Source organism: Hydra vulgaris, chromosome 10 (genome assembly GCF_038396675.1).
Source record: "Hydra vulgaris chromosome 10, alternate assembly HydraT2T_AEP".
Classification (NCBI taxonomy): Eukaryota; Metazoa; Cnidaria; class Hydrozoa; order Anthoathecata; family Hydridae; genus Hydra; species Hydra vulgaris.
In genome coordinates this window covers 29,623,321-29,695,409 of record NC_088929.1, presented here as the reverse complement: position 1 = coordinate 29,695,409, position 72,089 = coordinate 29,623,321, and the positions used below count along the sequence as shown (strand labels likewise).

General features: G+C 28.7%; 4 protein-coding genes across 4 annotated transcripts in view; 3 read left to right on the top strand and 1 right to left on the bottom strand.

Annotated features, from left to right (window-relative positions):
- LOC136085897 (uncharacterized) overlaps positions 1-14,536 on the top strand; it is a 24,254-nt gene extending 9,718 nt beyond the window's left edge. The window contains exons 3-5 of the mRNA XM_065807740.1: positions 10,063-10,310; positions 11,354-14,185; positions 14,442-14,536. Coding sequence (XP_065663812.1) covers positions 10,063-10,310; positions 11,354-14,181 — 3,076 coding nt within the window. The 3' untranslated portion in view covers positions 14,182-14,185; positions 14,442-14,536. The remainder of the gene's footprint in view (positions 1-10,062; positions 10,311-11,353; positions 14,186-14,441) is intronic.
- Positions 14,537-32,679: 18,143 nt separating this feature from the next.
- Positions 32,680-50,800, top strand: LOC136085899 (uncharacterized). Its single transcript, XM_065807742.1, has 2 exons — positions 32,680-32,825; positions 47,623-50,800. The coding sequence occupies exon 2, from the start codon at positions 48,408-48,410 to the stop codon at positions 49,122-49,124; it is 717 nt and encodes a 238-aa protein (XP_065663814.1). The 5' UTR covers positions 32,680-32,825; positions 47,623-48,407; the 3' UTR covers positions 49,125-50,800.
- A 10,321-nt stretch (positions 50,801-61,121) lies between these two features.
- Positions 61,122-62,150, bottom strand: LOC136086263 (histone-lysine N-methyltransferase SETMAR-like). Its single transcript, XM_065808550.1, has one exon. The coding sequence runs from the start codon at positions 62,148-62,150 to the stop codon at positions 61,122-61,124; it is 1,029 nt and encodes a 342-aa protein (XP_065664622.1).
- Positions 62,151-68,943: 6,793 nt separating this feature from the next.
- Positions 68,944-72,089, top strand: part of LOC105846303 (uncharacterized) — a 12,138-nt gene continuing 8,992 nt past the window's right edge. The window contains exons 1-3 of the mRNA XM_065808549.1: positions 68,944-68,975; positions 69,360-69,363; positions 69,671-69,861. Coding sequence (XP_065664621.1) covers positions 68,944-68,975; positions 69,360-69,363; positions 69,671-69,861 — 227 coding nt within the window. The remainder of the gene's footprint in view (positions 68,976-69,359; positions 69,364-69,670; positions 69,862-72,089) is intronic.

The following is a 72,089-nucleotide window of genomic DNA, read 5'->3' as shown; positions in this document are numbered from 1 at the left end:
AGCACGCTAATCTATATTACTATTTAAAATAAAATATTGTTTTAAAAAACATAAACAATCAATTGATTTGTCACTTAATCGTGAACGAATTTTTGCCATAAATAGACCCGCGGCAGAAAAAGCTCTTTCTGATTCAATTGATGTCGGCTTGATGGTCATCAATGTGGAGTATATTCTTTCTAAACTTTCGCTACACTTTTCAGTTGCCTTAAAAAGTTTGATTTCTTTTGTGAGGTTTTTTAAGTTGCTTATGTCTTCTAGAGCTGCTTTTTCTACTTGTTTGACATTAGTGATCGACCGAAACCGAAATTTTAGCCGAAACTGAAAGTACCGAAATTTCGGTTCAGTTAAGCCGTAGCCGAAACCGAAACCGAAATTTCGGCCGAAACCGAAGCCGAAATTTCGGCCGAAATTTAACAATGAATGTTTAAAATCCCTGAACCTTTTATGATCACCAAATTAAAGCAAAAAAAAACTATTTTACATATATCTAAGCAATCACCATGTAACATAGTTTGATAAAAACTATAATATGTCAAGACATTTCAATAATTAAAGGTAATAATTGAATTATTTTCTCGACGAAATACAGAAATATAGAAGACCTATAGGTCTTATAACAGAGCACCGCGGAAGTGCATTTAACCAGGAAGTTTACGCCTCCTTCATTACCGTGACGCAAAAATGTATCCTAAGCTCGTTTTGAGCCTGGATCTCCTGCTTCCAAGTCAAGCGCTCTAACCACTGCGCCACGGTCGCACAAGAAACTTCAGACCTTCTTTAAAGTGTGAATCAATTTTTGAGATTTATAGGACTGCCGGTAGTTGTATTGCTTTTTCAGTTAAGAGATTTTTTAGAGTAAACCACTTCTTAAATGTGATGAAAGTCCGCTAAGTGATTGAAGTTTTGGACTGTACGATCCATGAGATATTTTCAAATTGCAAGTTCCGTATTTGAAATCACTTACTGTCACGGTAAAATGATTCCATAAACCAGTTTTTTATCGATTATTTTCCGTTGTAAAATTTAGCACTGAGAAACTTTTGATGAAACTATTGCTTTGGGTTGCTTTACTTAAATGTTAATTCATTTTAAGAATGATTTGAGAATAGTAACTTAAAACTATTATGTAACGTGATTTCAATTAAAATTTTTACAATTGTTATAATTAAAAATTGATTTACTAACAAACGATTACAATTAGGAAACCGTCATGACCCCACTTATATTAAAACTTAAAAAAAATCTTATAAAAGTTTCGGTTCATTTCGGTTGGAGTTTGAACCGAAATTTCGGCCGAAACAGGAAAAGTAAAAAAATTGTTGAAGCAGAAATTTCGGTTTCGGTTTCGGCCGAAACTTAAGCCGAAATTTCGGCCGAAGCCGAAAGTTTCCGTTCACTATTTGACATTACAAATAGTTGCATCCAATTTTTGTTCAAGTGTCAAAATACTTTTGCCTAAAAAATTTGGAGCAACAGGTTGAGGCATTGACAGGTCAGAAACCATGCTTTAATTATCATGACTCACTTCAACTATTTCATTATTTGTTGAACTAGTGCTAGCATTCTCTATGTACACCAGGTATAAATTTTTTTTGCTGTTGCTTTTAATACACGTTTGGACGGTAAGAGTAGTTTGGAGTTGATATTTGATTCCTAATTATAACTAATTGGGTTGTTTAAAAATTTTAGTAGTCCAATTAAATTGGCATTTCTGCGTTCTTCAATTCTCTCCTGCACAGATTGAAGCAGTTTATTAGCTATCAAATTTTTTTTCTCCGCTAAATTGTCTAAGATGAATATCATTACATCTTCTGCGTCAAGTAGAGTAGCATTACTTCTACCAAGTCTTTCTATTCCAACTTTTATCGGTTGCAGAGAAATTGGTGTGGCGTTCATAATGGCCTATTCATCTTCGGAGATATTAAGAACTTCTTTTAAATCGATCATTGCTTTAAGTATATATGTTTTTATTTGAAGGAATCTTTCTAGCATTTTAACAAGACTGTTCCACCTTGTTTTGACATCTAATATAAGCTTCAGTTCTTTATGAAACATAGATTTTACGTAGATTTGTAAAACGTTATTTTCAAATGAGATGATTTGTGGAACATTCAAACCACTTTTCGAACCTTCTGAATTTTTAAGGCTATATTTACGCTATTTTGTAAATCATCAATAAACGTAACGCCTGTTGAGCTGTATGACTCATCATTACAGTCAAATACATCATCAAACTCATCGTAATCACTCAAACTTTCATCGGAATCTTGCAACTGCGATTCAAATTAAATATATTTTTTTGGAGTCTGACTTTTTGTAAAGAACATCACATACTGCCAAATGAAGTCCGTGGGCATAACACAACTGATGTTCAATACCACTTAGCCGTCCAAATTTTTTCATTACGGATGCTCGACAGTAACACTAGCTATGATGTGCTTTTTTAAATCTAACAGTTTATTTTCAACCAGATCAACAAATTTTTCTGCAGGAAGTGATCCAGCTATCGGAGTCAATCTCAGGTTCCTAAACTTTGCTAATAAGTGTAAACTTACATTTAAATAACGTCGATTTTTTAAAGACGTATATTTGTCTAACGATAAAGGAAATCGCGACCCGCTAGATATTTCTTTTGTTATCTCTAAAACCACAGTTTGTTTAGCTAAATCATATTGTTTTTTTATCATACTTATAACATGGGTTGGATTTTTTGGTAACAACATGCCTTTTTCAGACAATGATTGCTAGCTTCGACACAATTTCCTCGATAGTCTGCTGTTTAACAAAAAAGGTGATTTTCTTTTGCACAATTTTAATTTCCAAACCAGTATCTTCATGTAGACGCTTCATATTTAAATCCAAATATTTATGTTTGTTTTTTTTTAATGACGAAGAAATTGTCGAAAATCCTTTGCACATTGTCTTTACATTGCACTTTTTGCAAATTGCAGATTCGTCAGATTTTTCTTTACAAAATACTGCCATGCTTTCGATCCATTTACAATTGACATGGTATAACTAAATTGAATCGCAAAACAACTAAAAGTAAAGTTACAAATATTTCTTATATATGTATGTAATCTTACGTATGACTTTATATGTCTTTGTTTGCCGTTTTTTAAATACAAAAATTATTAAATATTTCAATAATTCAATACAGAAAAAGTTTTACTTTTCAATAATTTAAAAGTTTAAAAATCAAACTTACTGTTTTCGTTGGAAGAAATCTTTTTTATTTTTTACTCATATTTTATAATAACAAGAAGAAAGAATGCATTCCTTGAGTTAGATAGTTTAAGATAGTTTCAATAACATTTCTTGTTGTGATAGGTTTTAATATAAGATATGAACACATAAAACACAACTAAATGCAATAATATTTTTCTTATTTTTGGCTGAATTAGTTTAAACAGTTATCATATGTAAAATTAAAAAAAAATAATGTTCTGGGATATAAGAGTGATACCTCGGGAAATCCCGCTGCCATTTTTATTTCCGGGATCCCGGGGATAAAAATGGCAGCGGGATTAGACATATATAGTCATAAGAACTTTATAAAACGGAATATAAATGCTTTATAAAAATTCATTTAAATCTAAATTAAGAAAATATTGCCGCAATGAAATTATCAAGTTAAAGATAAAAGATCTTTTAATATTATTAAAGATATTTATTTATATATGATTAAATATATTTTAGTAACACATTTATTACCAAATTAACAAAACCTAACAATTTTTAATTGTTTTTAATTGTTTGTCAATATTGAATAACACGTCATCAGATTAATCTTAAAAAAGTAATTGAATTAAAAAAAAGGAAAAAATACACCACATGTATTAACTGGAAATCAATTTATTTATACATAATAACAAAACAAAATATATAAAGAAAAGTAAATATTTACAAAAAAAATTTAACTAAAATTACATTATCAATTACCAATTATTAGATAACCAACTACAAAAATAATAATTATAGATGCAGCGTATTTTTTTCCCGTCACTCTCTCTCCTCTTACTTTACTTTCTACAGGATCAACACTGTATAATAATAAAATAAAAAAAATGGGGGGGGGGCGGCGGAGCTTTTGCCCTTAATTTAAAGCCCACACCTTATGTGCCTTTTGAGATGCGGGCCCTCTATTTGATCTGAAATAAGCTGAAAAAGCATTGTAAGCCATGTCTAAAATGAATAAAAACTACAAACCAATTAACCTGTTCCTGATGCTTTTTCTAGAGCATTGTTGAAAATAGTCAAAATCTGTAAGAAATATATTGCAAAGACAATTAGTTATTACACAAAATAACAAAAACACAACAGCTATCGGTGCAAACAAATTTTGCGATTTGATCAGAAAAAAAATTATTCTTACCTTTATTGTGACAACTAATTTCTTTTTAAACTATTAGCTAATGATCAACCTAGCAAATTTTAAATAATTAAGGTTTACTAAGTTAAAACCATATTTTAACAGTAGACAAAGAAAACATGATAGTTGGTGGAGCACCAAAGTTGAACTAAAAAAGTAAAATAACAACTAAACTTGCTACGTGACGCATATTATAACTGTTGAGTTCTCGCCTAACCGGATTTCTTTCATTTTAATTAAAATTCATCTCAGCTCGCCTAGGCTTATCTCTTACATTTTTGACAACAATTTATCTCACCTCGCCTAAACGGATTTCTTTCATTTTAAGGAAGTCCATTAATTTCTCTTCTTAAATTATCAGACATGATTAAGCAACAAAGGAGTTAAAATGATGCCTAAAATAATAAAATAAAAAAAGTTGAACTTTTATTTTTAGATTGAACTTTGAGTTTTCTTTCTTAAACTTATCTAAAATACAGTGTAAGCAAATAAAACAGAGTATAATATAATAATCTAACTGTATTCTGCTCTACTATTAGTCATATTTAAATTAGATGTTTCAAAATAATTGAGCAATGTGTAAAGATAACATATTTCTATCAAGAACTTAAACTAAAGTTACAAATAAATTGATATAATCTTTTATAACTGAGTAATGTTATACATTTAAGATAATTTTATTAATTATTGACAAAGTATTATAAGTATTTAATAAAAAAAAAAAAACAATAAAAAATAATTAAGAAAAGTTTTTACAGATAAAAACTCAAATAAAGCAAATTGATAAAATTATAAGGTCTGTCTGCTCAGTAAGTACTGCTACCATTGAACAATGAAATGTAATCCTCCATCATAAAATCCCTTTCATTACTTTGAAATGTACCTAATGCAAGATTTGCAATAAATAAGTAAATACAAAACTAATAATAGAAAACCTCTATAAACAATCATTTGCTTCAAGTGAAGAAACTTGGGAACATTGACTTCTATGTATGTATGTATGTATGTATGTATGTATGTATGTATGTATGTATGTATGTATGTATGTATGTATGTATGTATGTATGTATGTATGTATGTATGTATGTATGTATGTATGTATGTATGTATGTATGTATGTATGTATGTATGTATGTATGTATGTATGTATGTATGTATGTATGTATGTATGTATGTTTGTATGTATGTATGTATGTAGGTATGTATGTATGTATGTATGTATGTTTGTTTTTATGTATGTATGTATGTATGTATGTATGTATGTATGTTTGTGTATTTATTTATGTATATATATATATATATATATATATATATATATATATATATATATATATATATATATATAACGTTAAAATATTATTTTGGAGAAAACATTCTTTATACAAAAAATCCTAAAAATGAAATGATAGTTACCAAAACTTGTGTTATAACACTTTGTATACTCACCTATATAAAAAAAACCCATAGATTTCAATTAAACATATTTAATGAAGGAAATAGAATCTTAATAGAAGCTATTAATAAATAGGAAGTCCATTTTTTGACAAAATTTATTTATCAAGAACAGAGTATATATATATATATATATATATATATATATATATATATATATATATATATATATATATATATATATATCTTTTAAACAAATTTTTAATATTAACAAAATGCAAATTGTTAACAAAAAAGGATCAGAGTATATATCCTTTCAATAAAATTTACTTAAAATTATAAATATTTAAAAAACTATTGATATTGAAAAGCTATATATCTTTCTAACATTTTTTATTAACACATTCATTCAACAATATTTTTTCAACACATTTTATGATTAGACTAACTACAAATAGATTTTATTTATGTGTTTTATCATGACAGTACACCACTTTACTGGCACGGAAAACATTCTTGCTCTCAACAAAGCCAAGTCACATTATAGTAAAGACAACCACTTGGCTAGCGAGGTCAACAATCATGCTGTAAACTAAGCCAAGTCATAACAATTTGAAACCATGCAAAAATAACCACTTACAAACTATAAACACTGAGCATTATAAACATCACAAACATAGAAACACTTTATTTATAAAAGATATTTACACACTTACAAAATATACACCCATATAAACTTAACGCATATAAACACATAATAAATAACACATACATATAACTAAATACATAAATTAAGAAAAATATATAAATTAGAAGTATTTACAAAATAATACCTTATTTGTTTAATGACTTACCTCGTGGTAAATGTTTAACAACTTTAAAAAACTAACGATCAAACAACCTGGTTTTTTATATTATAAAACCAAACAGATTTTCTTTAATTTCTTTAAAATACGGTATTAAACGATCTTGTTCTTTAACATACAACATAGAGTTTACCGTGTGAGATATAAGGGTTTTAGAGATATACACTAAATTTATCAAGAGTTTGACCTTTTAAAAAGAGCATCGTTTTATAGAGTCATCATCGTCTTCTAATTTAAAAAAAAATAAAATAAAAGATTAATATACTTTAAATACAATTGACAAAGGACTTGAATTGTGTTAGTATTATAATGCATGAATTAAATAAATTACTTTAAAAGTTACTATACTTATTTAAAAATAACATAAAGTCCTTTACTACAGAATTCATCAAAAGAAGTTATCCTTTACTACAGAATTCATCAAGAGAAGTTATCCTTTACTACAGAATTCATCAAGAGAAGTTATCCTTTACTAAAGAAGTCATCAAATTAAAAAGTTTTCGATTTATTACTAATTAAGCAATCATGAAGCAAAGTTTTTGATCTTATTACTGATTCAGCAGATATTAACAGATTTTAACAGATATTAACAGATTTAAGAATACCTAGTCGCGTGGTCAAAAGTATAAAGAGAGATGTTAAAAGGCCAAGTTTGGTAAAAACTCCCTGTCAAAGGAATGGGTAACAGCGACAGCAGCAGCAAATTAAGTATTAATTATAAGCGATAATGCATATGAAACCTTACCATACATAAAGAAGTTTGTTTTCAATAACTTCCTAATACAGTGTCTTTTCCAAAAAACATGTTTAAAATGCTGAGTAGGACAGAATATTTTGCTTATTTTTTAACAATTTAAAAAAAAAAATCTACTCTCACCTATCTAATTGTAGGATTGGGTTGAATAGCTAGGAGGAGTAGATTCAATGATAAAATTACATTAATTGGGTTGTTGTAGTTATAAAAATAGGTGAAGATACGTTTGAGCTAGCGCAGATCGGGGGGAATGGTAATTAGATTGAGGGTGGGATGGAGGCGGTAATTTTCTTTTTATACTTTTTAAGATTTAATTCTTACGTAACCATTATTTTTAAAATTTTTAAAAAGTAAAGGTAAAACACAAAGTTTTTTGGTTTTGTTTATAATGTAACTAAAAACTTATTGTTCCAATTTTGTAATTTTAGTATTTGTTTTAAAAATCAACTCGTTTTACATTCTAATACTTTTATATAACGCTTTTTTTAATGAATTCGCCTCCCGAGAACACTTCAGCCAATGAGATTACTTTTTTTTTAAAATTGTGATTATAACTCTCTTTCAATTCTATAACTTCAAAACACGAACCTTGACTAACAAGATCGCTTCGAACCTTGACTAACAAAATCGCTTTCTGGTGAAGCAAGATGAGAATGGTAAAACCAGGGATATCATGGATTGGCACTCTGAACTTCTCGCTTACAAGGCGAGCCCTCTATTACTATATACTACCGCACTGGTAGTGGTTTACATTAGTCATATACATTTTAAATATAAATTCAAACTATAAAAATGGCTTCTCTTATGAAACAGTGAAAGTATGAATAAAACAATTTATAAAAAGAAATTTACGTGTTCAAAAAATTGATGAATCATACTTTTCATATTCATTTTCTAAATAAGAAATATTATGTTAAAACCAGACTAATTAAGAATAAGACATAGTCTAGTTTACAGTTCTCAAAACTAGTTGAATAGGCTGAATAGATAGTTTGTAAAAATTTATTTTCACTTTAGATTCTGAGATTCAAAATCTATGAACGTTTGCAATGCAAGTTTATAAAAACTGCTCTCTGCCTATCAAGTCGCCATCATATTTTTAAATTATTTTTTTGATCATTTTTGAAAACTTTATTTTAAAAACAGACAACAGCTGATGTTAATATATACTTTACAATTATTAAAATCAAATTTTTCACTAGGTAAACTTTCCTCATGCCATTTGCATTATGTCCCTTGACATCGAAAAGTCTTTCTTAAAAAAATGCAGATGAAAATTGCATTTACTTTAAAGAAGAACAATTTAAAGAAGCTCGCATAGGAGATTTATAAGATGCTGCATAATTATCAATTTTCCTACTGACTGTGTAGTATTTTTATAATATAGAAGACGATGGAAAATATTTTAAAATTCATTCGTGAAAATGGGATGAAAATGTAATTTATTTAAAATGAAGCTTTTTTCAAACCTTTAAGGTAAATATCAATACAAAAAAAAAATAGTAAAGAATAGTCAAAACATAAACATAAAAATAAACATATAGAGTAAATTCAAATAAATTATTTTATCGTCAGGGCAAAGCAACGCAAAACAAAGTTTTGAAAGTGGTCGAAAATCCCAATAAATTGCAATTATTTGCTGATTTAGCACCATCCAAATAATTAATAATACTCTTTTATGAGTAACAAGATATTTAAGTATAAAAAAATATTGTTCGTAATAAATATTTTCTATTGATATAAAAACCTATTCATTTTTGACTTTCCTACAAAATATCTAGTCTGGAAGATAAATATTTAGTTGTTTAAAAGGAAATCACTAGTTGTTTATGGAATCCTAACTTAAGCTATATTTTCCAGACCTGTGAAATCTCAAGTTCTTGAATGCTATCTTTAAGTAAGGATTTGGCTCGGTGTTTAATCTATTTTAACCATTGCAAAGATATTTAAACTATTAATATTTCGAAAGGAAACAGAAGAAAGAGAGCTACAACAACCCACGGAAATTTATGAGTTTGAATACTTTAAACAAGATCGATCCCTTTTCATCTATTAGCAAGTCCAAATTAGGGACGTTATTTCAATTTCATTAAAAACAGTTTAAAGCAAACTGAGCTAAGTCCTAAAAAAAGTTTAAAAAGAGACTTTATAAAAGTCTTTAATATTGTATAAACAAATTTTTTTTTAAACACAAGCAAAAACACTAAACAAAAGTAAATTTTCATCTATTTTATTTAAAAGCTAAGTTATAGATTTTCAAAGATAACATTGTTATGAAAAATTTCGATTTAAGTTGCAGTTGATTCGCAGTGGATCTATATAAGCATTTTGAGCGGTTTATGGGATTTTTGCTCATCGGATAATTAGTTGACCATTATTGATATTCTCCATAAGTGGCTAGCCGTCATCGGCTAGCCACTTTTCGCGGCTGCCCCAAGTGGTCCACTAAGCAAACGATAATCAAAATTGGCTATACAGGCCCACTGAAATTACGCAATAGAATTTTTGCTGTGGTGGATATCAGTATTTCTATAATTTAACAAATGTTAAACATTGTGTATGTATGTCTGTTGCTTATATAGTTTATTAAAAAACAGATAATAAAAGCATATGAAAACTATTATTTGAGAGCGACTTTTATTTTGCATTTTGTTTTAAATTTTTTTTCTCCGTAGGGAGAATCAACAATGTACATGCAAACCTAGAAGTGGAAGTTATACTTATGAATGTGGTAATGATTTAAGTAATTGCCCTAACCCATGTAAAGAATTTCATTGCAAGAACGGAAGAACATGTGCATATCATTCTCAAACATGTGACTCAGATAATAATTGCGGAAATTGGCAAGATGAAATTGGTTGTATTACAAAATACTCAGAGGATCAAATCAAAAGCAGAACAAGGCTTAAATATGCTAACCAATGTAAGTTAATTTTTCTAAATAGCACACACTTCCATATAAGATAATTTGAATGTAATGAGAGTAACGTAAGATTAATTTAATTTTAATTTTATGATAATACTTGAAAGTAATTAGAGTAACTCATTACTTTCAAGTTATAACTCTTTAGATAATTTGAAAATAGTGAGAGTAACATATTTTAAAGCCAAAAATCAGTGAGCACGAAACGGTTGTGTTTTCTGGGATGCATTGGCACTTTGAAAATGTACCTTTTTTATAAAAATTTATAAGAAAACAACTTAAAAGACTAGAAAGTTTAATTATTTCATTTTTATAATTTAACTTTTTTTATATTCTTAACTTGTTATTTTATTTTTACAACTCTTTATTTTTACTTCCTTAACTTCTTTTTTTTTTTAAATGCGCACAAGCATTTAATTTACAGTTGGTATAATGATGGGCGACTCTGATTTTAGTTTTACAAAACTCAGGTGGAGAGCAAAAAATAAATATAAAATATAAAAATAAAGTATCCCTTTGTTTTATAGATGCTTTGGTATTCAGGTATTTATGTTTATACATCAATGTAAACGTATTATTTAAGCAGTTTAACTAATAATTTCAAAAAGGTATTGCTGATTCAATATAACACTATTCATGATTTTAAAAATAGAATGGTTTTTAATAACTCTAAGATTCCATCTAATATGGTCATTGATACATTAATTAAGTTAAATGAAAGAGGCAAGATGGTTTTTAGTTAACAAAAAGTTAATAGAGTTAAATCCCATCTCATTTCATTTAACTTCAAGCCCTTTACATGTGTGTGCATGTTTGTGGGGGCTTGTTGTTAAAAAAAAGAGTTACTTACATAAAATTATTTTAATTTACATAATATTAGAATTTTTTCATTTAAATTGTGTTAAAATATTATTAGAATTATATAATCTAATAAACTATTTATTATTATTGTTATTTTATTTAATATATCTTTACGCATTTATCTTATTATCTCAAAATTTAGTTTTAGATTTTATTGCGTTTAATTTTATTGTATTTTTTAGATACCAGTTATTACGGAACTGTGGAAATATTTGATCGGCCAATATGCGATGATAACTGGACAAACCAAAACGCACAAGTTGTCTGCAGAAGCTTGAACTTTCCTCCTGGTACACTTGCAATAGGATGGGGAAATGAACAAGTTTCAACAAACTTTTTTATGGATGACGTTAATTGTGGGGGTGGAGAGTCCAGTATTAGACAGTGCAAACATTTAACAAACAACAACTGTGGCCCAACTGAAGGGGCAGCCGTTATATGCTTGGAACCAAATTCGTTGAAATTAATACCATTTAATTCTGTAAATAGTAAAAATGAAGGTACTGTATTTTTTGGAGATACTCCAATATGCTCTGATGGATGGAATTTTAAGGCAGCTCAAGTAGTTTGTAACCACTTATATGGGGCAGAATTCAAAATTCCTGTTCCTGTTTACGGACACCAAATAAATGTTGGGCAAAAATCAGCACACCTTTTTTTGACATCAATTGAATGTAACGGACAAGAGAGTTTGTTGACAAACTGTCAGATAAAAGTTGCAAAATCATGTTCAACAAACGTTGCAAGTGTTCAGTGTGCTCGTTGTTCGCCGTTTAAATTAATGGATATCGTAAAAAAAATAAAAGTTGACGGCTCAGTTGTTGACGTTTACCAATCAGTGGAAGCTGCAATTAGTGAATTAACTGCAGAGTGCCGAAGTTGGAATTGCAGTATTCCAAACCCAGTTTATCCAGAGTTTTGTAAAGTTCGAGCATTTTTGAACGGTATTAAACATTTTACCAAACTGGGAATGCAAAACAATATTATTTTGTATAGTGATATTAACCACTTAGGGCTTCTTAATTATAACTTCCTCAAAGGAAACTTTGAAAAAATTAAAAATGAAATTGATTCTGTAAGTCAAACTATCACAACTGAACTAGGTGATTACTTCAGCAGGCTTGCTCAATTTGACGAGCAGACAGCAAAGTCAGATAAAGAAAACGCAATGAAAACTTGGTTTGAATTAAAATCTCGATGCGAAGATACGTCGTTAAAACTTTCAGACCAATTAAGTTCCATAATAAAATTTGCATTAGGTGTTACAGCAAGTGATATGATTTCTAAAACTGCAGTTCTTGTTCTACGTATTGTGGGAGCCCTTAATCCCATAAAATGGTTAACTGGAAGTGAGGCATCGGCAGTTGACATAAAAGAGGCTTTCAGTGAGGTGGCAAAACAAGCAGTGCTTATTAAACAAGTAGAATACCTTAAGTCAAACTTTATTCCAAAGTTAGAAAACCTTGTAAAACAAATCTCTATCAAAGTAAATAAAAATAAGGAGACATTTGAAACTATTCGACATTTTGTTGAAACAATTGAGAAAAATATAGATTTTACAAATGAGCAGCTCCATAAATTTAATGAAAACTCAGATAAATATTCACCAGCTATTACTCAAAGTGATATTAGTGAATTTGACGCTATTTTAAGTCAAATGATTGAGAAATTTTGTGAAGTGATTGAAAATCCTGATACTGAATCTGGAACAGTTGCAGCTGGTATTGCGGCAAATAAAGGATTATGTCCCAACGTTAAGGTCACTGCTCCAGTATTGATATCTTTGTATCAGGAAGTAGCAACTCAAGAAGAGACAATAATGGAGAGCTTTTCTAAATTTGTTAGAGCTACGATTGCTAAAGATGCAGCAAACAAGCTCTCAACTTCGATAAAAGGTTCGTCAAGTAATCAGCTCTATAAACTCCTTACCAAATATGAAGCTCTTCATCTTATTAGGTATCATAAAATTATAATTATCAAAAACGCATGTAATTACTTGACATACATGAATCATGGGATCGAAAAGCCAGTGTGCACTGATTTACTTGAAAATCCGAGTGGTGATCCAGGAATTTTGATCAATACTGTTCCTACTGCTATGTGTCAATGTCGGAACTGCTTTACCAAAAGCGGCGATTTTTTGATCCCAGCAACTATGACTGGTGAAAATAATACTATTGATCTTTCAACTTTATACGATGCAGATGCTGAGTTTACAAAAGGGTATGCATATTTAAATATCCCAAATAAAGATTGGCTAGTGGAAAACAAATGGATTTCTGAACACGAGCAAGGTCCATTCTTTTTAAAGAAACTAAATATACATCTTCCTCCAGCTCTAAATTTTTCTCACGAAGTTAATATAAAACTAACTTTATTGGATAATCAGTTACAAGGAAAATCATACATGTTTGAAGGTGGCGTTATAGTAAGAAACCAGTACACAGAAAATCAGTCAAAATGTTCCCAAAACAATCCATACACAGTTGAATCTTGTAATAAAAGAGCAGGGACTTTTTGTTTAGATGTAGATGGTTTAATAAACGGCGAATTACTTCCTCGTTTAGATGGTTCAAAATGGCGCGTAGAACTTCGCTCAAATCAAATTTTACCTAAAATATATTCTGAAACTAAATTGTTTCTTCGAGCATCAGCAGAGTTTTGCTTTCAAACCAAATTGCAGAGCAAACCAAAGTATAGTCTTAGCAAAAGTGTTGACCAATCAAACGTTGAGGAGTGTTGCAGTGATAATGGAATGTTTGTAGATCAAATACTACTAAAAAAGTCTCCGCTTTTAAGTCCTTGCCAAGCTTGTCCTCAAGGATCTTCACCACGGCTTAGTGGTTATTTTTGTGAAAAATGTCCAGCTGGATATGAACCTAATAATTCGGATAAATTTGGTTGTACTCCATGTCCAAAGAACAAATTTAAACCTCTTGCTGGTCAAGACGCTTGTGATAGTTGTTTAGATGGCAAAACATCATCAGAGGGTGCACTGTACTGCCATTAAAAAAGTAGTTATTTTTCTTGATTATTTTATCAAGTTGTGATTATTTCATATTTAAATTTCTTATTATTTTTAATTACTTCTCTACTTTATTAGAAAATCTTTTTTATTGTTTTCCTTCTCTACGGTTCACATTAGACATAATCTTTTGCTGGCGCCTTGCCAATTGATTGATGTTTTCTTTTTAAGGTTTAATAATTTTTTTAAAATTATTTAAAATTACGTTTTTTGTTTTAAATTTCATATGTATGTTTCTTTTTTAGAGTTACACGGAGAAGTCTAAAATGATGATGTTTTTATAATTAAAAGCTTGTACATGTTTGTATAATTGTTTTAGAAAAAATTATTACCAATTAAATTTTATGGATTTTTATTGTTAATAATAACGAACGTTAAGCAATAAAGAATATCAGGATATGTATTTATAGTTAAAATATTTTTAGGTTTGAAAAAATAAATTTAGAAATTTTAACTGAAAACTTTAATTTTAAATAGCAATTTTGTCTTTCTAACTGATTCATCATGATCTCAGACTAACGATTTTTTTACATGAAGCTGCAACTTTGCTACCATGTTTATTGCAACTTTTAATGCGTTGATTAGCTTTTTTCGGTTAATTTTCACAACATATTCTGTGGAAAAAGAGTTCATTTCATCATTATAACCTCAATCAATATACTTTCTTACTAAATTTCTTAAAGCAACTTCACAACAAAATCGTAAATCCATTGTCCAGGATTTACGAAAAGTATTTCTCAAAACAAAAAATATATTTCTTGCTTTAAGAAATAAATTGCTGGAAAAGAAATTTGTTACTTGAAACAAAAAATATACTTCTCGCGATATTAAAACCAAATTATACTTTTTCACTCAAAGTGATTTCTCATCCAATTCATTTTTTATAATTATTTTTCTAGCTTTATTTTTTTCTACTAAAATACATAAAATATACATCTAAATTTTAAATATATTTGAAATACTCCAAATGTAGCACCTAAAACTACAAAATTATATATCACCAAACACAACAAAGTTATGCTAATATAGAATTAATAACCATTTAAAATAAAAATAGATGCAAAGTTTTAAATTAGTCTTCAACTTTAATTTTTGACTAGAGTTATCCTATTATACTTTCCTAGTAAGTCTGTGAAAAAAAACCCTTAGGTATCTTTGCCTTCAACTTAAACCCTCTATGTAAATTTATTGAATCTCTAGGAAACAGCGAGTACCAATAACAGTGATACTAAAAATTTACATAAAGAATTAAACTTGATCGATCAGCTGAAGATCACAAGGCATTGGCATAATCTAACCAAATATACACTGAGTTGACAATGGCAAACTTAAAAACATTAAAAAAATTTCAGTATTACTCACAATGTAAAACGTTACCATAAAATTTAAGTTATTTTAATGAAATTTTACGTTATAGTAACGCAATCGAGTTTTTTTTATAATATCGTAACTCTAATGGTTATTGCACTTTCACGGTACCACCCTGAAGTTCCATGGAACGTATAGCACTATACAAAAATGGATCCATGGAACTTAAAGTGCACTTTACGAAAAATGTGCTTATTGTTGTTTGATTAAAATTAAACCTTTAATTTTTGATACATATTTTTTAGTATTTAATATGCATGTAAATCACATAATAATACAGCACTGCAACTAAATTTCAATGCTGTTACTTTAGTAATTTAATTTTTAATTCTCATACTAAATTTACATGTTTTGTGTTTTACACATATAATTTGTTATTGTTTTTAAAATTAAAAACACTTAATTTAAAATTAAAAAATTTAATTTCTTTTGGTATAAAAACAGATTATTTATTGCGACATAATTTGCCAGATTTTGTAATTTTTTCTCCGAAAAAAAAAATGTTCAAGATTTGTGGCATTGGAAAATATAATATAAAAGATAGTTTTGTTGCAATATACAAACTTGATATACTGCAACAAAACTTGATTTTCTTCCTCTTTTGATTCACGTAGTAGAGGTTGTCATGGTGCTGTAACCAGAAAAGAAACTGCATTGGTTATAAAATTTTTTTTTTCAGATTGGAACATTTATTTAAAACAGTGCAGTAATTCTTTAACAGATTCTAAGGAGATTGTTTTGAATTAACATCTTTAAACATTAAAGTGATTGACATTGATAGTACGAATGTGTTTAGTACAAAAAATAGTTTATTTGTTTATTCTGAAATCAATTATGGACAATTAACTCCACGTGAAATTTATTGCAAAATTTAAAAGAATTAAAGTGTCATGTATGTGATTTAAGAGTTAAATCATTATTTGCTAATGTTACTCATTATCGATGCCACTGTCATGATGCAAACATTTGTTTACCTTGTATCAGCAATTACAAAAAAAAAAATTTAAAAAATACTCTTTTTTCAAAAGACATGCAAGAACTGCTCATTATAAACAAACAGTTAGTACACTTGCTCTGTCAAAAGTTAAAGACAGTGATTTACAGTTTACATGTGCCATTACGTTATGGAAACAAATATGTAGGGGATTAATTCATTTTCACATATATCTAAAAATTCATTGTGACTCACATGATAAAATTGTGTATCCATTTATAATGTTTAATACAACTATTAATAATCGGGGTTCATTAGTATTCCACTGGACAAGAAAATTGGGATGCACGACACATAAAATCATTTTACTTAACATTCATTACAGATTTTTTAAAGAGTTAATGTTGACGACCATAAAACATTTTTATGGTCGTCAATGTGCATAAAATCGGCATTTTGTGACAAATTTAGCATGGTATAATACTTTTTTTGATATTCATGTAAATGTTTTTCGAATTTCATGTAAATCTTCACTTTTTGTGGTCCTGAAAGAACAAAAGAAAGACATGGTTGAAGCTTGCGTGAGCTAGCAAGCAGTGGTTTAAACAAGTTGCACAAAGACGCAAAGTAGCCATGCTGCACAAAACTTAGTGTTTTTGTGCTTGTTTCCGTAATTATTGGATCATATGTTTCAGTGCCAAGATATTGAAACAGATAAATAATAATAAAATAACTCTAATTTAAATCAAATTTTTTTAAATATTTTCAGTTTTGAAAATTTTTTGTTTAAATATATAACTATTAATTTCATTAAAATCTTTATTAACAGTTGTAATAACAAAAAAATTTTTAAAAAATCTGAAATTTCAGAATAAAAATTTTACATTTTAATTACAGATTGAAAAGACTGAAATTCTTTTTCCTTTAGACAGACAACTATTTATCCTGATACATTTGAGCTATGCTCATAAATAAAAATTAATCAAATTTTTAACAGAATAAACAGTGTCGTTTATTTGATTAAGTGATAGAATTTATTAAAGCCAGTATCATTAGAATCTTGCTTTATTAGAGCAATTTGTAAAGACTGTGAATCTAGTTATTGGAGTGGGTATTTTCATTTGGTTACATTACATAGCTTTTCTTGTAGATGGTCGTTGCAATAATAGAAAACATTACAAAATTTACCAAAGCATTTTCTTGTTTGTTTACTTGTTATTATGGGTTCAATTTTTCTAATCCTAATCAAGTATCAACAACCTTTTTTTTAGTGGTAATTTGGTCGTTTTTGGTAAAGTGGTAAAATTCGGTAAGCGGTAATTTGTTGAATTATTATCATTTTAATTATGCATTTTTCTTTTAAAAGTTTAGTTTTAAGTAGAGAATTAAAAACTCATATATTCTTACACGTATAATGTTAAATATTTTTTAAAGAGAAAATAATGTATACTTATAACAGATAATATAACACAAATATATAAACACAATATATATAGAATATAACTATATAAACATAATATAATTAAACTATATAAACATAATATAAACAGATAAACTATATAAACATATAAACTATATAAACATATAAACTATATAATATAAACATATATACTAAAAAACTAATATAAACATATAAACATATAAACATAATATAAACATAATATAAACATAATATAAACATAATATAAACATAATATAAACATAATATAAACATAATATAAACATAATATAAACATAATATAAACATAATATAAACATAATATAAACATAATATAAACATAATATAAACATAATATAAACATAATATAAACATAATATAAACATAATATAAACATAATATAAACATAATATAAACATAATATAAACATAATATAAACATAATATAAACATAATATAAACATAATATAAACATAATATAAACATAATATAAACATAATATAAACATAATATAAACATAATATAAACATAATATAAACATAATATAAACATAATATAAACATAATATAAACATAATATAAACATAATATAAACATAATATAAACATAATATAAACATAATATAAACATAATATAAACATAATATAAACATAATATAAACATAATATAAACATAATATAAACATAATATAAACATAATATAAACATAATATAAACATAATATAAACATAATATAAACATAATATAAACATAATATAAACATATAAACTATATAAACATAATATAAACAGAATATAAACACAAAAAATATTTACTTGAAATTAAAATCATTTTGGTTTCATAATTTTTATGTGTTTTTTTGAAATCAACCCTAAAAAGGAATCGAAATAACGATGTACAAAGAAAGCGATGACTTTTAATAAAAATGTTTTAAAAACAAAACAGAAATTTAGCTCGCCTAATTTAAAGTTCAATTTATTGATGTTTTGGTTAAATCTATTAAGCACAAAAATACTAACACAACCATACATTTTATAAATATAAGATAAAATAAGTCATTATTGTTTTGACCTTACTCGTTCAATACGATGGTAATATTGCAGCTTTTTATAACAATCTGCAATAAGCAGAAATTTTTTTTTCTAAAAATTTCCAGTGCGCCAACCAAAGGGTGTAGAAGGCCATGAAATTCATAGTATCCGTGTATTTTACGGTACAGAATACCGTGTATTTTACGGTGCAGAAAACGGAAAAGATTCACGTTAGAAAAGCGAGAATTCGAATACAAATTCGCAGTTTTTTGACGTTTCTATACAATGAAATCACTGTATAGTCCTGACATTTTGGGTCATGGTAGAATTTCACCGTAAAGTTTTACAGCGCAGATAAGTTCAGAAAAAGTCACATGCTCTATTGCTAAACATCAAAATTAAAGCATCTGCTTTAATTTTGCTTTGAATTCGTTAAGATTTTAATGTGTTTTAAGCTTACTGATTAATATTTTATTTTTTACCTTTGGCCTTCTAAAGGAAATTGAAAACTTAGTTGCCGCAAAAAACTTTTGGCTGAATATATTTGTATATCTGGTTAAACATCTATGATAATTTATTTGGAATAATGAGTTAAAAACTTTAAGTACATCTTTTCTTAAAATTAATTTTAAATATAAAAATTAGGAGATAATAAGTGTTTGGTTAATAGAAGTTGATTATGTTTGGTTTTTTAAATAATTTTTAGAAGTATGTAGAACGGCTTACATTAGATATTGCTTTAATAGAGTGTTGCTGGTTATTTAAAAATTTTCTGTTTTGATTCGTTCTACACCAAGCTATATTTGTATAATTCAGATATCAATGAACAAAAAAGAAATATAATGTTCTGAAAGACATTTGTTTTAATAAGTATTGGAAGTTTTAAACGGAAATTGATTGCGTTTATATAAGTTCTAATTCCAAAAAAAGTTAGTTTGCTTTAGTTAATTTAATTGATCATTAGTTTGCACTAAAGCACAATGTTATTTTAAGATCTGCATGTTAATTGAATTAAACAACATTTTCTTATCATGATTTATATTTTAAACAAGATAAATAGTATATATGATCAAGATCGAGATCGACCAGTAATTGGAAACGAGTGACCTCTCCACCTTTAAGGAATAATATTACACTCAGTGACGGATTCAGGGGGGTGGGATAGCGGTATGCATCCCCATCCCCAATCTAAAAGTCTTAAAATTATCTTAGAAATTGAGGATTTTTTTTTTTTTTAGGAGGCGAAAATATTGTACAAATACAAGAATATTTCAATATCTTCCAAAAATCCCAGGATCCGTCACTCTTGCGACTTGAAATTTATCAGGAAAGATTCCTTGTTCTATAGAAATATCAAAAGTATGTATTGACAGTGTTGTTAAGTAAGACACTGATTTAATTCCTACATCACTGCTAGCAACTTTAACTTCTAATCCGTTGTTTACTTTTTATAAAAACAGAGCTTTTGATAAATCTTTTGCAGTTATTTTGTTATTTTCCATAATGGTATATTATAAAAAAGTAATTATGAAACTCAGGTTTGCTGAGTTTAATTGTTGATGCATTTTGGTTTAAACATTATAAGAAAAAAGTTTATAAAAAATAAAAATAAAAATAAATAAAAGGGTATAATTTATAACCTTAACCGCTAAGGATTCACAATCTGTGCTTAACTTTAACTTTTTTTGCAAAAAATTAAATATAACTTTTTGTGCAAAAAAATAAAATATAACTTTTTTGTGCAAAAAAATAAAATATAACTTTTTTGTGCAAAAAAATAAAATATAACTTTTTTGTGCAAAAAAATAAAATATAACTTTTTGTGCACAAAAACCTATGACTCTGATTTTTCAGAGCCTCCGTTTTGATCATTAATCTTATAGTTACCAAGTTAAAAATTAGAATTATTTTTATTTTTGGTTTCTTTACTCATCATAAATAAAATTAGAATACAAATAAAAATAGAAAAAAACAAGTATGTGATTAAATAATAACACTGCGTGTTTGTATTTAGTTTTTTGTCCCCAACAATAAATTTGTCAAGATTAAGTATAGATTGCATATCGCTGATTTTGCGATCCTTTATGTCCTTGAGAAATTTCTTCTTTATTATCGAAATATCAAGTATTTATTCTTAAATAATATACACCCAGTTCCTCTTTGAGCTTTTTTGCATTTTTAAGTATATGAATATTAACTTTATAGCATAATAATTTTATCAAAACTACTGAATATTTTTTTTGAATTACCTTTTCCGGTTCGTTGAGGACGTTCTATAACTTTCCTTTCAAAAATCGATTATTTTTAAATATATTTACAACCTTTAGCTCTGGTTCTTTCCAACTTTCAGATTTCTTTATCTTCTGTGTTGCTTTTTTTTAACAGTTTATTTTTTTCTTTTACAGAAGTTACAAAACTAATTAGAACTTCGCACTGACTGCTTTAATTCTAATTGGTTTTTTAACTTCTGTGAATTTTTCTTAAACAAAATTGATACTACAGTTAGTTCACAGTGCGTCGATCACCTGTTAACTCGAACTATTGTTATCTCGAACTATTTAATTTAGTGCTTTGAAATCATTTAATTAATTACTATTAAAATTCTCCGGTTAAATCAAACCTCGGCGCAGTTATTTGTGTTTTAGCTTAAAAACAAAAGGTTCTAGATTCGATGCTAGCTCTGGCAAAAGAATTAAAATTTGTGAGGAAAAAAAGATGAATTATTAGGTAATTGCTTTTCCACGTTGATTTATGACAAGACCGTTAGGTCTACTTGGAGCACTACAATAATCATAATAAATAAAAAAGAACACTTATGCATTAAAAAAATAACTTAAGCAATCCTTTAACTTGGCTAGATAGTTCAGTTAGTTAGAGAGACAAACAAAATGTTTAGATTGGATGTAGTTATCATTTTTTAGTCCTATAGCTAAACCTCTAAATATTTTTAAAACTTTTTTCAACAACTTTAATAACACTAACACACAGTTAGTGTAATTAAAGAGAAATGAAAAATAACCAAGATGATTTGCAAAATACTGTGTAATCATGAATGATAACTAAATTGTCAGGCTAGTTAAGTGCTTCAGCACCTATGCAACAAGTTATTTTCTTTACAATACAGCCTGCTATATAACCAAGTATTGCTTGTTGGTATATTGATGTTGAAGACTGTTTGATAAATTTGCAGTAATATTTTTATTTTAATCTTTAAATTCTGCCTCTATTATTACACGATTAGCCTTATATTACATGATTAGTAGCTGAATTACTTTTATTACATGATTATTATTACACGATTAGCAGCTGAATTTTTTTCAAAAGTAATGCAATTCGCATGCTTTCAAATAATCAAAAAATCATCTAAAATGATTTTTTTAAAAGTTGACTTTAATTAAAAAAATTGGAAAAAAAACCATCACAAGTTGTGCTGTGAAAATCTATACCATATTGAATACACAAATTAACTAATTTAGTTTAAAGGCAAATTAAGTTTGTTGTTGAGATCTTTTCATGTAGAACATAACCAATAAGAAATTTCCAATGAACACGAAGTCCAATACGCAGAAATACAAGACCTTCAGTAGCTATGCTATTTGGATCGAAATTCGGATCAGTATATATATTGCTGTCATATTCTGAACGTCTATTATAGTTATTATTGTTACTTGTATTAAAAACAAGACCTGATTTTATACGCATAGAACAAAAGATCAATATCTTCTAGTCCCTTTTTTTTTAAGTAAGCATCTTTGAAAAACCCAAGTAAACAGTCAATAGATGATGACCAATTACCGTAAAATTAGGTGGTTTTGGCCAAATTTAAAATCTTCTTTTGTCCAAAATTTAATCATGAATGATTAACATGTTGATATAAATTGCATGATGTCGAAGGAATAAATAATTAAAATAAAATATAAAAAAATTATATTTTTGATCCTTTTTTTTAATTTTCAAGGGTGAGCCAAAGTCACCCCTATAGTGGTGGTGACTTTGGGCACCTAAAAGCAAATTATAATTATTGACTAGTCGTTTTATATTTTACATATTTACACGGATAAAGAGCGATATGTTTGTAAGGCCAAATTATATTAAATACAATAACTTAAAACTAACTTACAAATTTATTTAAGAAAACACAAAAAATCTATGCATTAATCATCAAACTATCAATGCTAGAGTTATTCAATAAATTGTCTGCAATTATTTGCTGTTCAAGAGTTGTTTTTTTTACAACAGTCATTTTTTTTCTTTGTCTTATATATATTTATAGCTGATTGCATATTAACTACATCTATTGATGATGTAATTAATATAAATCACTGACAAGAGAGCCTATTTATACAGTAACAACTTCATTTGTAAATGTTCGTTTAGGATGTCTTTGTAGCACCTGTTTTTGCTCAAGTGTGTATAATCCAGTTTTTCAAAAACCTTCCTTCATACTTTCATAACTAGGTTCTTCAATTTTTCTCACGAGACATTTAAGCAATGCTGGAAACCGGTCTTTTGGAATGCTGGAAACCGGTCTTTTGGAATGCTGGAAACCGGTCTTTTGGAATGCTGGAAACCGGTCTTTTGGAATGCTGGAAACCGGTCTTTTGGAATGGAAGGAGGTTTACGTTCTTTGCTACTCTTTTTCCAAATTGTTGATATTTTTCCACTGACTTTCATTGATTGAAAATATGCAACATCCAATGGTTGCATTAAAAGCGTGGAGTTAGGAGGAAATAAACTTGATGTTATTTTCTTCACACAAAGACAGTACATATGTATTTATATGTGACTACAAATTGTCTGCAATAAGAACATGATTTCCAGAAGTTTTATTTTAGTTCAGGTAACATTAAAGATTCAAACCAATTTTTAAAACAACTAGAGTCAAACCATCCATTTTTTGAGCAGTTATAACACGCTCCTTTTGATTGTCCACATCAAATCTGCTTTATATACAATATATGAAGAAAGAATATGTAGTTCTGCATTACATCAAATAGAATTAGTTATTCTATCAGGATATTTTGATCCTCGCTATGTTATTATTAGTTTATTACTAGGGTCTTCGGTTAAATTAGCTTCATAGGAATTCCAATTGTTTGATGGAGGAACCCCTACCAGTTTAGGAGTAATATCATCACAAAGATATTAATAACAACAGTACCAACTTCTTCCTTCCTTCTTTTAATGTTACTTGCAAATCTAACACTTAATTATTTATTTCTCTTAAGGAACAATTTCACCCATTTAACACCAGGCATATTTCCTGCAAATTGCTTAATAAACAATCCTTTACGGTCTATATAAGACTTCACAATACTGCGTAAATCATAAAAGTCAACTAGGAATTTAAAAGAAGACATACTTATACATAGTTTGCTAAAAAATTTTTCTTCAATTTAACTAAATATTATGCGACTACCTGGTTTTTTATTATGTATACTTTTCAGTTTATTCTTTATTGTTGATAGAGGAATTTTAAAGATTAAGCAAGCATCTGTTTGTGTTAAATTACCCCTTCTTACTTATTTTAAACATTTGGTTAATGTTTCCTGGGTGTATAGAATGTAACCACGGCTCCCAGGAACACGTTTATTTGTTCTCGGCATGTTTTCATTGGCATAAATATGATTTTTAATAAGTATTTTATCCTAAAACAATCATTGTATTCATTCTCGATTTTTTTGATGTTCTACACTTGTAAAAATATGATTATCAGAGTAAAGACGGAAATGAAAGAGATATCTTTTTTTCCTCAACTACTTCAAATGTTTCAGTTAAGTTCCTGGAAATATATTTTCTTTTGATAGGTTTTTTATAATGTATTTTCGTCGGAAAATCATAGATAGATGTAACAAAATTAGCTTTTAAGCGAGGTTTATTTGCATTTTTATATTTGTAGTCTTTTTTATATTTGTAGTCTTTTTTATCTACATATATAACTACATTTATAACATTACATATATAACTTAGTTTTGTTGAAATAAATGTAGCTCTTTTTGTTGCCAGGAACTATTTTTTCGCTATATTTTTTAAGAAAATTTATGAAAAGATATCCCATCAGCTTTAATAAATAGGTTCACACAACCATAAGTTGTGTGAACCCATTTATTAAAGCTAAAGTTTAACCATATAACCATTTTTGGAGTAACAAAAGTAAAATCAAATAACCTCTAATAATCTTTTTTGGGTTTTTTGCCATATTCAATATGGCTTTCATCGAACAAATTTGCCTCAATTTGTATATCATTGGTTTTTGCAGATTCGAGACTAATTTTTTTGTTGTGTCGAATTTTTATTTAACAAAAAAAAAAAAAAAAATTAAGAAACTATTTAAATTATATTCGCTCTAAAGACAATAATTGTAATAGGCAAATACATATAGTTGGTATGTATCAGTTTAGAATACAGATTTTAATTCCATAATATTTTCAAACGACAAAAAAATTTTATTATACAATGATTTGATTCAATAGTTCGACAATTGTGATATTTTGTCTCAGTAGTTTTCTCATTACGCCTTGTCCCCCTCCCCCCATGATTGCATGATAATATTCTGCTTTAATTTGTAGCGTTTCTTTTCTTTAGGGCTTTCATCCAGTTTTAAACTAATTTTATGAAGTAAAAATAAAGATTTGAATGGTGTAATTATTTATAGCATATATACTTCCAAAGAAATATAAATGTATATATTTATAACATTAATTAGGTTATACCATGATACAAGTGAAATCACAAGCTGACTCAATACAGTGTATATATCGTATACGTGAAAGATAACCATAGGTGGAATAAAAAGAGGTCTAGGAAAGAAAAGCTATTTATTTTCATAGTTTATTGTTACACATTAATTACCTCAAAGTACCTTTGAAAACAAAACACGATTACTTATAAATCCCTTAAACAAAAAATTTATTATAATTGTTAATAAATAACATAAACAAAATACAAAAATAAATACTGGAGAACTGAAGCCTCAGAAATGACACAATTTAAAATGCTATATAAACTTCTTCAATTGCTTTTATCAGTTGCAATTACAGGTGCTGACAAGCGGTCTGCAGGAATCTAAAATAATTTTAAACAATGGCTCGACATGAATAGCTTGTAAATAACTATGACATAGCAAGAATACATTGTTATTAATACATTTTTAAATCACAATAAATATCCACTTACAATTATAACCAAGCGTAGAATACTTGCAATTATAATTATGACTATGCAATCATAAACAAAGAAATTTTTAATTATCTTGGACCAAAACTTCTTTTTTTAATAGCGCACAGTTTGAACAACGTCGCAAAATTTGACTAAATTTGAATTCTGTGATTGATATTCAAACAAACAAATAGTTCACAAATGCATAGTCACAACAAATACAATGTAATTTTTATTTTAAGAATTATGACTGTGGTATAAGTTTATATTGCCAATGGATGAAAATTTGAACGAGGTTGTTTTGTTAGAAAAAGATGTTCCTGGAGCGTTTTTATAAAAAGATGTTTCTCAATGTAATGTTGATGAATTGAAACGATGGCTTGAGTGTCATGGAGAAAAAAAGTGAGGAAAAAGGTCTGAATTGATAGAAAGGGTTTCTTAGTCTTTAAAAATGGAAATTCCAGTTGACAGCAAAGTGGATGTTGGTAAATTGTTCAATGCAAAACAATGCAAAAATATTTCCTCATCAATAGTTAGTTATCTTTACCCAGAGTCGGTTAGCATACATTTTCAAACTATACCATCTATATTTAAATATGGTCATGTTTATTATTATATGGTTGAATTGATTTCAAGTTTATTCCGAAATAAAATAACAATTTAAGATGTCGAATTAAATGGTACTATAAGTGCAAAACCTCTTAAGAAAGGACGGACATTGTTAGACAGCTGTTTCATTGAAAATATTTAAGACAACATACTTTAAACTTCTAATATTATAGATGGAGTTGATTCTTATTGGGATATTTATTGTTTACGTGCACATGTTCACCATTCAATGAAAAATGATATACCAATGGATGTAACTGTCACTATCAGCATTATTAGTGGTCATGTAAAAACAGCAACATGCAACTGCATAGCAAATAGTCTTGGTAGATGTGCACACTTAGTCTGTTTACTTCTTATGCTTTGTTATTATATTTTTTTAAATGGTTATGTAGTTAATATGCCTTAACTACAAAACCCATAACCATTAGAGGAGTGGCAGAGAAGTTGACTTAATAAGTCAAATTGTCTACCATGCGAATGGAATAAAGGTAAAAAATGAAATCAAAACCCACAACCACTTCATAAAACATTTTATAAATCTACCAAACACTTAAAAACATTTTATGAATGGGATCCTAGATTTTTTTTCAAAAAATAGTGTAAACCAATTCGTCCAATCTCTTCAATTACGCAGTGTTAAAAACAACGAGTTATCAATGTGAGAAACTCCTTTTACTATTTCAAATTTTACGATTTCAAACTTGATGAAAGTAATATTTCTATTTATACAACACTTGTTAATTTTTTTGAACTATCAATAATCCAATTTAACAAAGTTATTATTCCTGAAAATAGACTATTTGCTCAAATACCATATTCTATTCAGGCATCTAATTATGAAAATTGTTTTCAAGCAAGATAGTTTTGTATAACATAAGGTGTTCTCGTATATCATAAGGAGTTTTGTATAACATAAAGTGGTTTCGTATAACATAAAGTGGTTTTGTATAAGATAAGGTGATTTCGTATAACATAAGGTGGTTTTATATAACATAAGGTGGTTCCGTATAATATAAGGTGGTTCCGTATTTCATAAGGTGGTTCCGTATTTCATAAGGTGGTTTCATATAACATAAGGTGATTCCGTATAACATAAGGTGGTTTCATATAACATAAGGTGGTTTCGTATAACATAAGGTGGTTTCATACAACAGCTTCAGATTTCAAGAGTATTACAATCAAATGCAGAAAATTAGTTAGTACAGAACTTTCTTTGCAACAGTGCTATAATTATTTAAAAAATAATCTTTGGTTTCCTAAAAATGTAAATATGGACTTGAACGATAGCAATTGCAAAATATTAAGTATTAACAAAAACAAAAATTGTTGTTTGGATATATCAATTGGTATTTGGATATATCAACATTATCCTCATTAAGTGTAACTCGTGATGGTCTTATTTAAGATCATAATAATACCATTAAAGGAATAATAAAAGTTAAATGTTTTAAATTTAAAAAAAATAGTATTGATCAAATGTTTTAGTATAGTGAACTTTTGAAATATATAAAGAACCAATGTTTCACTGTTAAAAATACCAAATTAATTTTATGTCACACTCATGCATACTACTATCAAATACATTTGCAACTTCATTAACAGGTGCTGATTTTAGTGATTTAGTTTTGGATGACGGTATTAGTAAACCTCATGTTAATAATTAATAAAAATGATGATATTCAAACAGAAATTTTATCTTATACATACAAATTATGTTAATAGAGTGTTTTGTTATGTTAACAAGTCATGTTACGAGAGTACTTTGTAATGAAAGTAACACGTGAATTTTTAACAGTTATTTTATAACTTTTGAAATTCAGCTCTGAAAGATTTTTGGTTGGTCAATGAGTGACTCAAACAGTGACTATATTTTTATTTTAAACGGTTTTAAAAATATCTAAAACAATTTAAAAAAATTGTAAAGTACTTGTCGGGGTTCTTGACTCTATTTTCTATTTTTCTTTGATATTTGAGAAGATCTCTAAAATATATCAGTTGTAAGGTCCGAAGTTCTATGCCTGTTCTGACCATAAAAAATAGTATTATTATGTAAAACGGAAGAACCCTTTTCATTAAATGTGTTAATTCAGGTTGCTTTGTGAAACAACCAACTAGTCTTTTTGGAGCTTCATAACATTCAGAAAAAGTTTTTAGTTAATATGATCAAAGTAAAACATCAAAATCAATAAAAAAAAAATCAACATTTAATAGAAGTCTTATGTAGAAATGCTTTAGGCGACCGCTCAAAAGAATGGCTGCTATCTGTTTTCGCAAAAGTTTCATCGTTGCAAAAAAAATGTTTGCGAGTTCTCTTTTTCAACGGTTTTGCAAATCAAAGATAGCCATGCTTTGATTTAGCGAACAAAATAAAACTTCTCCAAGTTTGCACACATAATAAAAAACAATTTTCTGGTTTACTAATTTGTTTTAACATGCGTAATTATTTTACTTTTTGTAGAATCAATAGTAAGTAAATAATTTTTTTTTTTTGCTTGATTAACTTGTCACCGGCTATGGCTGTAAAATATTTTAAGACAAATATATGTAATTATTTATTTTTATGAAACTTCAGAGAAGCTAAAATTAGCTTAATAAAAGTTATTTAGCCATTAATTATATATTTCAAATTTACCTCACGATTTACGGTAAATGGCATAACCACATATGTACATACTGTTGTCAAAAAATGGAATATTGCTTGAAGTCATGACCCTAAAATATGGTTACTGGGATATAAGTCTCCAAATCTGGTTACACCGTCTGTAAAAGAAAATCCATTTTCAAATTTGCAAAAAATTGCATTAAAAAAACTGCAATATATTTAACTCTAAACTAATAAAACTTAATTTTCATAACTTTTACTTTCAATCACTTCATAAATTTTGATAGGTGGTGTTAAATAAATTGTCTTAGGAAGGAAGTAAAAAAAAATTTGCAGCATTTTTTTAAATTGAAAAAGAATATGCGAGTTACCAAAAAACTTTGAAAAACGAAATTGCTTTTTTATAAACTATTATGATAAAATTATTGGAAAAGCTAGATTATTAGTTTTTTTATAGATTAGGCATCTGTATTAACACAGAATATGCCAAATCAAGCAAAAACCACAAGGATTTAATGATCCAAGATTCAACTTTAAAAGGCTTGAGGAAAAGGCATCTAACCCAACCACAGCCGTTCTACTTCTCCATTATAAAAGTATGTCCTGTTATAAGAGATTCCGTTTGCGATTGTTTGATTTGCTCAGTAGGCAAAGCAAAGCAAAGCAAAACTTTCCACATCCAATCTTGACAATCCAGAAACCTGAAGCCAAACAGATCTGAGTTGAAAGAAATGTTCTCAATGCTTATCAATTGTTAACAAAGGGTCTGCTACAAAACTTCTCAAAGTCTACCTTGCGAAAGAAATTAGTAGAATTTGTGTTTAAACGACTCTGTGACAGCTAAAAGAGTTGCAACATCAGTCATTGCCAACAAGGAAGCTTCACCCCATGGAACAGTTTTTCTCAGTAGACCTGAGGAAAAAGGTGGCCAACCTATTTCCTCAGGTCTACTAAAAACCTTTTAGCTTCACATTTTAAGTCTATGTCACCATTTTAGCTTCACATTTTAAGTCTATGTAATGCATAACAATGTAAAATCTCTCTTAATAATTTCCGAAAGAAGACTTTTCAATGAAGAACTAGAACTAACAGCAAAAGATCTTGTTTATGTGCAACACAAGGTCATCCAATCCTTGTGTAAAAAAGCCGGTTTTAAATCAAGTTTTTCTAAAACGGGTTTTGGAGAAGAACTTGCTCTCCAAGTTTGATCAATTGAGTTACTTGATATATTTTGTTAAAAAACTTGACAGTCATTTTAACAAAACTTGGATCAAAGTTGCAACTAACAAGAGCACAAATCAGGTGGATATACTTATCATTAACGGCAAAGACTTGAAAGTTCTTTATTAGCAGGGTCTTGAAACTAGAAACTTCTTTTATAAATACATTGTGAAGCTAATAGTAGACTAATTATGTTTTATCAAAGATTGGAACTCATGCTCCGGAATATCTAGCATTACTTCATATTCAACAGCAGCCATTGCATGGTGGACAACTGGCTGGAAATGATTGCAGGAAACATTTGAAATGTTTGATGTTTTGGAGAGATTGGCCAAGCAGCACTCTTTCTTTCCAGCTGTTCCCTTTGTTGAAACTTTGTTGACACAGAAAATTCAATGTGTTTTCCATGCTTGTCTTGACAATGACCTTAATGACAGATATGCTGAAAAAATTGAGCAATTTAAAGCACTCCATCTTTTCAGGACCCATTAGTCAAGGTACAAAAAACCAAGCAACCACCAAGAGTTTGAAGAAAGACTGCGAAGATGCATCACAGATTTTAACACCAAAACAATTGATTAGGAATAAAAGAAATCAGTTTAGACATTTTTCTCAAATAAACAAACAATTAGAATTGAAACTCTACTTTATCAGAATTGAAGAAAATAGTCATTTTCCATTGAATTTACTGCATAGTTATTTTTGTTATGAATAATTATGTATTTGGGATGAATACAAACTCTTGAATCAATTTTGTTAGCTACTTATCAACTATGTATTTAATACGATTTTATGCAAAGTTTGAAAATGGATTTTCTTCCACGGGCGGTGGAACCAGACCTACATCCCCGTAACCACCAATGATAGTTTAATCATCACCTCAAAGGATTTTTCTGGTTCATGACATCAAGCATCATTTCATTTTCTTATAAAAGCTATGTAAGGTAACAGTGCGGTACATAAAATATATACGGTTGGAATAAAAATACTCTTTGCTATACACGGTGGAATTCAGTTAAACTAGATTTAGTTTCATAGCAAAAGCTTCTAAAATATTATTCTCACTTAGTATTCATATATTACGTTAATTGAATTTGATAATTCTCAACAATTTTCTATAATAGATATTTCTAGTCTATAATAAATTAAATTGTTGTTTTTTTCTCCATCTGACAAACAATCTAGTTTATCTTTCTTGGGCGTGTTTAAAAGAACGTTAAAAAAACAATAAAAATTGAATCGAAGCAAAATATAACAACTGTCATAAAAGCAGTCCTTAAAGTCCTAATACTTCTCAAAATTTATACGCATAACATATTTCTTCCAAATTGTTTCAAAATGAGAAAAAAAAATTTTGTTCTTGTTTTGATTTTGAATGTTTTATCTGTTACTGAAAATATTTTCTTTAATAGTTAAGAATCTGCTTTCAGACTAAAACTTTATGCAATTGTATCATGAAAATATATATGTTATAATGTGGCCATGGCACTATATAAAGCGCTTGCTTCAAATTTAAGAGATCAAATGATTAATGCCAGCTCTAGCCACATATGCAACACTGTTAAGAAAGAAGGCTTGAACTGTCTAGCTAAATGCTTTTTTAGAATGCTGAGTGGCAACCCTTTAGGTCTTCTTGGAACACCTTCATAGAAAAAAACAAAAAACAACTCAACATCAGTGTAATGCCTGTAAAAGTTAAAATAATATTGTCTTTAAAGTTTACAGCTAAATATTTTTAATACATTAAGCAAATGAAATTGTTATTTTAAATCACATGATACCTAAAATCAGCAGATAAGTTTGCAAATGATTTATAGACTAACATGTGTCAAAAACAATATGGCAAGAGAAACGAATGAGATTTTAGCGTAATACCAAAAAATATAAAGCGTTTAATGGTTTGTTTAATAAAAAATTAAAGTGGTTTATAACGTTTTTTTGATAAGATATACGATTTATGCAAGGAATTGTTATATTAATACTAAAAAAACAAACAATAATAAGGGAAGTTTCAAACTTCATAGACTTTTTTTTAATTTCTACAAGCAACAATAAAATCAAAAAGAGTTAACAGGTGTGTAAACAAAACAAAAAAATTATAAGGTCTCATTAAAGAAACTTTAAATTAAGTTATTGGAATTCAGGAGTTGACTTGAATACGAAATAGCACAAACTTCAAAAACTTCAAAAATTAGGCACACGATGAGTTGGAAGCTTTTACTTCTCATGTTAGTAATATCAGTATTAGCTTAGGAGGGTGCAACTAAGGTAAGAAAATCTCAACATTATTTCATAAACTTCATAAACCGCTGTAATATGAATTTTTTTTTTAAATTATATTTTTTTGATAAAAGTAATAAACTTAACAAAAAGATTCAAAAATTAGAAAACACAAAGATGATATACACTAAGTATATCACCTTTGTTAAAAAAAAAGTTATGACATTTTTGGTATCTTTTAAAAATCTTCAGTTTCCTGTATTAAAAATTGGTGAGTTTTGGTTTGAAGTTACTAAAAGGTCTTTTACTTGACTTCGAACCAAAATTGGTAATCAAAGGTCATAGCACGTGATTTTTTAAAAATGAATTACTTTTTTGATTCAGTTTTTTTAAGTTATCTTTTAAAGCTGTTTTTTAGACCTTGCAGATTAACTAATTTTTTGATAAATCCAGCTATCATAACAAGTCCATTCAAACTTAGTTTACATTATAGTAGTATACTCACTTTTTTTAAATGAATTTAATAAAGTCAGGGTTGTTTTGTATACGCAGCTTTTTAAATAAATTCAATATGGTTGGGTTATGTTATATTGCCTTTCAAAACATTTTTTTAAAGCTGGCATTGCAATGTGTTGTATTCGCAGCTTTTCAAAAGTTTTTGATGAAGTTTGTGCTGTGTTAACTTGCTTATTTCCCAAAGCTCTTTAAAATCTGTTTGAAAAAAAAAACTATTTAAATTATATAATACAAATCAAAATTATAAATAATCTCTCAAATCAGTCTTTTTATCAGGAAGAGTACCAATAATTTACCTATTCTAAAATATTTCTTTTGGTTCTTCCCTAGTAAGATATTAATAGATAATACAATAATTGTAAGATTGATTTAAGAACAACTTCTTCAGTTAAATAAATATAAATCTCCTTGACAAAACATAGTAAAATCAATAGTACTAAAACAATGTGCATCTGTCTTTGCTGTGATTTTTAAAAAATTGCTCAAAACTGGAAGAGTACCAATTAAATGGGAATCATAAATTATATATGTTTAAAGAAGAATATTAAAAAATTAAAAATCATTACAATTGTATGTGTTTAAAAAAAAAGTTAAAAAATTTAAAAATATTAAAAATTATGTTTCAAAAATGGATGTTAAAAAATTTTAAAAATTAAAAGCATTAGAAATTACATGTATTTAAAATAGGATTAATTAAAAGTTGATTTTGTCGTACACAGAGCTTTTTAAATAATTTAACAAAGTTAGGGTTGTGTTGTATACGCAGCTTTTTAAATAAATCAAATATGGTTGGGGTTACGTTTTATAGCTTTTTTAAAAAAATTTGTTGAAGCTGGCATCGTATTGTGTTGCATACGCAACATTTTAAAAGTTTTTTATGTAGGTAGTGCTGTGGTGTGCTAACTTGTGTATTTCCCAAAGCTGTTTAAAACCTGTTTGAAAAAAAAAACTTAATCATATAATACAAATCAACATTATAAATAATTACTTTAAATCAGTCTTTTTTCCATGAATAATACCAATAATTTACCGATTTAAATTTCTTTTTGTCTTTTCCTTGTGAGATAATAATAGATAATATAATAAATGTAATATTAATAAAAAAAAATCTTCTTCAGTTAAACTAAGGTAATTCTCGAGGACCAAACATGGTAAAATCAATAGTACTAAAACATGTGCACCTGTCTTTGCTTTGATATTTGAAAAATTTCTCAAACCCAGAAGAGTACTAATTAATGGGAATCGGCAGAACCCCAATAATCAAAAAGGAAACAGGTTAATTGCTAGCAACTACAGACCAGTTTCCTTTAGCTCAATAACTAACACAATATATAAACGTATGTCAAATAATGGTCTACTAAATAAACATCGACATGGATTTGTAAAAGGGAAATCTTGTTTAACAAATCTAGTTAAAACAATGGACCTTTTGAGTAAATTGTTAGCGTAAAACATTCCAGTCGATGTCTTGACTGGAATGTTTTACTGACTTTACAAATGTTTTTTTAATGACTTTACAAATATCATTGACACGGTACCTCATAAATGATTATTGATCAAACTGAAACTATATGGAATATCAAATGTCACCTGCGGCTTGATTATCACCTTTTTAACTCACCGTCACTATAGAGTGATGCAAGACTGCGAAACAAGATTTAAATTACTTGGCTTAAGCTTACTGGAAAAAAGACGCAAAAGACGTTAATTCAAACGTACAATTTTTTTGTTGTTGTTGTTCTTTTAACAATATTTTCTCGTAAAATGTTGCTGTACATAAATTATGAAAACACGGAAAGGGGTTGTCCATAAATTACGTAACGCTATAGGGAACAGGGGAAGGGGTAGGAAAGGTTAAGTGGTTTTGTGACGACTCATACGGGACTTATTACTAAGGTGTTATGACGTTGTGACGGGAATGAGGAAGGGGATCAAAAACTATCAAAAATTGAATGACATAAGTTATGGACGACTCCAAACTCGAAGAGGATTGTAAGATTCTGTTACCGATAACCGTTCAACAATACAATAATAATAAACCAATTATTTCCAGAAAATGTGAAATAAATAAATACCGTTAAAGAAAACATACATAAAAATAAGATAAGATATTTTTATAATGAAACACCGTTTAACAAAACAATTAAAAATAAAATCAAATACTTTAAATTACATTTAAATAACACTTATTCATAATATTCATATGAACTACGTAATGTCCACAAAACTTTATATCTACCATGATGGGTAGCTAAAAAATGTAAACAAAATTTACGATACTAAAAGCCGAACTCTTAAAGTTTTTTTTTTGCTTACGATACTAAAAGCCGAACTGTCAATATAGTTTTTTCTTTGCTTACAGTTATGCGATCACGGTATTACGAGTGTCTTAATTTGGAAGCAAAAAAGAGATACGAAGAAAAATTATCAGTTCTAAAGATTATTTTTTTATCCGCATTCTTTATCAGAAAAAGACTGTGAACTGACTAATAACGTAGAAAAATGGCCTAATCTAACTTTTGCTGATATATACTGCTTCCTAATCAACTTTCCAAGTCAGTTTACAAGTTCTAGTTTAAAATCCTACAAAGGTCTTGAATCTTACAACTATGTAACCAGTAATTTTATTCACAATGTTCTTGTAAAGTTTATTCAAGGTGTAAGGTCTACTTATATAGTTACCAGTCGTGAAAGATATATTCAGAGCATTTTTTCTAAAACTCCAACAATGGTATAGGTTAGCGTTCAGGAAGATGATGAATTTATACATGCACATTACCAAATATGTGATAGAGGTTATATAAATGCTGCTTTACAAATGATTAGAAAAATAGCTAGGTTTTTCAAACTTTAGCCGAAAAGAAATTTCATTATACAAGAGTTTAGAAGAATTACAGGGAATTTAACTTCCGGATTTCCGGACCAGTTGGGACAGCGTTGTGACAATGGTTAAAAATTTTTTAACAGTAATAGACTAAGTAAAAAAAATCATTATGGCTTGAACTCAGTAGAGCTGAATAGCGGTATTTATGTTCCAGTTTCAAAAAATACTTTAATCGCTCTTCTAGCAATCAAAATAGATGTAGAGACATTAGGTAAATTAAAATGTAAATTACCTAACTGCTAATGCAGTTTTGAAACTTTTATTTGATTATCTGAGTGATAATAATGGTGCAATTTCAAAGAAGATGTTGTAAAAGAGCGAAGAAACTTAAACCTTGTGGTTTTGATTAAATACTTCTAAATGCTCGACGTGCATTCAACTGGAATTTCTGAGCTACCTGCGTCATCAAAAGCTGCAATTATTTTTTATGGGAATATTTTATTAAATAGATTATTCAGCAAAGATGTTAATATCGGAATTGACAGCAAAGATCTTGATATTGGAACCCTCTGAAGAGAAAATTATTTAAAAGTTACAATTATTAAAGACAGATGGCCGATACCATAAATATAGCATATAAATCTAAAACGTGTATTACAACAAAAGATCCCAAAAAAAGATCTCAAAAAACAATTTCAAATGTATGAGAATACTGGAAGTATTACAAATTATTTAAAAAAGCTACAAGATGCCCTAACCTGCATACATCCAACATCTTGCAACAGCAACAACCTCAATAGAAAGCAAAAGAGTATTTTTATTGTCATTTCAGTTTCTGTGCAAAACGAAGATCTTCATGTAATAACTCATTTTTATTCTCATTAATTACCCGAGAAAAAAACCTAGCTAATTCTGATAAGTACTTAGTAAGTTGTATTGGTAATACTTAGTAGGTTCCTGGCATGGAACTTAGTAGTATAAGCAGGTTCTAATCAAAACTTATGAGGAATACGCAGATTTTTATTCGGCCATCAGCCGTACTAGCAAGTTTTCGTCAAAACTTAGTAGGAAAATAAGCTTTTTACTCGGCACTTAGTTAGATTAGCCTGTCTTTGTGAGAACTTAGTAGGAACTATTAGTATTACATTTTCAAACTGGGTTTTAAAAAATAGTAGAACTTTATATTTTTATTTAGTATTTAATTGAATTATTTATGTTTTAAAGATTGCATAGTTAAATTAGTAAGATTATTTCTTCAAGAAGTATGTGTTAAAGTAAAAATTTAAAAATAATCATTTTTTAAATTTTTACTTAAGCACAGATAACTAAAAAAAAAAAACCTTCCTAATTTAACTACCATAGTAGTACATTATAGTGTAATTAATTTAACTTATTGCCTAAGAAATAAAGAAGCTGGTTTATAAGAACAATTATAAAAATAACAAATATATAAGTGTTAGCTTGTAATTAAAAACATTTTTAAAAAATGCAACAAATAACGATGGTCAGTTATTTAATAATTTAGAAGGTGCCTATTTACACGAGAGCTGCTCAGGTAAAGAAACACTTGGTGAACACGCTTCATCTGGAGAAATAAAGCATACACTTTGACGGCAAACACATTAAGGGCTTCCAATATCAGGCCGTGGTCCTCAAGAATGAATTTAAAGAAATTAAGTTGACTGTGCTAAAATTGAAAGATGGGAAAGCTCAATCAATCACAGAAAGACTCCAGGGTGTGTTAGAAGAGTTCAACCTGTGGGGATCAGTTGTGACGATTGTTGCCGACACAACAAGCGGGAATACCGACAAGAAGACAGGCGTTGTTGTTCGGCTGCAGCAAATGTTCGAAGAGAAAGGTCACCCCAAACCTAAGTTCAACCATTGCCAACACCATACGCTAGACCGCGTACTTCGCGTTGTCATGGACGGTGAGCTTTATAAGTCGACTAAATCACCAAACATTGAGTATTTCTTTGTGCAGGATTTGATGAGCAATTACAATAAATTGAAAGCAGCCTTTAGCAACGATAAAACTGAGATTAAGGAAACAGGCGGCTGGAGAGATGACATGAAGTTTTTCTACCACCTCACTCGTGTCTTCCGTCACTTAACTGAGAGGAATGAGATTGCCTTCGTGAATTTCAAACAGATCCCAAACATCAGCAATGCACGCTGGAACTCTCATGTCATTCTAGTCCTTCTTGCGTTTATTCTGATGCCAGAAACCAGGATTAGGTTGCGTAAAATTTGTTCATTAATTTCTTACTCATGGGCTGACCATTAGTTCAGCCGTCAATTGTTCCGCGTTTAAGATTTTGAAGAACTATCTGGCGCTCTGAATGACTACCCAAAAACTCTCAATTGCTTAAAAACACACTGGAAAACAGATGACTCTCCAATCAACATCGCGCAAAGCAACCAGTGCTGCGAGCGTGCCATAAAAGTTATGCAAGAATTGCAGAGCTCCTGCCGCAACAAGTCAACCTCCCACTGAGATTTATCCTCTCTAATGACATTATCGTGAATATTTGACTTTCTTGTGCGTTTAATGATCCTATTTAATTTTGTATGCATGTTTCAGATGTTAATTTAATATACTCCTTTTGTAAAGATTAAATTCTTTCGGTGCCCTAAACTTTAGATTCCTGGCTATAATGAATTAAGCATGAATTTCGCTGTTTATTGTTCGTATGTCTACTATTACATTACAATTTAATGAAAATAGTTATTATTTTTGTATTAACTATAGCTGCACATAAACAATCTATTTTTGAACTTGGTTATATATGATAAAACGAATATACAAATGCAATTTAAAATAAATGAAATTATATATTTCATCAACAAATTATTAATTATGAAGACAAGTCAGATCACACTAATTTCACTTTGCAGACTTTCTTCCTGGCGAAACTAGAGATGACATTTTCGTCATCTAGTTTTGCCAAGAATTATTAATATAGTTTCGCCAGCATTATTAATACCGAGATTGTATTAATAATGCTAAGCAAAATGCAGATCAAAGCAAGTATTGAATAAAGACCTTTCTGGTAGATTCTGTTGAGCAACTTGATAGAAAAAAGAGATCCTATTTGGCCAAAAGTATTTCTTCGCTTCAAAACATCTAGATGACGGATTTCTTCAATTAATTGCTCTTCTTAGAGTCTTTAAAAACCTTGTTTTGTTATCCAAAGAGCCGTTTTCTGATTAAAGGGGGCAGCCATTGTTGACACATAGGAGAGCCTTGAACCAGAAAGAAGTCAAGATAACGAATTCAAAAGATTGAATCCACTTTTTGAGTGCATGAACTAAAGTCATTTGATGATCCTCTAAATCAAGTTTTTCAAGAAGTTTTTAGGACTTTAGTATTTCTTTTGGTCGTTTCGACAATGGCCGGATGGCCTCTATGCGTGCACCCCATCTTGTTAGAGACATTTAATGAAGGAGCTGTCCAGTTGTCTTAGTCAAAATTTTCCAGCGCATGGGGCTACTACTGAAAATATTATACAACAACTGGATGTTGCCAAAGTAGTTCTTGACTACAGTAGAGGACTCTGCAGAATGAACGCCAGCTAGATTGAGACTATGCACATTGCAAGGCATGAACAAAGCTTGAGGATTTTTCTCGTAAATGAGCGCCTGCAATCCTTTGTATACACCGGACATATTAGCCCTCTTTATCATAGTCCTGGTCCCTACAGTTTTTTTACCAATTCGGCTTTGATCCAAAACGTCTATATTCAGCTTTACAATGCAAGAACCATAATTTTTCTCTAGATTTTCTACCTTCATAAAACGCTTTTTTAATATCCATTGATTTTCAGATCCTTGGCGGATAAATCGAAGAACGAAAGTTCCGCCAAGGATCTAAAAATCAATGGGTATTAAAAGTGAGAGACACGTACGGAGCTCCTTCAGCAACAATAGAAAAATAAATGGCTGTGTGAACCGCTTCCATAATAGCAGAAAAACAGATTTACCACATGCCATAATTAACTCCATTATGAGACGTCCAGAACGCAACGTAAAATTTCATACCACTTAGATGCCTCATCTCTTATTGACTTTGTTCTCAAGTTCTGATTCAATCCCGGTCTGATTTTTTAAGGCTTCAAAGGCTGATTTCCATGCGATGTAGTGATTTCTGTGTTAAACATTACACTGGCGGCTTTTAATCTTTTCTCCTAGCTTTCGCCAATTATCTTTTATTTTGCCCTTCCACATCAAGACGAAAGACTGAAATCCAGGGCCAGAACTATGCTTTTGTCCAAAAATAAAGCAGGGAAAACAAAACGAAAGCTTTTGCAGTTCCGATGCCTCTGTTAATCTTCTCTCCGTTGAGAGATGTTTCGAAAAAACGGAGACAGGAACTTTTCTGTTTGTAGAATTTCTAAGAAAAAGTGTCGGATTTTAAGGTAGTCCAATTTGTATGACTAAATCGCGTTCAACTTTGGATAAAACCCTCTTTCACAAAAAAGGGTCGTTTCCAATTGCTTGATCACCTAATTGAATTGCCTCTTGATCCTAAGTTAAAAAAAGCATTTGAGAATTGTGGTCTAATTTAAAACCTGTAGATATTTAATGATATGTTTTTAGAATCTACAGATATTAAATTATGTCTTTAATATCTGCAGGTCTTTCATATAATAAGAATGCGTCTCAAACTCACCCGATTTCTTAGACTCAAGGGTTCATGGTCCGTCTAATAAAAACAAAAGAACTATTTTTACAGTATTGGAATGAAATACTTCTAACTATAACCAGTTTTGTCATCACTCATTTATATTTTACTTTTATACAATATTGATTTAAAGTTTATGTGAGAAACTGTATTTAAACACCATTATTTGAATTTTGTTAAAAGTTGCACTGAGATTATTTGTACAGTAGTCATTTATTATTTACTTATTTGCTTTAATTTTTATTTTAATTCGTAATATTTGTAAATAATTTGTATTACGAACGATTACGAACGGTATATACTTTTAATATTGAATTTAATTTTGAAATAAAAAAATATATAAAAAGATAAAAACAAAAAAACAAACAAAGAAATTGATGTATGTGAATGGATGTATCTGCAAATATTGTATGTATGATACTTTTGGAAGTTAACCATCCTTTGATAGTGGTTTAGCATTTTTGTCGGTGGAAGCGTAAACGTAAACGCACCAACATTTGATAAATTCTTCTTCACAATCTTTTGGACAACCTTATAGTGCATTTGGGTGTACCTAGTGCAATCATATTCTTATTATTTTCGTTTATTTATTAATTAATTAACAATTAAGATTGGTGTAATTGTAAGATACATTTGAGTAACAAGAATCAGTAATCGTATAGGTGCGAGTGAGACGTATTTGTTTACCAAGAATATTATGATATTATTGTTTTCGCTTGAGTTATGAGAATGGGTATTTTAATTCAAGCCATAAAGACCATAACTGAAGAAAAGTTTACAATTTGTATTTATTTATTTTTGTTTTTTCTAAAATCTAAATTAGGTTTAAAGTTCTTCAACAGCGGTTCTCGGTGACAAGACCTGAATGGTCATCTTTGAGTATCCGTGTTCTTTATCTTTACTCTTTATTATTCATTTTTTTTAACGATTTCTTTGCATGTAATTTTTCTTATTGATATATTTGTAAATATAGTATTAAATATTGTAATAAAGAACAAAAAAAAAAAATTATGAATATAAGATTGTGAATAAAAAATATAGCTAGTAACCTATACCTTGATTTCTTCTTTATTTTTGATTTTTATCGAAGTCGCATTATTTTAATGTGCGTTTGTTCTTGTATTCTTTTACAACTTTTTCTACAGCTTTTTTTCTGCCTTGGGAGCCTGAATCATGCTTTCGAAAACTGGACGTTTTTACTCTAAGATGTGTATTAGTTATTTTTAAATAAAATAAAAAAGTTATTCATTTGTTTTGAAATCGAAATGAATTTTTTATATATAATTTAATTCTCAAAGGAATTAAAGGGAAAAGGAATTAAATGCAATTTTGCAATATCAATATAATTGGAATGAATGTATTTAGAAATAATATTTGCAAAGTGCTGGAATGAGAGTAACGTAACTGATTCGTGTAACGTAACATTGATGTTTTAAATCAAGTCTTTTGTTCGGATAAATTTTATGTAATTCAAATTTTAACTACATTTAAATTTGAGCAATTGCAATCAGTCCTTCCACGCAGAAAAAATAGAAGTTGTGAAATTTTCATTTAACTTAATCTAAATTTCAATTTCACTTCATATTTTTTTATCCAATTATTTTACAAAATTAGGTTCGGTGTCACTTACAGTGATTGGAGTGACACCTTAATAAAATAAACAAATAAAGCAAAAAACAAACAAACAACAAAAAGTAATAATATAGATAGTGAACAAAATATAATTATAATAAAAGGAAGAACAATAACAATTAGAAAAAGCCAGACTAATAACAAAAAAAGAAAAAGTGAATGAGGCGAGATGAGAGATAATGAATAAATGAGATAACACAACGTTTAACCATCAGAACGGTGATAGAAAATAAAAAATAAAAAAAGATATATTTAAATATTATGATGAGACAAAAAAATATGAAATCACTTGAATAATAGCAACAAATGTAAAACCCAACAATAATAAAAATAATTTGCACCACAAAAAAAAAAAAAAAAAAAAAAAATGCACGCCAATATAAACAAAACTTATATGAACACGTCAAAATAAACAACGCACAAAATGACACGAGAGCATAAACAATAGACAAAAATGCACTACAATATAAACAATTCCAATAACATAAATTGTTAAAACTTAAAAATTGTTTCTTTTTTTTTTTTTTTTTTTTCAATAACTTATGAAAGTTTTTATTTTCAAATATCTCGAGAACATTTTTTCTTTTAACTTTACTTTTAGTTGTTCTGTTTATTTAATATTTTTCTTTAATGTTATAAAATTCTGAAAATTTTACAAAATATCTTACAGAAAAAAAATATCTTCGATTTTGTCTAAAATTTTTCGCGTACAATTATGCAAATAATCTTCCTTTTTTTTTCCGTTTGATAATTTACCCGCTTGAAAGTTTGCTATTTGATAAATTTAGAATAAATACATACTATATATATAAATTTAGGCCGGAGTAAAAAGAAGACATAAATTGTCTTATCACCGAGCCCCGTTTACATATTATCTGTGTTTATATAAAAGCAAATATAGCCTATACATAATCCCTTTTAAAAGAAATATAAATTTTGCAAAATGCTAAAAATGTCTTTATAAAAATATGAGACTATAGTATATTTCTACTGATTTAAAATAAAAGCAATATAAACATACATATATATTAATGCATGCACATTTTCAATAGGGGAACATGTTGTACCTTTGACCATTTTTTGCTTCAAGACGTTTTTTGCCTAATCCATTGATTAAATTTAAACCATTCAAACTATATAATATTCTCTCATATTTTGCTCAAAAATTATACTTAGGACTTTTTTTTCATTCGACCAAGTACGTGTTGTAACTTTGACTTTGGTCAAAGGTACAACACGTACGTTGTACCTTTGACCAAAGCACATTGTTCCTTTGACCAAAATGTCATTATTAAAAAATCATGCAATGTTTGAACCTCTTTAATATTTTAGCTTGTTATATATTATATAGCAACTTCTGGCCTACCTTATATCAATAAAAAAACAAATTCTAATCTATTTATTTTGTAATTAATTCTAATTGTCTAAAAAAAACTAGAAAAATTAATCCTTACAATCAAGACTTGTGTATCGAAGTTTCGATACACAGTCAGTATTACTAATAATTTTACTGATTTTTTTGAATAAAATTAGTTATTATAACTATTTAGATAAAGTCACATATTTTCTATAATTAGATGCTACTTACATGAAATAATTAGGGTTAAGGTCCAAAACTTTAAATGCGATTTAATTGTACAAAACATGTTTTCTAATATCATGGCCTACTTATGTTACTTAAATGGTAATTTAAGTAAGCCATGCTAATATATACAGTCATTTTTATTATTTTAGATAAGAAAAGAGCAAAAATATATTTTTATAACTTGTATTAGCTGGCGGTCTTTATTCATTTACATATGATCATAATGCTTTTCATAAGAAATATTTTAATGATGACAACAAATAATACAATAATAAAAGAGTATAATATATTAATTATTGCAAATAGTCAGATCAACATCAAACATAAGATGCAGACATTTAGATGATCCTTGACCAATACTTGGTGGTGGAAGTTTCATAATAATATCTTCAAGTACCACATCATAAAGATTGTCATCTTCTCTTATAAATTTGTTACAAAAGTCTCCTGATTTCTTAAGATACTTAATTTTGTAAACTATACCAACAACTTCTATAACTTCTGCTACATAAATATTAGAGTATTTCTTTCCGCCCAACTTGACAATAAAAAAATTTCCATAAACAATTTCACTTTCATTATAAAGTATATTTACTCAAAAATCAATTTCATCAGAGCTTTCCTTATTTAAACACGTGTCAGACTGACTAAAAATAATTTGCTTTACCATTTTATTTTATTTTGTTTAAAGAGGACTTTTTAAACTGTAGGGTATTAGATTTTGAATCTAGATTAACTTTAATTTTAGGTGTATCAGTTAAAATACGTGATTTTCTCTTACCTATTTTTGAAGTATTTGTTTTTCTTAATTTGGCTCTAAGATGAGGTCGTATTATCTCAGGTAAAATAATAAATGATTTTAATGCTTAACTCACAGTAGGGATTTCTCTAAAACAATAGATGATGTTGATGGTAAACTGGATGGAGCAGTTTTAACATCAATACTTTCATTAGAAATGCAAACTTCACTATTGGCCTATCAGTAACATTTGCAGCTAAAAAGTCAGTGTCAGTAAAAATATTTTCATTAAGTGGATAAAATCCATTACATTTCAAATTGTTTATAATATTATTTGATACAAAAGCCTGAGGATAAGCTTGACCAAAAAGGTAAGATATATCATGTATTGTAACTGGTTTACCAGAATTTTCTGGTGATACTATCTAGTTATTCATAGCATTGTTATAAAAAGCTTTAAATGGTGCAAAAACACCACAATCGAGAGGTTGCATTTTATGGGTTGTGTGAGGATGAAATGTCATTAAAACCATGCCCGATTATTTTGCTAACTCAATAACAGAAATGTTTACATGACTCTCATGATTATCCATTAATAAAAGAACAGGTTTTTTAATTGATGGTCGCACATTACTAATAAAATGTTCGAGAAATTGGAGCTAGAATTTTTGGCGGTACGTGGACCGTGGTAATTCCTGTTTCATCACAGTTCCAAATATTTGATGAGTCAAAATGATAACTATCTAAAACATTTTTGTAATTTTTATATACAATTCTTACGGCTTTTCTATTGAATGCAGAAGATCTACCAATAATTGTAAGTTGTGGTTTACATAGAGATAGCTTGTTATTATATCTTTTGCAAAAATCTTGCAGCCATTTGTTCATCTGCACATTTATTTTTCATCTATGAAGTTACAATTTTTTTATGATTTGCTAAAGCATACTCATATGCAAAGGACCTTATCTGCTTTAATGTAAGTCCATAATGCATATTTGTAGCATCTGCCAAGCTACAAATATGCATTATGGGCAAGTTTACCAAAATTAATTCTTCTTCTGTTGAAAATATTTTCTTAGGTTTGGTATGTGAATATAAATATTTGCAACTAACAGATTTATTTTGCTTCAACTAATACATCAAACTTGATTCTTTAATGTTGCAATGCCTTGCAGCTTCACTTAAACTCTTTTTTTGTTGAAGCACAAAATTCACTGCATAAAGCATATCCGTTTGGAAAATCTTTTTGCGAAAAACACCAACCTCGCTCCTTGGCATTTTAAAACTAAAATATATTAACATAATTAATTAACTATTTTTATACATTTAATTCCCTAAAGTTTTGCAAAAGTTAGGTAATAAAATAAACTTGATAATAATATTACTTCAGCTGTCCAACTAACTAAATTAGCAAAATTTATTATTCTAAGTGTAGTAGTGGTCCAAAAATAAAAAGTGAATTGCATTAAAATTCAATGGAACTGTTTCATTACGATAATACTAGAAACAATAAAGCAAAGACGTCTAATAAAGTTGATAATAAATTTTATAAATTTGCCCTATTAAAGTCCGCAAATTACCAAGAAAACAGTTTTTGTCAGTCAAAGGTACAACGTCCTAGTCTGGTCAAAGGTACACGAGATGGGTTTTTTTAACAATTATCGTCTTTATCTCCATTTACAGTCACACATAATCATCCAAACTTTTCCATAACAAAAAAATGATGTTGGGTAATGTTTATAATGTCGTAGATGAATCAAACAACAATTTATCACAGTTTTAAAGTTAGAATAAGATTTACACAAATATTTACTTTTTAAAAGCCAAAACATATAATTACTTGTGGATCGATACCATCTATCCCAAGTATAATGTTTAACGGTAAGAAGAGTCGTCATGGACTATTATTTCAAATGGCACATAGTAAGCCGACAGAGTAGAGAGACCAAAGGTACAACGTGGTCAAAGGTACAACAGGTTCTCCTTTGAATGTTTAATACGGTAAAATAGTTTAGTGATAATAACAACGTTTTTGTTTTCCTAAATTGAATTAAATTTAGAATAATAAATATTTGAAGTCTGTTGTAATAAATTTTATATGTAATAAGAGTCTTTTAGATTTTGTTTTAAATTTCTCAAAGGAGTAGTACTCTATATGATTATTGAAAATTTTACTAAAATCTTTTATTGGGGGTTGCATGGGTCCGTGTGCCTAGGTAAAATGTACCTAGTTCCCCCTCCCCTCCATTAGGAGGCCCTACATAATATTTATAAATAAACGTATTTATCATTACGCGTTATACAATGTATACAATAAAAATGCATTATATTATGTGTTAACAAATGTACGTAATAAAAAAATAAATGAATGTAACGTTGTTACCAATTGTAACCAGTTTAAGACAAATCGTAACTTGAAAGTATTGTAGCGGTCGGCTAGATAAATAATAGCAAAACTTGTTAAACAAAAATTGTCAAATTTTCAATTTTTAAATTATTAGCACTAATAATTAAAAAAGAGGCAGATTCGTTTAAACTTTATAAGAAATTGATGGAATGGAATCCTGTCTAACTATAAGCACTGCATAAAAATGAGTAAATGTGTGCGTGTGTGTGTGTGTGTGTGTGTGTGTGTGTGTGTGTGTGTGTGTGTGTGTGTGTGTGTGTGTGTGTGTGTTTGTGTCATATGAGAAACTTTATTTGCGTAAAACAATTTTGCCTTTAAATAAGTTTATAATTTCCTCCATTAAAAAAATTGGTAAAATACTCTTAAATATCTTTAAATATGTATCTTTACAACCAATATTTTTTATAGTATGTTTATAATAAAGTTTTTATAACCTTTGAACTAATGGTATTTTTAGATAACACATACTACGGAACTGTGGAAATATTTGGTAGGCCAATATGTGATGATTTCTGGACAAACCAAAACGCTAAAGTTGTTTGCAGAACGCTGAACTTTCCTTCAGATACACTTGCAATAGGATGGAAAAATGAAATAGTTTCAACAGATTTTTTTATGGCTGGGGTTAATTGTACGGGTGGAGAATCTAGTCTTAAACATTGCAACCATAAAACATACCACAATTGTGGCCCAACAGAGGGAGCAGCTGTAATTTGCTTAGCACCAAAACTACTTTAGTTAACACCGTTTAGCTTAGAAAATAATAAAATGTGGGGATTGTATTTTTTGATCCCATTCCAATATGCGCCGATGGATGGAACTTTCAAGCAGCTCAAGTAGTTTGTAACCATCTATACGGGGCAGAATTTAAAATTCCTGTCCCTGTTTACAATTACAAAATAAATGTTGGGCAGATATCATCTATTTTTTATTCGACGTCAATTGTTTGTAACGGAACAGAAAGTTTATTAGCACAATGTCAAATAAAAATTTCAAAAACTAGCTCAGCACACGTTGCAAGTATTCAGTGTGCTCAGTGTTCACCGTTTAAACTAATGGATATTGTAAAAAAAAAAAGTTCACGGCTCAACTATTGAAGTTAATCAATCAGTGGAAGCAGCAATCAGTGAACTCACTGCGGAGTGCCGAAGTTGGAATTGCAGTACTCCAAATCCAGTTTATTCAGAGTTTTGTAAAGTTAAAGAAGTTTTGAACAAAATTAAACATTTCGCTAAATCGGAAATGAAAATTAATATAATCTTATATACTGAAATTAACCACTTAGGACTTCTTAGTTATAACTTTCTTAAAGGAAGCTTTGAAAATATACAAAATGATATTAATAACTTAGGTCAAACATTCTCAACTAAATTGGGAGAATATTTCAGCAGACTTGCTCGATTTGATGAGCAGACTGCAAATACAGATAAAGAAAGCGCAATGAAAATTTGGCTAAAACTAAAATCTCGATGCGAATATGTGTCCTTAAAATTTTCAGATCAATTTAGTTCTATAATGGCACTTGCATTAGGTGTTTCAGCAAGTGATATGATTTCTAAAACTGCAGCTCTTGCTCTACGTATTGTGGAAGCCTTTAATCCAAATAAATGGTTAACTGGAAGTGAAACATCAGCAGTTGACATAAAAGTGGCACTAAGTGAGGTGGCAAAACAAGCTGTGCTTACTAAGCAAGTAGATTACCTTAAGTCAAATTTTATTCCAAAAATATATAATCTTGTAAAACAAATCTCTGTCAAAATAAATAATAACAAAGAGACATTTGAAACTATTAAGCAATTTTTTAAATCAATCGAAAAAAGCAGGGAATTTACAAATGAGCAGCTCCTTAAATTTTCTGAACACGTTGATAATTATTCACCAGCAATATCTCCAAGTGAAATAAGTGAATTTGGTGCTGTTTTAAATCAAATGATTGAGAAGTTTTGCAAAGTTATTTAAAATCCTGATACTGAATCTGGAACAGTTGCAGCTGGCATTGCGGCGAAACAAGGAATATGACCTAACACTAAGGTGACTGCTTCAATACTGATATCTTTGTTTGAAGAAGTTGCAACGCAAGAAGTAACAATTTTGGAAAGCTTTTCTAAATTTGTTAGAGCTACGATTGCTAAAGATGCAGCAAACAAACTTTAAACTTCGATGAAAAGTTCGTCTAGTAATCAGCTCTATAAACTCCTTAACGAATATGAAGCTCTATATCTTATTAGGTATCATAAATTTATAATTATTAAAAATGGATGTAACTATTTGACATACATGAATCATGGCGTCGAAAAACCAGTGTGTACAGATTTGCTTACAAATCCAAGTGGTGATCTAGGAGTTTTGATCAATACTATTCCGACTGCAATGTGTCAATGTCGAAACTGTTTTACCAAAAAGGTGATTTTTTGATCCCAGCAACTATGACTGGTGAAAACAATACTATTGATCTTTCAACTTTATACGATGCAGATACAAAGTTTACAAAAGGGTTTGCATATTTAAGTATTCCAAATAAAGATTGGCTTGTGGAAAACAAATGGATTTCTGAATATGAGCAAGGTCCATTCTTTTTAAAGAAGCTAAACATACATCTTTCTCCAGCTCTCAATTTTTCTCACGAAGTTAATATAAAACTAACTTTATTGGATAATCAATTACAAGGAAAATCATACATGTTTGAAGGTGGTCTTATAGTAAAAAATCAGTACAGAAAAAACCAGTCAAAATGTTCTCAATATAATCCATACACTATTAAATCTTGTAATAAAAAAGCAACGACTTTTTGGTTGAATGTAGACGGTGTAATAAATGGTGAACTACTTCCTCGATTAGATGGTTCAAAATGGCGCGTAGAACTTCGCTCAAATAAATTTTACCTAAAATTTATTCCGAAACGAAGTTATTTCTTCAAGCAACGGCAGGGTTTTGCTTTCAAACTAAATTGAAGAGCAAACCAAAGTTTAGTCTTGGTTAAAGTGCTGACCGACCAAAAGATGAAAATTGTTGCAGTGATAATGGAATATTTATAGATCAAATACTACTAAATGAATTTCCGCTCTCAAGACCTTGCCAAGCTTGTCCTCAAGGATCTTCACCACGACTTAGTGGTTATTTTTGCGAAAAATGTCCAGCTGGATATGAACCAAATAGTTCGGATTATTTTGTCCAAAGAACAAATTTAAAATTCTCTCTGGTCAGCACGCCTGCGATAGTTGTTTAAATGGAAAAACATCTTTAGAGGGTGCTCTCTACTGCTATTGAAAGATGCGTTTTTTTTTCTTGATTCTTATATTAAATTATTATTTTGTCATATTTACTGCTTCTTTTTTTTTCATTGTGGACTCTTTACTTTTTAAAAAGTCCTTCTTATTTCTCCGCTATCGTCTACATTAGAAATATTTATTTTTTGCTTTCCCTTTGCCAATTAATTTTTTTTTTATTTTGAGTCAATTAAAATTTGGTTTATTTATAAAACAATTTTTTTTTAACATCCTAATAATTTTTTTTTGTCCTTTAGATTTACATTGACGAGCATTAAGTGTATTTTAAATTAAATTTTAAATTATTTTAACATTTAATGGTTGTAAATGATTGTGTAAATGTTTGAGAAAAAATGATAACCAATTAAACTTTTACTTTAAATGAAAACGAGGGATGAAGAACATCAGGGCATAAAAAACCCCAAGGTAAAATCAAATTTAAGTGATAATTCAAATTAAGAGATAATTCAAATTAAGAGATAATTAAAGTTAAGAAATAATTAAAGTTAAGAGATAATCAAAGATAAGAAATAATAAAAGGTAAGAGATGATCAAAGTTAAAAGATGATCAAAGATAAGAGACAATAGGCCGGGTGAATAAAAAAAAGCAATTGCTTTTACTCAGTAATTAGTCAGTAATTAGTCAGTTACGTGAATTAAAACTTCAGCAGTTTTGCACAAATTTTTATTCACGTAGAGTTAAGCAATGTACTCAGTAATTGCTCAGCTTTACGTGAATAAAACTTAAACAAAACTGCTGAAATTATTATTCACGTAAAGCTGACCAATTACTGAGTAAAAGCAATTGCTCTTTTTTATTCACCCAGTCTATTATCTCTTAACTTTGATCATCTCTTACCTTTGATCTTCACCTATCCCTGACCATCCCTCAACTTTAATTATTTTTTAACTTTCATTATCTCTTAATTTTGAAGCTTTATTTCAATAAAGTTTGGTATTGGATGGGTATTCATTCTGGAATATATATATATATATATATATATATATATATATGTATATATATATATATATATATATATATATATATATATATATATATATATATATATATATATATATACATATAAAATAAAAAATTGGTTAAAATACTTTATTAACACTGAGCTAAAAATTGTTTTCAGTATTAAACGTTTAACAAGCATTTTTGGTATTCAACAGTTGTATTTTATTAGTTTTAAATGTTGGACAACATTTGTTTTCAAATATTGTCAAACATTTGTGCGACATTGTTGTACAACAATTTATACAGAAATCAAGTTGTTTCTATTTTAAACATTGTTGTTTAACTGGCGTTAAGTTGTGCACTGACGTGTTGAACTGACGTTAAGTTACGCTCGAGAATGTTTCTATTATAAAATAAAGTTGTTGTGCAACTGTTGTAGGACATTCCTACAATTATTTGAAACTAAGCTATAGAGTAATAGGCGATTGGAATTTATTGTCGCAAGATGCAATCGATTCAGTAAACAAAAACACGTTTGTAAATAAAATGAATAAAATTTTGAACAAAATTTTGAAAGCTAACAATATTAACATTATCTTTATTTTACAAAGTCTTACATTTAGGGCCAACAAGGCCAAGGTCTGGGGCCCTGATATTTATTGTCAAAACACAACTTATTATAAAATTAAAAAGGTTTATACAGCTTATTTTGAATTATATTATATTGAATTGTATATTACATGATTTACTAATTTGATTTTATGCAAAATAACAGAAACATAAATTTTTTAAATTCTATTCATTCCAATCAAAACTTCTTGATAAAAACTTAACCATTTAACCATTTAACCATTTTTCAAAACTTAAATCAAGCATTTTTCAAGAATTTTACTATTTGTGAGAAACCAAGATGTCAATATATAAAATTGTAATTTTTATATTAAACGTTTAGCAAAAACAAAGTAAAATTTTTGCATTTGTTAGTAAAATCATAAAGCTTGTAACTCCCTCAATTAAATTTCAATCTCTCTCAATTAAATTTCGATATCAATTAGGAAACAAAAGTTTAAAAAAATTTTTTTACAAACAGAAACTTTGACAGTTATCGAAAGTATTTTTGCTTGTACTATCAAATGCAAGCAAAGTAGGCACTTGCTGCTTACCCATTGCTGTTTTTTTTTCCATTTTCTTTTGTATTCTTTTTTATTTGTTTTGATATTTTTTATTATTATTACTATTTTTATTATTGTTATTATTATTATTTTATTATCATTATCATTATTATATTATCGTTGGTCTTTATTCAATTTAATATGTCTTTCAATGTGCCATTCACAAAAATACTTAAGCAAGGGAGTTTTTTGCACTTACTTTGATTGTTTTCGTTGATTTTTTTTTTTTTTTCTTATTTGGAAACAATGTCTTAGCTTAAATATTTTTTACTTTGTTGGAAGACTTTTTAAAAAATGTTTATAGTATATTTAATTGATTTTAATAAAATTATAAATCAAAGAACTTGCCTTTCGGGGGAAAAATTTACTTCTGGAAGAGAAAATTTACTTCTGGAAGAGAAAAAAAAAAAAAAAAAAAGAAAATGATGCCTTTGGGAGAAGAGAACTTTGTAGGAACAAATGGTTTAAAATGTTAGCGTTGACATTATAGTTAAATAAATTGCTTCAACTCAAATTTATTCATGCAGCTAAACATGCTTTTACTGTCATTAATTTTTATATCAAGTTGATTTTATATTAAGTAAATGTATTTACACAGCTAAACACACTAATCATTGTTTATATTTTTTTGCAATTGATTTAATACCAAAATTTTCTATTTGATTTAAATCTGGCGATTGTACTGGCCAATCCAATTGTCTTGTACTATTTTTTGGAACCATCTCTTTACAATAGAAACCGTGTGTTTTGGATTATCTTGCTAAAACATCTAAAGCAATGGAATGTTATCCTTAGCATAAGGAAGCATTATTTTTTAAAGTATATTAGCATAAATATCTGTTGTCATAGTATCTGTTATTAGGAAATAGGACCGATACCAGATGACAAGAAACACCCCAGCACCAAAACGGTACCCCCACCAAACATTACTGTTCTTTCGGTGTAATGTGGGTCAAACTCTTTGTTTGGTGGTCTGCAGACAAACTGAATACCATCTAATCCAAAAATTTTAGTTTTAGATTTTATCTACAAAACTGTGCCTTATTTTGTATTAATGACAAAAATTTTTTTTGGCTTTTATATGTTGTTTGTTCAATAAAAGTAAACTTCTTAGTGATCCAGGATAAAAACTTGCTTTAAGTTAACGCCCTCTAATTGTGCGTGCATTAAACTCTAATTTTTTAATATTGCTGCTGGAGATAAACGAATTGTTTTTAGCTTCACGAGTAATTAATTTATCGTCTTTGTAAGTTTTATTTTTTGACATCTTGTTTCCACACATTTTAGTGGTTTTAGAGCAAGGTTTTCAACCAATCCAACAGAATGCTCAGTTATTCTTGAAACCTCTCAACATATAACTATTCACTCTTTTTCAGCAGTTGAATTACTGAGAGCTCGGCTGAATTGCAATTCAGCTGAATGCAAATTCCAACCATGATATCCTCAGCTTAAAACTAAACACACATAAAATACTTATTGAACATATTTCAAAATATACAGTATAATACTCAGCTTGTATGATGGTCATGCAGTTAAAAGAGGTTACTAAAGCAGCCAGAGTTAAATATTTATAGGGGAGAGGCGGTAGTGATCTTACTTCTAACTAAATAAAAAGGGGGCTTTCACCCCTCTACTACCTTTTCTACACGTGCGTTGTTACTAATAATCAGAGTCAAGTCGCACGTTCGAAGTAAAAACAGTTCGAAGCCGCACGTTCGAAGCCGCACGTTCGAAGCCGCACGTTCGAAGTAATAACAGTTGGAAATTAAAAAAGAAAAATTCTGTATTTATTATTTTTTTCACAAGGTTTCTAGCTACTTTAAATAAAGTTGTTTACTACATAGTAAAATTAATGAGGACTTAATAAGTAATAAGTATAAATAAGTTGTTGTTAGTTGTAATTTATTCTTTTTATTTTATTTTAATTATTACTATTTATTTTTTACTTTTTATCTTCAAATCAATAAAATTGATTTCGTTAATTATAAAATTTTTTATAAAACATTGTTAAAGGGCAATAAATTAACTAGAAAGTTTACACGTCTTTTTTACGAATGCCGTTTATATGGCTAGAACAGGCATAGAAGCTCTAATCTTTTGATTCTGGCGCGAGCGCTTTAACCACGGCGTTTCAATGTGTATGGTTTTAAAACATTTCTGAAAATTAATTTTTTTAATTCAGTATCGCCTTTTTTAATAAAATTTTTTTCATAAAAACTTATCAATCTGTCTATTTTTCTTTTATATTCGAGAGGAAGTTCTCTAAAATATATAAGAATCGTAATGTCTGAAGCTCTATGCCCGCTCTGACCATAAAAAGTAAGTAAGTATGACTGAAGGAACCTTTTCATTAAATGTGCTATTTCGTGAAGCAACTAATTGGTCTTTTTGGTGCTCCATAACATTCAGAAAATATTGTTAGTTGATAGGATCAAAGTAAACCATCAAAGTAAATAAAAAAATCAACATTTAAAAGTTTCAAGTAGAAAATGTTTTAGACCATCGTTCAAAACGGCTGCTCTTTGTTTACGCAAAAGTTTTATCGTTGCAAAACAAATTATTTGTGAGTTTTCTTTTTCAACAGTATTGAAATCAAAGGGAGTGATGCTGTGATGCAAAAATAAGTTAATTCTGTCAAAAAAATAAAATCTCGCCATGTTGGCGCGCATAATAAAAAAATAAATTTTTCATTTTACTAGCTAAAACTTGTTAAAGTTAAAACATATATTTAACTTTAAGTCCTTGAATTTAAAACTATATCTTATAACTTTAAGTATTTATTTTACTTTTTGGAGAATCAATAGTAAATAATCAATAAATATTTTTTTTTGCCTGATTTACTTGTCTACGGCTATGGTTATTGGCTATGGTTATAAAATCTTTAAATACAAACATTATTAATTGTTTGTTTTTAAGAAACTTCAGAAAAGCATAAATTAGTAATCTAAAACTGTTTATTTCAAATATACGGTAAACTGCATAACAACGTATATGCTACTTATTTAAGGTAACAGTACGGTTCAAATAATTTAAAGAGTTCTTCTAAAGGTATAAAACATTACTCTTAGATATGAAAAAGGTGGAATTCAGAATAGCAAGATCTATTTTTATTGTAAAAGCCTCTAAGATATTATTCTAACTTAGTATTCATAATGGTATAACGTTAGTTGATTTTGATAGTTCTAAACAATTTAGAACTATCAAAATCAACTAACGTTTAATCTATTTGGTTTTTTTCTACCTCGGTTGAAGGTATTTGAAAAAAAATAAAAATAAATCAAAAACATTTAAATAGATGGAACAAAATAACAGCTGCCATAAGAGCAGTCGCTACAGTTCTATCAGTTCATAAAACTTACATACTTTCCTCCAAATTGTTTCAAAATGAAATATTAAAATTTTGCTCTTGTTTTGATTTCTAAAAAAATTTATCTGCAACTAGAAATATTTTTAAACAGTTAAGTTTCTTTTTTCAGACTAAAACTTTATGCATTTGGAAAATCTGTTATAAAGTAGCTTTGGCGCTAAATCTGAACGTTTGATCTCTTAAATCTGAGCGGTTGCTTCAGATTTAAGAGATTAAACGTTTGACACCTTCTCTATCCATATATGCAACACTGTTTACACTGCAATACCTAAAATCTGCTAATAAATAGCAAATGATTTATAAACAACTTGTATCAAAGGCATCACGGAAGGGAAAACCTATTGAAACTTTAGCTAAATATCAAAATAAGTAAAGTGTTTAATGGGTCAAATTGAATGCCTTTTTAAACAGAAAACATGTTAAGTGTTTAACAATAAAAATGGTTAATGACGTTTGTTTGACATGATATACCAATAATGCAAGAAAGTGTTATATTGATACTTTAAAGAACAATTACGGAACTTTTCAATTTCGTTGTTACTTAGCATTTTAATTTCAACGAGCAACAAAAAAGTCAAAACGAATTAACAGGTGAGTAAACAAAAAAAAAAGAATTTATAAGGACACATTAAAAAAAAATTAAAAATAATTTATTGGAATTTAGTAGTTAACTTTAATACTATATAGTGTTAACTTTAAAAACGTGAAAACACAAGCACATGATGAATTGGAAACTTTTGCTTTTTGCATCAGCTATTTCAACATTAGCTCGGGCGGATTCAACTAAGGTAAGGAAATCTTAAAATCATAGTAGAAACTTTATAAATTGCCGTATGATAATATTTATTTTTTAATTTATTTTTTTAATAAAAGTAGTAATGTTAACAAATTAGGAAAATACCAAAAGGGTGTACACTAAGCTTATATGTTTTTGATATCTTTTTGGTACCTCCAGTTTCCTGCATAAAAATAGGTAAACTTTTGTTTAAAGTTAACTTAAAAACCGTTGGTTCCATTTACTTACTAAAAAAGGTATGCGCAATATGACCCTTGATTACTTTCTAGTTGGGATTTTAATCCCGGAAGTCTTTTCCACGGAAAGAAAACATGTTAGTTTAACATGTCAAATAATTCTAAAAAAGTATTGTAAGGAATAAAGAAGTACACTACGTTTTGTGTGCTTTAAAATGTGACTTCAGAAACACATAGATGCATTTAAAGTTTTTTTATTAATCTTCCAGAAAAAAAGGTTCACTCAGCCTCAACATTTGTCGGCTTCATTAGAATTGAACAAGCTCTTCCTAAATATTCACTACGTGTACTACAGTTTTTAAAAAGTGTCATTTCTTTATGTATTTTTGATAAAAAAAGTCTCATATCTAATCATTAGTGATTGCCCTTGTTTAATAACACGATCTATTTCCTTTCTTATACCTTAAGACATACTAAATTATTGAATAAAGTACCTAAAGTAATGCAGCTAAGCACTAAAGGACTAAAGTACTATTAGATTCGACTGATGCTTGTACTAAAACAGTAAAACAGTGAAAAAAAGTTAAATTTTTTGATCAATTTAATTGAGCGTTCTTGACATTTAAATGAAAAAGGCACAGTAACTATTTCTTCCTCGACTTGAATGGAACTCTACCGTTACGCAGGTATTGCAGAAGACTCATTTTTATATACAATATTTAACTTGGTAAGATTGTCTATGCACTAACAGAAGGCTGCTCGATCTTGTATTGCAATCCAATATTAAAGACAGTTGTTTTCCAAACTCAGACTTAAATAATTTTTGCAAGATATTGTTATCTGTATGCGATCGTCTAACAATTGTAAAATCACTTTGAGTATACAAAGAAAAATATAAATATATATTTATATTTGTTTTTGAATATGCAAAGTGATAACAAATATATATATATATACATATATGTATACCAAGATTAATAAAATCTTTCTCTTGTCCCAAATTTTGTTTTCTTGTGCTATTCAATTTGATAAATTTTAGCGAGTCTAATTATTTTGCTGTATTCTACCACATGATTACGAAATGTGTTAACTGACATTACTTCTGGATCATAGAGAGCAGCACTTAAATTTTTTGAAGAATAAATCGAATTAAATAAAAACCCTTCGGAAGCCGTTAGGCTCGCTAGTGTAACATAAAAAGCTTTTTCTTCTTTTTCAAAATAAAAAAGGGATTCTGTTAATGGTTTAGATTTTCTTTTTTAAGATCTGATGTGCTTTCTCCAGTAATATTAGGTTAGTTTGGACTTTCATTACTAACCGAAAACATCTCGGTGAGTAATTTATATGAAGACCATTTGTTGGACCGGCACCTAATCTAATAACTAAATCACTTTTAGTTTTAAAATAGATATACGTCATGCTTATTAGCTTTTTGAATTTTATATAATCTAAAATATATGGTTAAAAAATATAATATCTACACAAATAATGACTTTTATTAAAGAAATGATAAAACTAAAAATAATAATATCTAAACAGTAACTTCGAATGTAATCTTTTATTATTAAATTTGAAAAACACTTTAAAGTTACTTTATCGTTTAAAATTTTTAGAAAATTGTTTTATTAATTTATATTAATTTATATTTATTTATATTTATTAGCCGCATAGATATGAGCAGTTAAAATACACGGCTAAATAAATAAACTTGGTGAAAGTATGAATTCTATTAAGTTTAAAAACTGGGAATGAAATATGAAGGCATTTTCTTTATAATTTAACTTTGCATAAGAAAAAAAGATTTAAAAGTGAAAATTCGAATTCATTTTAAATTATCAATTAACATAATAAGTTAATAATAAAAAGTATGTAAAACTTTTTAAAAACAACATTTTAAAAATTGGACTAAAAAGTAAAAAATAAACTATTTCATGAGACCCAAGGACTTTGTGTACGTACACAACCTAAAATATCCATTAAAGTCAATGACTGAAAATGTTGGGCAACTAAGTACAACTTGCTTCTATTGGCGCCCAACACTTTTAGTCATTGACTTTAATAAATATTTCAGGTTGTAATAGTAATAGTAATATATTTAAATAAGTTTTCGTAGATAAAATGACAAATAATTAAAAAACAAACAAACAAAACCAACAAATTATACAAAAGTTTATGGTTTGCGAAATATAAACTTTAAGTAAAAAAAAGCAATTGTTATTTCATAGCAAGTAAGTTGATATCAAATTTGGGAAAAAGGAAAAAAAGATTGCTTTCGTTTAATTAAAGTTTACATCTATGACAAATAGTATCTAAAAAGCCAATATTTGTAGCTGCTAAAGCACGAATTAATTAATAAACGTGCAGCTCATCTTCAGTAAAAGATGCACTGTTTGCAGCTGTAGGAAAAAATACTTGTCAATTCTATTATTAAATGCATTAACTGACGTAACGATTTTGCATGCTGTCGGCAAGTTATTCCAATCATTGACAATACGATTTGTAAAAAAATTGTGACGAGCATTATTATATGTGAATTCACGCATTAGGACGTTGGAAGATGATCTGCAAATTGGTGGATTATGCCAATTGATACTCTCAAAACCGTTTTCTAGCTTAAACTGTTGGATTAAGTCGCCACGTCTCCTGCGAGTTTCCAAAGTTATAAAATTGAGCCGCCGACACCTTTCAGCGTAAGGTAATCCTATTAAATCATGAGGTACTTTTGTTGCTTTGTGCTAAATTTTTTTGATTTCTTTAATGTCACCTTTTAAGTAAGGACACCATACCGGAATAGCGAATTCCAGGTGCGGCCTAACATACGTAGTGTATAATTTACTCCAAAGCTTCATATCTCTTGATCTAAATGTTTTTTTTAATTGACCAAGTATCATATTCGCTTTACGTGATATCATATTCGCTTTTCGACAAAATTTCTTTTACTTAACTCTTTCGTGAAGTAGTCGACACTCTCCAATAAGTTAGACTTGCATTCTTTTTCGGACATAAATCCATGTTGATTATGTGAGATGCAGCTCGTTTTTTCAAGATATTTAGTTATCTGTTCCCTGATAATCTTTTCCATTACTCTTCATGGAGCTGATGTGATAGACACTGGTCTGTAATTAGCGGCATCAAGACGACTTTTTTAAACAACGGTGTGAAGTGTGACTGTTTCCAAACTGTAGGTGTTGAGCCTTCAGACAGTGCCTTATTAAACTATTTCATGAGACCCAAAGTCTTTGGGTCTCATGAAATATTTTAGTTTTTACTTTTTAGTCCATTTCTAAAATGTTGTTTTCAAGTTTTATTATATATTTTTATTATTTACTTTTTAATCTGCTAAGAAAGTTTATATACGCTAAACGGAAACGCTAAAACTTTGTAGTTTAATATTTGTTTTAATTACTTTTCTGAACGATTTCTTCTATTTATGCTAAATTAAAGTATGTTTTGCGTTGTTTTTTCCTAATTACTTTTCTTAACAATTTATTTTATTATTACCGCTGACCTCGTATTTGTTTTGCGCGGACACCAAAATAAACAAACCGACGAGAAAGCAAGTTAAATAAAAGGTTGTAAAAATATCTTTTTGTTAGACTTTTGTTTAAATAATACTGTAATAAAATCTTGTTTTCTGTAATTTTTGCACTCATCAATTTATACTAATGTTTGTATAATTGTGTCACTCATTAACCTCATTTCTGCCCGTGTATTATAAATACCGTAAAAACAAAGAACACTAATTACAGACGAAACTAATTACGAACGGTTTTATAAAAAGTTTCGTATCTTTCATAATATATCGAATTTATAATTTATTTATTTTTATAAATAAACTTTAACACAAGACAATAATAAAAAAATGAAAAATAAAAAAATTCGAAAATCTATTTAACATTGCGTTAGCTTTCAACTTGAAGTTTAACAAAATATGTTAACAAAAAAAAAAAAGAAAAAAAACAACTAAGTTTTGAAAATATAATAAAAACTGTATAAGCGCTACTTAGTGCTAAATGTGACGCTAATTAATATTATGCAAAAAAAAAAAAAAGCGATATTGTCATTGTTTCTAAAAATAAATTCAAAATAAGACAGAAGCAGGCAAAAAAAAAAAAAAGATATCTAGTTCCAGATACAGGTATCAGGTAACCAAAAAAGTTCGTGCGGTTTTTCCGTATATAATAAAAACACACAAAACGACAAAAGTAAGTACATTTATTCATCAAAATAGTCACCATTACCATCTAAAACCTTTTCCCAACGTAAAACAAGCTTATTTATTCCACTTCTAAAAAATTCTCGGTCCTTTGAGTCTATAAAAGCTTTCAACTCCATTTCAACCGCGTCCTGGTCTCTGAACTGCTGTGTTTTTAAATGATTTCCCAGGGTAAAGAAAAAATGGAAATCAGTAGGGGAGAGGTCTGGCGAGTATGGTGGATGAGGCAAACTCTCCCAACCAAGGCTTTGGAGCTTGTCCTGAGTCACGCGAGCGGTGTGCGGTCTCGCGTTGTCGTGGAGAAGCAGAACTCCTTTCCTGTGCACCAGTGCAGGCTGCTTTACAAGCAACAGGTCGTGAACTCGTTGCAGCTGTGCTGAATAGACCAGTCCAGTAATGGTTTGGCCTGTTGGGAGCAGCTCGTAATGCACCACACCAGCTGTAGTCCACCAAATGCAGAGCAAAACCTTCCGCTCGTGGAGATTGGGCTTGGGTGTCTTTGGGATGGGGTCATCGGGGGACAACCAATGGTAGCAACGCTTGGTATTGTTGTACACAATCCATTTTTCGTCGCATGTCAATAAACGATCAAGAAAAGGCTCAACATTGTGGCGTGATAAGAGTGATGTGCAGATCGTAAGCCGTTGCTTCTTGTTGTCGATCGACAATTTGTGCGGAACCCACCGACTCAGCTTCCACGCTTTCCCAATCGCATGCATATGCAGGCGGATGGTTTCAACACTCACAGCAAACCTCACTGCAAGTTCTTGGCAAGTTTGGCTGGAGTCAGACTCGACAGCGTCCTTCAGTTCATCCTCATCAACCAACAATGGGCGTCCAGAACGCGGCAGGTCTTCGATGGACTCATCTCCCAAAGAGAATCGCTGAAACCACTTCTGTGCTGTGCGTTTACTTACTGTACCTTCTCCAAATGCTGTGCAGATGTTTTTGGCCGCTTGTGTTGCATTTCTTCCAAGTTTGAACTCGTAAAGTAAGCAAGATCGAATAATCGTTGGTTGGGTTGCCATCCTTTTTATACACAAAACCTTTCCTGTAAGCTCGTTACAAGCCTACACTATATATGCAGCAACTGCGCGTGACACACGCGTTCTATTACGCAACAAAGCTACTTGCCTTGTGCGATGTGGGTGTTGTAAAAAATGCTAAAAACAATTCAATTACCAAAAACCGCACGAACTTTTTTGGTTACCTAATAATTATTATTTATTCACGCATAATCTTGTGTATGTAAATGTGTTAATTTAAATCCAGATACATGTAATGTAAGTATCCATGCTGCCAAAAAAATATTTAAACATCCAAATTGCTTCTGCGTCTCAAAAAGAAGAAAATGTAATAAAAGGAAACGAAAAAAACTTTTGAAAGCAATTCAGCCATCTAAAACAGACACACACGCACAAAAAAAAAAACGATTTCAATAAAAGAGCCCGTTTGTTCGTGTTATTCCTGCGGTGTTGATTTGGTTAGTAGCACAGATGCTCAATGGCTCTTGCGTCGCTTGTGTGATTGACTATTATCCTACTATGGAATTAATATGTATGGAATGCCATTAGAATATTTTTTTCCATAACATAATTTAAAACAATTCAATTTAAATAAAATATTTATAATAGTTTCGTTAATTAGCTAAATTAGTTTATGCGTTTTTTCTATTTTGTATCAATCTGGAATTAGGTTTACAGTACCCTAATTCCGGATAAAAACAAGCTTTTAAAAAACTTAAGTTTTTTGTAGCTTAAAATAAAAATAACAATTTTTTTTATATCGTTCGATTCGCCTTTTTTGGTAATACATATTTTTTATTTTTTAAAGAGTAATAAAACAAACCATAAAGTTACACCCAGAGGCGATTTTAGGGGGAAGGCCTCTGGTTACACCCTAATTATATAGAATAATAAAACAAACCATAAAGTAACACCCTACTAATTATTAAATTATCTTATTAATGCAGACTTTTAAAAATTTACTTACGAATTTTTGAAAGTGTTGACGTAAATAGCTTTTTAAAAAAATATCATTAACTCGTATTATATAACAAATATATTATAATTTAAACATAAATAGTAAAATATGAACATAAACCGATTTAGATAATGACACAAAGTGTGGGTACAGCAAGTATCGCGAGAAAGTTAAAATATTTTTCATTATTCCTTTATATCTTACTTTTCAAAGAAGAAAGTGTATAATACTTGTTAATTGTTAATTGACATCTTGTGAAGTGACACGACATCTTGTGAAGTGACACGACATCTTGCTAAGATAACACCTGTAAATTGTGTATATATAATTGTGCGAAGTGACTTGACATCTTGCGAAGTGACACGACATCTTGCGAAGTGACACAACATATTGCTACGATTTTTGTATTAAAATTAAATTTTTTCAGAACTTTTTTTTCCAGTATAACTAAAAACATACAATTACAAAAGAACTAGAATCTTGTAATGATATTAAAATTTAGAATTTTTTTCATAAAAACATTTATGAAAAATTATTTAAACGAAATGTCATAAAAAATTTGACTGAATCAATTTTTGTTCAAAAGTGTTATTCTTTTGAATATAAAAGTGAAGCAATTTGTTTCTACTTATCTTTTCATTCTTATTTCTGAAATCTCTACAAAAAGGTTTTTTTTTGAGACTCAGATTAAGACCCAGACTACTTATGAAGAAAAAATATATCAGTACTACATGGCACCTAGCAAGTAATCAAGGGTCACAACGCCTAATTTTATTCAAATTGTGAATAAAACCAATACATTTTTTGTTAATTTCAAAAAAATGGCACCTCTTTATATATTGGAAATTAAGGATATCAAGAATTCATAACCCTTGCGTAGACTGAAAGTATAACAATTATAAGTTGGCAAAGTGCGTATAACTTAGAAGCCTTCCATTAAAAATTCCCATGAATTATACGAAAGATTATAATTAGTTACTTTATTATTCCTTGTAGTTTCAAAAAGTTTCTTGTGTGTGCGTAGGAACTTAGGGTAGGTTAGGGTATAATAAGCACCTTAAGCAATAATTTTGGATTCAGCATAATAATTATGCTGGATTCAAAATTTTTGCAAATAAACATCTTTTAAGGATCACTAATAATTCACTTAGATATTTGGGCTGCAGAAATTTTTTAAAAAAAACATAGAGTTTTAAAAAAGTAGCGAAAGTGTTATACTACCCAGAACACGAGTGAATAAGCGCCTATTTTTATCTAATTAACTTGGTGTTAATTCCGGTATATTTAAAAATATGTTATTATTTTATTAGTCAATTCAATCATCACTTACTCAATAAAATCAATTGTTTTGTTATTTCTCAATGTAATCATCACTCACTCAATTTAACTCAACTCATTCACTTCAAAATGTCAACTAAAAAAAAAGTGCGTTCAAGGAAGATGATATACAAGCCTCATTAACTGATATTAAAGAAAACAATATGTCACTGAGAAAAGCTGCATTCAAACATGGCGTTCCAGTCTCAAAACTCAAAGATCGCAAAAATAACAACAACAAAGGCTTCCATGGCTTTTTTTTTCAATTCATATTGGCTCACTTTTGGATTTGTTGTACATACTAATCTAGGACTGTCCTAAAAATTTCTGACCTATTGGAGTAAGGGCGATTTTGGGAAATGGTTTTATAGTATTTTCTTGTTTTTAATAAATTATTCATTTTTTCGGCATTCTTAATATTCATATACTCTAGTACAAACTTTGATACAAATATTCTTTCCATTAAAATATTTGAATATAATGGAATGAATATTTACCCCATAATCTTAAAAACTGGAGTAAGAACAGGGGCCGATGGGGCAATTGTTTCCCCCCCCCCCCTAACTTTTTCAAAACCTTTTTTTTCTATTCAAATTTTGATTCTATTGAGTAAATCCGAACAAATAGGTTTTTTAGAAGTTTGCAAAACATTTTCTAACTCAAATTTTAAAATTAGCATAGAAGTTGGAGGTTCAATCTCAATTAAATAAACGTCAACTAAACCACTTCATGTATCAGCGTTAAATTTAATGAGCATAATTAATTTTGCTTTTATTTTTGGTTTGACTTCAGAATTTACTTCTCTTAATTGCCTTATGTGCTATGAAGAGAAATAAGTCTTTTTCTATAAGCCCTTTTATCTTTTTCATATTCTTGCAAAATAGAATATAAAAAGTTTTCTTGAAGACAGCAATAAGAGTTTCCATGAAGATTTTGAAAAATAATTTGTTGTATATTTTCTGTCTGATTTTTAACAAGCTCTATTGTCTTATGAAAAAGTTTAGGAGCATCTTTATAAAGACCAGACTATTTATGGGCAAACCACATGGAGCAATATACCCGAACTATATACTTTGTAATTATTTACAAGTCATCTATAGGATTCTGCACTCTCGCATAAACCATCATTATTCTTAAAGCTAAAGTTAACCATCTAGCATGGTAACCCGGTCCTGGTTTTTTCATTGAACATTTTGGGGATATAAAACCTTTAGATATTCCAATACAGTACTCGTAAAGTTTACGTTGATCTGTACTAAGATCGGATAAAATATTAGAGTTTACGTAGAAGTCAATCTCTGAATGAATTGGAACAAAATCAACTCTTTTTGGGCGTAATACTAAATGAACATTTACGATGGAGTGATCATATAAAAAGCATTGAAAAAAAATTATCAAAAAATATTGCCATGATATATAGGGCTAAACCATTTCTAAATAATAAATCTTTAAAAAGTTTATATTTTTCATTCATTCATTCTTATTTTTTGAAAAAGTAGTGCATCAATACCTGACAAAATTTTCAAATAATAACTACATTGTCCCTAAATATAATTCAAAACAAATTACATATTCAATTCAATATCGTGGACCCTATTTGTGGAAAAAATTTCCTAATATTGCAAATACGAAAAAAGTTAGTATACATCATTTTAAAAATGAATCGAAACAGGTGTTATTGCATATGGATTTTAACATTTCCGATTTTAAATGCCTCTTTTAAACTAAAATTCAATCATATAAAATATGCCTCAGAATTTATCAACTTTTATTTTCTTGTTTTTTTTTTGTTTCTTTTTTTGTTTGTTTGTTTTTTCATTACTTCAGTTATTGTGTTTCCTCTAATCTTAAAAGTCATTGCTGAAATCTTAGTTCTTGAACATTTTACTATTTAACTATTAATGAATTGTTATTTATTTTACTTTTAATTAAATTGGTTTTATAATATATACATATATAAAACGGTTTTTTTTAATTAAGTACTCTTTTATTTTGAGTTTTTTGTTTTTTATTTAAATATTACTTTATTACAAATTATTACAAATTTTATTTTCATATTTTTCAATAAATGCTTTGTATAATATACGTATATAGTATGGCTCTAGTAAATACGTGCTCTTTAATTAATTTATTTATTTATTATTTTTCTTTTTTAATTTTCTTTCAGTTTTTCTTGTTTACTTGACTATTACTCTTAACATGAATATTTTTCTTGAAGTATTTCTTAAACTAATTGTTATTTGTTTTTACATTTATAACTTTTAATAAATAGTTTGTAAAGTATAAATATATTATATTATATTGTATATTGCTTTTGTAAATACATACGATTGGGGATCGGTGATAAGACAAAATAATGTCTTCTACTTGCCCCGCCAGTGTTTTTATTCGTAAACTTTTAAATTGAAAAAGTTACTAAAAGGCGAAATTAATAAATAGATAAATAAACAATTGGTGAATCATGCAAATCACTTGTATAAGTTTTTTGACCAATAGGACCTCTATATTTCTTTGGATCGTTACTTTTACTATCTACTTCAGCTATGACATGGCAAAGTGGTAACTTATTTTAGCTAAGTACACATCCTATAAAATGGATTCTTCGGTTTAAAAGCGTTTCTAATGTCACAAATAAGCCATTATCTGCACCAGTATTAGCAAAGTATTATCAAGAACTATGGCTTCTAAACTACTTTTCTAGTATAAAAATAGTAGCCTTTACTATTTTTCGAGTATTTTTAGTGTCTCGGTTGCCATTGTAATTCATGCTCCATTTTTTCTCCATTTCAAAATGAGTTAAATATTTCTTAGAAAAAGGTCCACTCTCTGCAGTAAAAGTTAAGTGATGTTCATCCTTTACTGTTCTATTAATAATAGGTTCAGCATAATGATCATATCCTAATATATGTGCAAATGTATTTTTGTCTTTTTTACTATCTACTCCAATTACTTTCAAATGAAAAACTTCGGAACTGTGTTTTCCACTAACCATGGTTGAAATAGGCTTTTTAGTGTCAAATATCTTTATTTGATAGTCTATCATGGAAGCAGTTGCTATGGCAAATGTTGAAGCGTCACTAACTTCAAACTTGAAAGCGGCTTCATCAATGTTAGATAAATCTGTGTAATTTTTTTCGCACAGTGGTTTTGCAAAACACTCATGATTCTGATTTTTATAATCATCATTGTTATCTATTTCCACATTATAATTTTTACTGATACAATCATTATCTGAATTGAGTGTCGTGTCACTTATTATATTAGTTTTCTTCTTACTTCTTTTTCTTGCAATCATTCTTACCAACTTGGCCGATCTGCCAGGTTCCAAAGAGCCCTTGGTTAATTTTCTGATCATTTAAATACTCTCGTTCTAGAACTGGAACCTTAAATTAAATAAATTCATTTTACAGCTTATAAAAAGTATTTTAAAAAGCAACAAGCATAAAAAAATAATTAAAAGTAAAGTGTTTGCTCTCTTCACAGAGACATACATATGCTTATTAGAGCAACCCTTGCATCGAATATTTTTAAAGGATAATATGTATAACAAAATATAATGCCATTATTTGAGAAGAAATAAAAAACCGTACAGCTGTAAAGTTTGTTGACTATTTAGTTACAAATTTGTTTGAACAAACATGTTGTTTGATGTTGTGGCTTTTTGAAAATGTATTATCAATTTCAAACCTGTCATCACAATTTAAACGTGGAAGTTTGCATCTGCATGCTGATATATCAAATAACCTTAAAAGGTTATTTTCCAACCAACAAACACTGTTTTTATGTTTTGAGCTTTAGTTTGTTCAGCTGCAATTACTTTTTGAAATGTTCTTTGTACCTTATTTCTTAGAGGTTTCTCTTTCATTACTAAAAGACGTTTTTCCAAACTTTTAAAATTTCTTCACTAACTTTTAAAACAACGGCTGAAGAATCAATCTTTTCAGTTGTAATCAATTTCTTTTTCGACCTTATAGGCATATTGAATAATCTGTTTACATGTTAGGAGGTCCCTAACAGGTAGTGTAGTTGATTGCCCAGCATGTCATTCACTTTGATGTCTAGTTATCATATTATGTGTTCTTTTACTTGATGGTCGATTTACATTTTGTATTCATTTTTACCATAAAATACAGAAGCTAAATATATGGCCAATTTAAATATTTTATCGTATTAGATTTTAAGTAATATTTTGTATCTTAAAACATTGTAAAAATTAACCTTTTCCTAACAGAAAAACGGAAACGCATTTAAAAATGGCGAACTTGTTGTTATTATACCAATTTATGACGCGAAAATAACATTTTAAGCGCCGTTCTGCTCTATTTCGCAATACTTAAATGAAACCTTATAGATGTATCTTGTTTTTTTTTACCCAAAAAAATGATAGTTTTGAAATTTTTAAATTGAAAATATTTTTATTGAATATAAATAAAACATTTCCCAAAATGAAAAAAAGCTGAGTGTTGACTTTAACTTGGTAGTTGCTTAAGGGATAACAACGGAACTCTCAAATGAAACAGAATGAATGATGGCGCATATGTTCCAATCACTCGGTGACTCGGATTATGGTTTAACTTGAAATGAACTCCTTGAATTATATACCTAATGAAGAGATGGTCAAAAGAAATTTCAACAAGAAAAGCGGACAATTTAGCATTTAACAAACAGCTTTTTTACGCTAGAAATAATTAATCTTTTTTTGAATGCAGCGCCAAGCTAAACTAATATATACGTTTTAAACTATAATAATAAACAGATACAACTAATAAATAAACAATAAATAGGCAGAAATAACTAATATTATAATATAATCTTGATTTGTCTACCAGAGCATTCTTCACATATTCTACAACCATTGGACAGAGGTGTCCCCAGCGGGCACAGACGTCCATGGGACGTTTATTCTCTCATAAAATATAACTATATTTTTTGTATAGATTTGTACTTTTTTGTCTTCTGCCAAGATTTTGTTTTGTATTTTTGTGTTTTGCGTCACTTCAGAGTAATATTCTGTAAAAATAAACAAAAATAAAATGCGGTTACATTGAAAATTGATTTTTATTATTTCGAACAATGAAAATACATTGAAAAAACTCAATTTTTTTTTATTGTTCGAAATAATAAAAACCAATGTTCTTTCTTGTAAATCAATAACTCGTAAAACTAGTTGTTTTTAGTTTCTTGACAGAAACTAAAACAACTAGAATATATTTTTTTTGAAGTGCTTGTTATGTTTTGTTTATTTTAGTCTTTATCAAACGTGCTCTTGAAATCACATAACGCTTTATCCTTCTTAAGAAACAAACGAGCAAATCCTTCAGATCAAATAAGAAATGAGTGCTGCGGTAAAACAAAATGTAGGTTCGAAGAGAGGAAGGAAATTGCTGAAAATGTTGGTTGGGATAGAGTGAATGCTGCAATGTGTGAAGTTTCAATTAGGTAAAAACTTTTGCGATGCAAATATAACGTTTGTGTTTCCCTGGTATTTTTATTTTTCATTGCGAGTATTTTAGTTACTTTTACTAAAGCTATAGTAAGTGATCAACCGAACTTCTGTTTAGGTATCGGTTTCGGCCGAAATTTCATTTTGAACCCACACCGAAATTTCGGTTTCGGTATTCTTTATACATTCGGTAATAACCGAAATTTTGGTTAAAAAACATACCACAAACCAAAATTTATCTAATTTAGAAAAACAGTTATTTTTTAGAATTTTCACAAAAATATTAAGAATTTTCGCAAATTACTTCAAAAAAATCTTGTTTTGCAGAGAAAATCTGCCAGTTTTTAAATTTCACCGACTTATGTATTTTATATTAATATATTTTAAATATCACCGACTTATGTATTAAATCTCAATTTGGGATACTCGTGTAATTTATTCTAACGTGATACGAGTATAAAAAAACAACAAATGTAAAACTGCATTTTTAAATAAATTTTTCTAAAATAATTTTTGACTAGCCGAAATTTCGGTATCGGTAAAATGTTTGCCGAAATTTCGGTTTCGGCACTAAATTTGAGGACCCGAAATTTCGGTTTATTTCGGTTTCGGCTTCTTCTTGTTTCAGTCGATCACTAGCTATAGTGCTTAAAGTTAATTGGTTTTCGCAGAGTAAAAATAACACATTTTTTTGTTCTCCAAATACAAGCCATGCTACAATATTTTTGTTGAAGTTTCTTTTTTTTCTTTATTATTTATTTACAGAATTTCTGTCTATTTCAGGGGTGACTTGTATACTAGGGTGGGGCGAAAAAAGTTTTGTTTTTGTTTTTGGTTCGCTATACCGCTGAGAACTTGTCCCTAGGATATCTAAGAAAAATATAACAAAAAAATTCCATGCGCTAGCTCTAGAGGTAAATACTTTACGTCTAGAGCTAGCGCATTGCACTTGAATCTTTGAGCAAATTCACGCTTTTTATCTTTTTTTTTTCTAATAAATAAAATAAATTCTATATTAAGTAGCTATAACCTATTTAAGTAAAACTAGGTGTTGGAATAGTAATAAATAAAATAAATAATTATTTTTAGTTTAAAAGTATTTACCTGATTGTTAAATTAACAGTAATAAAGACACTCAGTTGCTGTGTAACCTGCTTAGAACTTTGACCAAATCTCAAATATATCCGAGACTCTTAACAGAAAAAGTTTTGCAAAAGCATAGCTTTTTTCAAGACAATAATGCCTATGTAGTCGGTAACAACAAGAAAATATTTTTTTTCAAATTAACTTTCTTTATTAGGAAATAGCTATTATAACTTCTATAACTATTATAAACCTAGTTCTCTAATATGAAGTTTTACGGATAGACAAAAAGGTGTATCGATAAATTATTGGTTTTGTTAATTTTAACAAAACATCCAGCAGGAATTTTACCACTTCAAATACATGTTCTAGTCCATTTGTAAAGTATTTACTTTTAATTATATAGAATCATATATACACACAAAATACGAGAACTTGCACAGCCATATTATAAACAAATTTTTTTATAAAGATTTGACTTTAAAAAATTAATTTGTAGTTAAAAATTTTATAAATAAAATAAAATTAATCCTACTAAATAAGGTAAATTAATTTTACTTTAGCACAAGGTAAGTCATTAGCTAAGTCATTTTTTACAAAAAATTGAATTATTTGGTTAAGCAATTTCACTCCTCTCCACTCCTCATATAAAACTTATATAAAAGACCTTATGATATTGGTTCCTCTGTTGAAAACCTCTGTTGGATTTTCAATGCTCGAATACAGTTGTAGATGAATACTTTTAGTTAAACACTTTGAGTGTAAAAGTCAGTTTCATGAACAGATATATCTTTCAAAGAGCTGCCTAATTTAACAGCATTACTAAACGAGAAAAGCTAATCTTTACTTAAAATTGTGAGTTCAACTTGAGGAATCTCACAAACAATACAGAAAGGTTTTACCTTGTAATTTCTCACTTTTATTATATTATGCGTTATTAGGTCGACTAGTTTAACTTATTTTTACTAATCCACCTAACGCTCGAAACAAATCCTTGAATGGTAATTCATTAAAGAGTAAAACGCAAAAATCTCTGCTGTTGTGGGCTCTAACTTTTTCGATTGTATAAAGCACAAAAAAGCAAAACATGACCAACTTACACAGAGCCTATATGAAAAGTGTATATTTTTTTAACTTCTAA

Bases quoted from the DNA above. Each gene is read 5' to 3' on its own strand.
- LOC136085899 (XM_065807742.1), top strand. From the start codon at position 48,408: ATGAAAATTAATATAATCTTATATACTGAAATTAACCACTTAGGACTT.
- LOC136086263 (XM_065808550.1), bottom strand. From the start codon at position 62,150: ATGGCAACCCAACCAACGATTATTCGATCTTGCTTACTTTACGAGTTC.